Raw genomic sequence first — 72,089 nt, forward strand, 5'->3', positions numbered from 1 at the left:
CTTATTAATTCAGTGCCAAGTGCCAGTTCCTGTTTTTTCTGTGTTCTTGGCTCTTTTTAGATCTGATTTTGGAACAGAGTCGAAACGGAATAAAATCCCCGAAATGATTTTTTCCCGAACGGAAGAAGATCAGGGGCCCTATGGGCCAAGCCAGGAGGGCTCCAGGGAGCCCACAAGCCCCCACTCCGCCACCAGGGTGAGGCGGCGGTGGGCAGGCTTGTGGCCTCCCTGGCGCGCCCCTGACCTAGATCTTGCGCCTATATATTCCTTAAATTCAAAAAAAAAATCAAGGGAGCCTAGAAAATACTTTTCCGCCGCCGCAAGCTTCCGTTTCCGCGAGATCTCATCTTGAGACAATTCCCGGCGCCCTGCCCGAGGGCACTTTGGAGTTGGAGGGCTTCTTCATCATCATCATCGCCCCTCCAATGACTCGTGAGTAGTTCACTTCAGACCTATGGGTCCGTAGTTAGTAGCTAGATGGCCTCTTCTCTCTCTTGGATCTTCAATACAAAGTTCTCCATGATCTTCATGGAGATCTATCCGATGTAATCTTCTTTGGCGGTGTGTTTGTCGAGATCCGATGAATTGTGGATTTGTGATCAGATTATCTATGATATATATTTGAGTCTTTGCTGATTTCTTATATGCATGATATGATATCCTTGTAAGTCTCTCTGAGTCTTGGGTTTTGTTTGGCCAACTAGATCTATGATTCTTGCAATGGAGAAGTGCTTGGTTTTGGGTTCTTACCATGTGGTGACCTTTCCCAGTGACAGTAGGGGCAGCAAGGCACACATTGAGTAGTTGACATCAAGGGTAACAAGGTGGGCTCTGTCGTTGATATGAGATTGTCCATCTACATCATGTCATCTTGCTTAAGTCGTTACTCTATTCTTTTGGACATAATACACTAGATGCATGCTTGATAGTGGTCGACGTGTGGAGTAGTAGTAGTAGATGCAGAAAGTATCGGTCTACTTGTTTTGGACGTCATTCCTATAGATATAATCATTGCTGTAGATGACGTCACGACTTTGCGCGGTTCTATCAATTGCTCGACAGTAATTTGTTCACCCACCGTCTATTTGCTTTCATGAGAGAAGCCACTAGTAAACACGACGGCCCATGGGTCAATTCACATCTATCGTTTACACCTCCACTTTTACTTTGCTTTGTTACTTTGTTGCTTTCAGTTCTCACTTTGCGAACAATCTAAAAGGGATTGACAACCCCTTCATAGCGTTGGGAGCAGGTTCTTTGTGTTTGTGCAGGCACTTGTGATACTCCGTCACTGGATCGATACCTTGGTTCTCAAAACTGAGGGAAATACTTACCACCGTTGCGCTACATCACCCTTTCCGCTTCGAGGGAACACCAACGCCAGGCTCCAAGGCCACGGTGAAATCCTTTGCATATTTTCCTAGGAAGTCCCTAAAGGCGTAGCCGTAGCAGAAGGATTCCTGGTGCCGTTACTGAGGAGAATCAAGACAAGAACAGTCTCCCGTGAGCGTGTGTTTCTGGCGCCGTTGGAAGGTCTTTTCTTGCAATAGCAATAGACACGTGCAAGACATACATCAAGTGTTCTTAAAGACTCAATCCGATAAGATAACATCAAAGGGTAAACCCAATTCATCACAAGAAGGGAGAGGGGGAAGAACATCATAGGATCCAACTATAGTAGCAAACCCCTCGGTACATCGAGATCATGACATCTCAAGAACATGAGAAAGAGAGATCAAACACATAGCTACTGGTACATACCCTCAGCCCCAAGGGAGAACTACTCCCTCCTCGTCATGGAGATCGCCGGGATGATGAAGATGGCCACCAGAGATGGATTCCCCCTCTGGCAGGGTGCCGGAACGGGCTCCTGATTGCTTTTTGGTGGCTACAGAGGCTTGCAGTGGCGGAACTCCTGATCTAAGTTGGTTTCTGGAGGTTTATGTATTTATAAGACCAGATGACATCGAGAACAAGTCAGGGGGACCCACGAGGGAGTCACGAGCCCCCAGGCGCGCCCAGGGGTGTGGGAGCGCCTCCCTGGCTCATGGCTTCCTCGGGACTCCTCTCCGGTATGTTTTTCTTCTCATATTTTTGATATTTTCCATAAAAAATCATGGCGAATGTTTTATTCCGTTTGCACTCTGTTTGATATTCCTATCTGAAAAAGATCAAAAACAAGGAAAAAACAGGAACTGGCACTAGGCTCTAGGTCAACAGGTTAGTCCCAAAAATAATATAATATAGCATGTTCATGCATATAAAACATCCAAAGTTGATAATATAATAGCATGGAACGATCAAAAATTATAGATACGTTGCAGACATATCAAGTCTTAGGTGGGGCTGTGACGTGTCGATATTCCGAGGCCGGGCATGACCCAGAAAAGTGTGTCCAGCCAGAGTGTTATCGAGCATGACGGGAAACTTGGTGCACCCCTGGAGGGATGAAAATTAACTATTCGGATAGTCGTGTCCACGGTTATAGGACGACTTGGAGTTGTGGCCTGATCTTATACAACTACAACTGTTACTTAACTGGATTTTCGTTGCCCCGGGATTGCTTCCTCGCAGGGTGTCGAGGGAGGATCTGTGGGCGTGACCTCATATTAATTTGCTGCAACAATATGACTATTAATTGTGTTACACTTGTTCTACTCTCGTCTATTGCTGCAAGACCCTGAAGATGCTAGTCTTCAATAGGACTAGGTCTTCTCTCTCTATTCTTGCATTGTTGAAGTCAGTACACATATAAACCCCTTCTTTGATACTGATGCATACTTAGCTTAGTTCTGATGTAAGACTTGCGAGTACTTTGGATGAGTACTCACCGTTGCTTTGCTCCCCCTTTGTCCCCTTGATCCGTTGCTGCGAGAAGATGTTGGAGCCTAGGAGACGGAGTTTCCTTCCAACGCTTGCCGCCCCCCCCCCCCCCCCGATGGTGATTTCTTCGTGGAGGCCGCTGAAGACCAGGAGTAGTTAGGAGGCTCCCAGGCAGGAGGCCTCGCCTCATTGAATAGTATTTTTCTTTTGTGCTAGCCTTCTCTAAGGCACCCCTTGTTTTATGTCTGTAGTCAGATATTGTTGCTTCCGCTAACTCATGTGTTTATCGAGCTTCCGTATTCTAGCCCTCGAGGCCCCTTGCTTGTAATATGAAGCTGACACTACTAGGAAAAGACTTGCTAATGGCGCACCTATTTTTGCTACTAATGGCGCACTATAGGTGCGCCACTAGCATCACGCCATTAGATTTTTTTACTAATGGCGCACCACAAGTGCGCCATTAGTATCTGGTATACTAATGGCGCACTAGGTAGTGCGCCATTAGTATTGCTCACGGTGCGCCATTAGTATCTGGTATACTAATGGCGCACCAAGTAGTGCGCCATTAGTATAGATCCTCGTGCGCCATTAGTATAGATCCTGGTGCGCCATTAGTATAGATCCTAGTGCGCCATTAGTATACATCCTGGTGCGCCATTAGTATAGCTTATGGTGCGCCATTAGTATGCCTCCCAGGGCCATATTTACCCATATGCTCTGGCTTACTAATGGCGCACTAGTGTGCTGAGTGATGCGCCACTAGTGTGCTGAGTGATGCGCCACTAGTATGAATATTAGATATTTATTTTATTTTTTCTGATATTAGCACATATTAAAAAATATATTATTGCACAGAATATAGATAGCACAACATATAAACAACAGATTTATCGAATACAATAGAAGATTAGTCTCCAAATACAATTCATCATATTAGTCTCCGAATTTAAAATACCGAACAAAGTTAGAACATTACAAGTCTCGAGACAGCGAGCAGCGAGTTTGTCTTCACATTACAAGTCGATATCGACCATCTAAACTACCATCACATAGAAGAGAGCTATGGTCATCACGATGAGCATAATCGCAATGAAACTGGTCTTCATTCGGTTCCTCCAACGCTCCCTCCTCTCTCCCGCTAGATAGCGCGCGTATCTAACTTCCGCCTCCGCCCTTGTGGTGTACCCTTTGTAACTGTTACCGCTGAATCAGTGATCCTGTCTCCGACACTCCTCCCATTCGTCATAGACTCCGGGAACCTTACCCTTGTACACGACATACGACGTCATCTCTATGCACTAGCCAAACAAAACGTTAGTAGCAATTCACAGAGACATACAAGTTCATTAAAGTGTAATATTACAACTATAACAGCACGATTCATGGTCCTACTAATAAATAGCATCGATTATATATAAGTTGAACGACTGTCGAAACCAAAGAGACATACAAGTTCATTAAAGATAAGATTATTGACAACAAATGAACAAATGCACAATTACAGTGTTACATGGAAAATAAAGTAAACATCAAAAGGGCATGTAAAGAAATTACAGGGCACAAAGGTTAAATGTCACAAGGGCATATAGCTGCTTGACTTCTACATTTCGTGGCCTTTAACAGGGTACTTGTTTGGATGTTCAGTAAACTTACTACGATTAGTAACCACTTTGAAGGTAGCACGACTAGTCTGTGAGACTGTAGTAACCGAACCACTTGCTATGAATTCAGCAGTTAGAAATGGTAGCATGTAGGCAGCCAAACCAATTATGGTGCCGGAGAATGTAGCATCAGGATGTATTACACGACCATAGCAGGCCAAAAAATCATGTGTAGTATCAAAGGCAATCAGGATGTATTACACGACCATAGCACGATGTAGCATCAGGACCATAGCACGATGTAGCATCAGGATGTATTACACGACCATGGTAGGAGCAAAGAACCTATTGCAAGAACAGAGATAAATCGGGTTGTAGTATCAAAGGAAATATAGATTATTTCTTTCGGGCAAGGTGTTTTTGCGCAAGAGATTAAATGCTCCCTCATGTGCTATACCATCAAACCAAATAGTCCTAAAAAAGTAAATTCATAATTATTCACGATGTGTTCTATTAAACTCCAGAATCTCTCTTATACAAAAAAACTATATGAGCTGAAATGCCATGAAACTACTAGCTTGGTTGCTTCTTTTATCTAGAATACACCTACGTGATTTGTTATAGCATTCATAAACCAACACATGTTTTGATAAATCTCGAATAGGTTTCATATAACTCAGGAAGGCCACTATCTGATCTTCATCAAGGCAAATTACTACCACAATCAGAACACCAGAATCAGCAGCAATATATTAAATAGCACAAAACCTTATCAAACCGGCAAGTCATCATCAGGTCAACATACTGCACACAAAACTCCTTGGCCCTTGCTCACCCCATAGCTTCACAAGGCATACATTAAAACGAATAATCTAACTGGCAGAGACCATGATGCACCAGCTATCACCAATTCTCCGTATCATCATGTTCCATGTGAAGACAACCAAGCAACACCAGCATATCCTATATGACACCCTGAGAAGCACACAAATTCATATGATCTATCACTTTTCCCACAGATGAGACTGTAAGTTTCTTCCTCACCACTGTGTTGCCTCATAGAACAAAGAACAACTAGAATTAAGCATCTTATAAATTCCATCAAATTTTTCAACCCTGAAATTGCAACAAAGGCAGTGCAGTGGTTTGATAGTGCATAATGATACAACATAAGAACATGGCAGCGCAACATGGCATATTGTCTTGGCAGCATATATTATTACATTGTATGGTGAAAACTAAAACCAGAGGTTCACTGGAAATGAGTTGCCAAGGTGTTCCCTTAATTCCTTCAGTTCCTTATTATGCTGTCATGTGACATTAAACTAGTAACGGAGAGTGTAACAAGTCACAAAAGCAACCGAAGCAATTAAAGAACAGCTTATTAAGTCAACTTGCCGGGGTGATCAGGCCGGCGAGGCCGCACTCGTCGACGAAGATGCGCGCCGACTCGGCGGCCTTCTTGCCCATCATCTTGGCCTTGAGGGACCAGTCGAACACCTTGCCGTACCTCGCGAGGATCCTCTCGCATTCATCATTCACCAAAACTTGTTACCACCAACATCCTCAACAAGTAATTAGGTGTCGTTAACTGATCAATGAAGCAGAGAGGAAGGTTCATTGGTAATTACTTCTGAAAAGATGGTTCTCGAGGCTCCCTCGCGGCATGAACTCGTAGACGAGGAGGCGCTGCTCGTCCTCGAGGCAGTACCCGACGAGCCTGACAAGATTCGGGTGCGACAACTGACCAAGATAGTTCACTTCAGCCTACACAACACATTCAGAAGCCATATTCAGTAACAATGGATTTAGAAATTTGAGCAACACACTGGTTCTGAATGCAGAGTTTCAGAAAGTTCAGAACATATTCAGTAGCAGAGTAATTCAGAGAAGAGAAGAGAAGGTGAAGACTGACCAGCCACTCGTGGTGGCCCTGGAAGCCCTCCTGGTTGAGCTTCTTGACGATGATGACCATGCCAGTGCCGGGCCGTGCGGGGGCGAAGGTGGTCTCGTCGACCTAGCCCTTGAAGACGGACCCGAAGCCGCCCTCGCCGAGCTCGTTGTCGGGCCGAAAGTTGCGGGTGGCCGTCTTGAGCTCCGTGAATGTCTTCCGCACCAGCTCGGCGGTGGCAAAGTCCCAGTAGATGAGGAAACCGTCGAGCCCCGCCGTCCAGCAGTGGCTCGCGAGCTTGGCGGTCCTGCTGCTGCCCTTCTGCTGTTGATGTTGCAGAGGAGGAGGAGATCCACCAGAACACCGTGCTGACGGAGAAGCCGGATCTAGTGAAGAGAGAAGAAATAGGATGGTCAGAGAGAGAGAGAGGGAGAGAGAGAGGGGGGGGTACCTGCCGGCGGAGGGAAGGTTGCGCGGCGGAGCAGTTAGGGGCGTGGCGGAGCAGTCAGGGGCGCGGCAACCTCAACCCTAGCTGACAGGGAGGTGCGGCGGCGCCGATGGGAGGGTCGACTCGCGGTAGGTCATGGTGACGGCGACTTGGGGCGCGGCACGGAGGAGGGTGCGGCCGGTAGGTGGAGGTGCGGTGGGCGGCCGGTGGGTGGAGGTGCGGTGGGCGGCGCGGGGAGCAGGCGGTGGTGCGGGGAGCAGGTCGGCTCTGCGAGGAAACAGAGAGCATGACACGGGCACGGCTCGGTTTTGGGGGTTTGAAAAAAAAACATTTGGCGGTCCATTTTCGTCTATGCGCGTCTATTTTTGCGGTCTATTTTAATGTGTGTGGCGGACAGGGGCAGGAAGGCGTCGATTTTCCCATCTTACTAATGGCGCACCACCTACATATGAGCCATTAGTAACCCTGGTTACTAATGGCGCACCTCCTATGGTGCGCCATTAGTAGTTCTGCAAAAAAAAATAGTAGTGGCGCACCACCAACAGATGCGCCATTAGTAGCATTGGTTACTAATGGCGCACTAGCTGTGGTGCGCCATTAGTAGTTTGCAAAAAAAAACCCAAATTTTTTTTATAGTAGTGGCGCACTACTAACAGATGCGCCATTAGTAACCCTGCTTACTAATGGCGCACCAGCTGCTGGTGCGCCATTAGTAGTTTTGCAAAAAAATAACAATAAAAAAATATAGTAGTGGCGCACCGAGTGTGTGGTGCGCCATTAGTGTCCAACACACTAATGGCACACCTCACATGGTGCGCCACTACTATATAGTAGTGGCGCACTGCTTGTGTGGTGCGCCATTAGTATCTATATGATCTATAGCCCTTTTCCTAGTAGTGTGATGTTGTTTTATTTGTGTCTAGAGTTGTGTTGTGATACCTTCTCGTGAGTCCTTGAGTTTGATCGTATGCATTTGCGTGTATGATTAGCGTACGACTAAATCGAGGGCGTCACAAGTTGGTATCGGAGCCGACTGCCTGTAGGTAGCCTCCTTTCGAACTCCTGGGCCAAAGTTGAGTCTAGTGTTTGAAAAACTTTACTAACACTGATGTTGTGGCTTACGGGCCCACATCTCAATTGGGTGGTATTAGTAACTTTTACTCCTTTTCTATACTCTGAGTTCTATTGTCTCTTCTCTTTCGGGTTAAAGATTTTACTAACTCTAACATTAGGTTCTCGTAAATACTTCCTCCCGAAGATCCCCGTATTCCAGACTATGGCTTTATCTATCAGAAGCACTGCCGATACTCTCTGATGTTTGTCTCAAGAACTTGTGCCCATTGCTCTCGCGATTTCCCTTCCTCCGTCAACCACTACGGATGACTACATAAAAATGTTGCTTATACTTTCCTATCCAATTGCTCTTGTTTTACGAGAGGCAGCAGATTATCTTATCAAGGATTTGTCTGTCATGAGTTGTCATGGGTTTCGAAAGTTCTTCGAATTACTATTCGATATTTCGAAATCCCCAGTAGCCTATTGTTCATGACCTTTCTCACCTGCTTGCATTATGGATAAATCCATACGGCTAGCAGCATTCATTAAAATCCTTTTTGATTTTCCTGTGATCTTATTGATTCTACCTTTGTGTGAATGCACACAATCATCTGTTGATACTCATAAATTATCTTCCGGCTTAGACATCCTTCCACATAGAGTCGGTTCTCGACAAATCAACTTTGGTTGATTGTCCTTTTTAGTCCATTCAGCTTACTTGTATTTGGTCGGAGCATTTGATTATGATACACCAACCTGGAAATCCTAATTCCTTTGGTAACTAAGTATCTATATTTTTCAGATTTTCTATAATCCGATGCCTTGCGGTTTACCCCCCCCCCTCTGATTGAGTACCGATACTCACATCAGATCTTTTGTGAACTGCGAGACTCATTCTGGGTTATTATCCGATGCCATCCCTTACATCCAAAAATTCTTATGATATTGTTCCCTTGATACATAATGCCATTGGTAAATTGTGTCTTCTCCCTCTGATAAGTTCTATCCTATGCTTTTGTCAGCCATGCTCTTCAAGCATCTGTTAATTACTCTTGGAGTGTATGGTATATGTTCCTAAGATGCCCCGACGGGTTGAACCTATGCCTTCCTAAATCAATGCGCCCCGAAGAGTTTTCATGAGTCTTGTTCTTATGGTGTTATCCCAGATAATCTTTCCAAGCTACAACATCATCAAAGGCGAAGTGTAAATGGCAGGTGATGCATTGATGAAGTGGGAGTCGACCTTGAACTTGTGTTCATGCCCATGGAAACAACGTTGATCCTATCATAGAAGCTTCTCGTATCAATAATCATTCATTATGTGGTTTAAATTAGGTATCTATGATCTTGTCCTTTGAAATCATGGTTCTGACCATGTTGTCCTACCTTCATTTCATTCTCAGACGAGTTAAAGTACTTGTCTTCTTCAGATCAATACACTGGTCCAAGTCTTAATGTTGATCTACCTCCAAGTATTATTCCTTGTAGCTCGGGGATATCACGGAGCTATATAACTTCTTGTGAGCTCCTCATAAACTATGATATTTTCATTAATTCAAGTTTCCTCGTGTTTGAGTTGTTGCACAAGCGAGTACATCGATAACTGAATCGAGTATGCATTTCGATTCAACATATTTTTAGTAATCTTCCTTGTTTACGAGTTTGTACTCGATCATGTCATCCAGGCTGTAAAGCTACATCATCATCGTCATGTTGGAGCTTGACCATGCTATCAATACCCTTCATCCCTGGAACACAATTCCAACTATGCGTTAAGCTTGCATCGAGCTTTCCACATCATGTTGGTTGTCTTGAAAGGCAATCTCAATTCTAAGCTAGTAGTCTTATCTGTGATTCCGACAATCTCTTGCTTCATCATTCCCTTGCTTGATGTCATCGCTGAAAGATTACATCTTCGTCAAGCTTCTCGACAATTGTGTCATGATCATCATCAGCATTCTGAGCTCTTGTAGGGTATCAATCAAATGGATGTTGAGAAATACCATCCCTTCCCCTCGATGATTTGTGTTATCATCAACAAACCTTGTTGCCTTCACTCCCACACAAACTTGATCATGTTTTGTGTTGTCCTTTGAGTTCCTTGCTATTTAGCTTATGTTATCTTCTACCTTGGAGTATTACCATCTTTATGTCAAGGATCTCGTGAGAATTGCACACGTCTTAATAATTATTGATATAGTAATACTTCTCGCCATCACCATACATTTCTTGGTACTGTGTTGTTTCTAACCGGTGTACCGACAAGTGAACTCTGATGTGTTATCCCAATACTTCTGGTAACCTGATTGCCTAGAGGTTAACAACTGATTGTTTCATTCTTAGTGTGTTGGGTGTTGACTCATCATTTTTGAGATTGGTTGTGCTACTCCGCCTGTATTTCTGAGTGCACCCTTCGACCAATGTATAATAGTTGTTGTTCCCTCGAGCATATGACATTATACCATTTGATTTTACAAATGTTATCTCCTTGATATTATAATTTTGGAAATGCATCCGTTTCAAAATCTTGAGGGATTGTTGCTGAGCCCATCAGCCACACCCTCAACTTTTCCATGTCCCGCGAGGAAGCTCTTGAAAGAATTATACTTGTGCCTAGCTCATGAAGAATGTGTTTGATAGCAGAAATGTTTTTCCCATGGTTCATGTGCATTCTTATCGCCATGAATATGTGAAAGTTTTGTTTCTCTTCCTCTCAGATCTTACCAAATCATTCACGCATGTGCGAAGCGTTATATGTCTTGAAGATTTGTTATCTTCACTTCATATAACTTCCTTAGCAGGCCAAGCCACCGATTGATTTGATCAAGGGAAAAGATGTCCCTTCATAAGAGCTAATCGACGCTTACACAAGGACCTCGATATCCTCGATTAGGGTTCTCAAATCAGAACTCGGTTGCATTGTGTTGTAAGAATTCCACGTCGGCATGAATGTCTTGACATTGTGTTCATGTGTGTTACAATCCAACTCCTGATCCAATACTTGCTTCTGTAGTTCGTATCCCGAGAATCTTGCATTATATCTCGTCTGTTTTTGGTGGTCCCCTTTTCCTCTCGGGCATCCTGAGCCTGAAGTGTCCTGATAGTGATCAAATCTGAATATCAGGCCGATATGATAGTTAGAACAATTCCCTATAATTATAACTTTGGTCTTTATTCTTGGTACGGTGATGTCTTGTCTGGCACACCGAGCAAAAGGACCTATTGTTATATTATCCTCCTTGGTAAGATTAACCGTTCTTCCATGAGGAAATCGTATGATTTATTTTATAAGTTATTTCTAACGGATCCATTGTGTAACCAAATCCAACCTTTATCTGATGACCATGTCGATGCTACCTCGAAGCACGGATGTGGTACTTCAAATTTCAACAGGAACATTGGAAGCACAATGCTAAATTGTTCCTGATCAATTATCCAAACCATATGGTATGGGTAAACATCATGATTCTCCTTTCTCTTTTATAAAAATGGTTATGTACTTGATGACCTATCATGTATACCATGCTCTGTTTTCCTTGGGAATGGTATACTCAAATACTTGTGTGTGAACACATTTTCCTTCCCATTGGTCAGTTGAACCTTTTCTTGTAATCTAATTTATCCGAGCATTGGTAATTCCTTGCTTAAGTACAAACCTCGGTGAACAACTCCGTCAGTAAGACCCTGTTTCTATTGTGGATGAAATTCCGGTAGCCACCGATGGACGAGAACCTTGCCTATTGGTCCGCCTCGTTTCAGCGAGCAGGAACATGGTTCTACTCATCCCCCGCCCTTGGTACTGATGTTGTTGCCAACATAACTGGTAGGTTATCCTCTGACATGTCTTGTTACCAAGATCGTATAAGATGTCGCCGCTATGCCTATTCATGGCCCACATGGTGGACCCATAACCCAGAGTTCCACCAGATTGAAACGTGACTCTCCTGTACATCTTTGACTCCAAGGTAACCCTTACACTTGGCTTCGTATGAAATTCTCGAGCACCATTCAATGGACCGATCAATCTTTGGTCCGGATGATATCCGACATGCCGAAGATCAAGTCCGCATTATTCATGCGAATCTGAAGGCTGCTCAGTCCCGTCAAAAGAGTAAGTATGACCGTCATCGCCAAGCTATGGTCTATCAACCTGGCGAAAAGGCTTATCTTCATGTCACACCAATGAGCTGTGCACACCATTTTGGAATCAAGGGAAAGTTAGCTCCTGGCTATATTGGTCCTTTCATTGTTCTCTAAAGGCGTGGAAAAGTAGCTTATCAATTAGAACTGTCGGCGAACCTTTCTCAGGTTCACGATGTCTTTCATGTGTCTCCGCTCCGTCGCTGCTTCAAGGATCCCATTGGAGCAGTGGATAATGATATGCTTGAGCTGCAACAATACCTCTCTTATAAAGAGCATCCGGTCTGCATTCTTGATCAGGCTGAACGACAAACTCATCGCAAGGTCACCAAGTTCCTTAAAGTGCAATGGTCAAATCATTCTGAAGAGCAACTCACTTGGGAACCAGAGGATCATCTTAGTGATGAATACCCCGAGCTCTTCCCTTCCACCTCTTAATTCTTGGGACAAGAATTCTTGTTAGTAGGGGAGAGTTGTGACATCCTCAGCTTTTGCTATAGTGTTGGATGTAATTAAGCTACAGTAAATCTATGCAATGAATGCCACGTCATCATAAATTATATCGTTGATCTCGTGTTAGTTGAAACCGAGTCAATGTTCGAAGTTTAAAAATAAATCCAACGGGAAAAAGTTTTATAATGTTTAAAATAAAAATTGTGGGGAAGTTTTTAAAAATTTCCTAATAAGTTGTAAAAGTGAATCGGACATTTTAAAGTTATTACAGTCCCTATATAATTAAAACATGAGATATAAAATAAGAAACAAAAGGTCCGTGGCCCAACTGGGCCAAATTGGCCTAGCCGGCCACCCCGAGGGGCCCAAACCCTAGAGCCCAGCGAGTCCCTCCACCGCCGCCGCCAGGGAGCCCCTCGTCCCCGTTGCCCTCGCCCCACCTACCGCACCCCCACCTACCACCCCACCTACCGCGTCAGCCACCAACCGCGCGCCTCGCCCCAGATCCCTCATCGCCCTGTCACTCCAACCTCGCAAACCACGTGCCTCCTGCCCCCGTCGCCACTGCTCCCCTCCTGTCCCGTCGCTCGCCCCTATGCCTCCCATCATCTCCCTCTCCCCCGTCGCCCTGGGATCCCCGATCCCATCATCCCCAGGCGCCACCTCTCCCGTCTCTCCCCTGCACCCGACCGCACCCTCAACCCCCAGCGCATGCGCCGCCTCCGCAAACCCCGCGAGCCTCTTCGTCTCCCCTCGGGCGCCCCTCTTCCTCCCCGTCGAGCGGCTCGAGGGGGAGGGCCTCCCTCGCCGGCCTCTGGTGGCCACATGCCAGCACCTGCGAGCCCCTCCTCCTCGGTGCCTCCTCCTCTCCTGCCGGAACCGCCACCGCACTGGCACCTCCGACGCCCCCACCTAAGCTCCTCCGGCGACCTTCACCGCACCGCCGGCTTCCCCGTCCTCCTCCTCAACGGCTCCACCAAGCCTCGCCAAACCCGCCCCCTACAACGTGGGTGAGAACGCCCCTCCCTCTCCTGGTTCCATTCCGACGATCGCCGCCACGTTCCGACGTCATTAGGCTCCGGTAGGAGGAGGTGGAGATTGCCTTCTCTCTCTCTGTTGACAGTTTCGTGTTAGTACAGAGGTTGGAGATGAGAGAAAGAAGAAAATAAAAAATGAAATATGTATTATGAATGTATTATAGGTATGTATGTATCATGTATGTATGTATGTATGTATTGGGTATATATACATGTATGTAAAAAAGAATACATTATGTGTATGAATATGTTATGTGTGTTTTGTGTGTATGTGGCCAATACCACTTACCAATGGGGCCAACACCCCCACTCCCACTGACAGGGAGGCCCCACCTCGCACTTTTAAATTATAAAAATAAAATATATGTTTTTATTAAATAAATAAATAATTTATTAGATATATTATTTAATTAATTAGTTAGTTAATTACATAGATTATTTTGATAATATGTTAATTAGGATAATTAAATTATCCTATTAGAGTATGACACGTGGGTCCCCAAAAAATTAATCTGATTAATTAATATTAAACCTAATTAAAAACTGAGTCTATGACGCACGGGACCCACTAGTGAGTTGACCAGTCAACTGTTGATGTCAGTGTGACATCATGCTGATGTCGTAATTGAATTTAATCAAATTAATTAAATCTGTTTTTAATTCCTAAATATTGAATAGAACTTTAAAAGTTAATATTAAATAATCCGTAAGTCAGGTCAAAATATTTTCAACACGAAAGTTGATGAGCAGAATGAGACGAACCCGGTTACGCGGTCCATTCGTGTGTCACGCGTCCCTAGCATAGCAAACGTGGAACTTTTCCATCGTTTTCAGTCTGACCGGTAGTAGCCCGAGACCCGGAAAATATCGTCAGATATTCTTTCGACCCGTCTATGACGAATGTTGCTGCGTTAGCTCATGCCTAGTCTGCATATTGCCATGTCATGCTTAGTATTGCACCTGTTGCTGTTATTTATTGTTTCTTCCCCCCTCTTCTTTCCGATAGACCCCGAGACTGACGCTGATGTCGGGTACATCTACGACCCTATCGAACAACCCTTTGCCACAAAGCAACAAGGCAAGCAAACCCCCTTGATCATCCATATATCGCCTATGTCTTTCTTCCTCCGGCTTGCATTAGAATTTTGCTACTGTTGTAGTTAGCTACTATATCTGATGCATAGCCTGTTTTTGATGAACTGCTACTTTCAGTATTGTACCCTTAAACTGTTTAGTATAGGTGGAGCAGTTGCCCCACTTTGCTTTCAAATCTCGATCCCTAATCGATGAGCCAGACCCGACACAATACTTACACCCCCTTAGTTGTGCGACGTAATACGTCCATTTTGCATCATGTTTTCACGTTGATATTTATTGCTTCTTGGGTTGTTACTTCACTTCACGATACACTTCTCTCTTATTTTGCAAGGTTTACATGAAGAGGGAGAATACCGGCAACTGGAATTCTGGCCTGAAAGTGGAGCAAGTTTGAGATACCTATTCTGCGCAACTCCAAACGCCGTAGAAATCAATGAGGATTTTTTTTCCTAATTTATCAAAAATACTGGGCCGAAGAAGTGCCAGAGGGGGGCGTTTAGGTGGCCACAAGCCTGCACGACGCGGCCACCCCCCCAGGCCGCGCCATGAGGGCTTGTGGGCACACTGCAGGCCCACTTGCCCCCCTCTTTAGCTATATGAAGGGTTTCATCCTGGAAAAAATCAAGGAGGAGTTTTTTCATGGTTTCGCCGCCGCCATAGGCGGAACTTGAGCAGAACCAATCTAGAGCTCTGGCAGGACGATCCTGCCGGGGAAACTTTCGTCCCGGAGGGGGAAATCGTCGCCATCGTCATCACCAACACTCACTCATCGGAGGGGACTCGTCACCATCAACATCCTCCTCAGCACCATCTCATCTCCAAACCCTAGTTCATCTCTTGTAACCAATCTCCTTCTCGCACTCCAATTGGTACTTGTAAGGTTGCTAGTAGTGTTGATTACTCTTTGTACTTGATGCTAGTTGGATTACTTGGTGGAAGAGTTTATGTTCACATCCTTGATGCTATTCATTACCTCTCTGGTCATGAATATGATTATGCTTTGTGAGTAGTTACTTTTGTTCCTGAGGACATGGGATAAGTCATGCTAATAGTAGTCATGTGAATTTGGTATTCGTTCGGTAATTTGATATGTTGTATGTTGTTTTTCCTCTAGTGGTGTTATGTGAACGTCGACTACATAACACTTCACCATTATTTGGTCCTAGAGGAATGCATTGGGAAGTAGTAAGTAGATGATGGGTTGCTAGAGTGACAGAAGCTTAAACCCTAGTTTATGTGTTGCTTCGTATGGGGCTGATTTGGATCCACTAGTTTAATGCTATGGTTAGACTTTGTCTTAATTCTTCTTTCGTAGTTGCGGATGCTTGCAAGAGGGGTTAATCATAAGTGGGATGCTTGTCCAAGTAAGGGCACTACCCAAGCGCCGGTCCACCCACATATCAAACTATCAAAGTAACGAACGCGAATCATATGAACATGATAAAAACTAGCATGACAGAAATTCCCGTGTGTCCTCGGGAGCGTTTTTCCTCCTATAAGACTTTGTCCAGGCTTGTCCCTTGCTACAAAAGGGATTGGGCCACTTTGTTGCACTATTAGTACTTTTGTTACTCGTTGCTTTCTACGAATCATCTCACCACACAATCACTTGTTACCGACAATTTCAGTGCCTGCAGATTTTACCTTGCTGAAAACCACTTGCCAGATCCTTCGGCTCCTCGTTGGGTTCGACACTCTTACTTATCGAAAGGACTAAGATTGATCCCCTATACTTGTGGGTCATCAAGACACTTTTCTGGCGCCGTTGCCGGGGAGTGAAGCGCCTTTGGTAAGTGGAACTTGGTAAGGAAACATTCATATAGTGTGCTGAATTTGTTGTCACTTGTCACTATGGATACTAATACTTTGAGGGGCTTGTTTGGGGTATCTTCACCTCGAACGGAAGCACAAAGAGTTGATACTCAACATGTTGCACCTACTGAAAATATTTGCTTTGAATTTCCTTCGGGTATGCTTGAGAAACTGCTCGCTAATCCTTTTACATGAGATGGAACATCACATCCAGACTTGCATCAAATCTATGTAGATGAGGTTTGTGGTATATTTAAGCTTGCAGGTGTGCCCGAGGATGAGGTCCAGAAGAAGGTCTTTGCTTTATCATTGAAGGATAAGGCGTTGACATGGTATAGGCTATGTGATGATACTGGATCATGGGACTACAATTGGTTGAAATTGGAATTACATCAGAAGTTTTATCCTATGCATTTAGTACATCGTGATCGGAATTATATTTATAATTTTTGGCCTCGTGACAGAGAAAGCATCGCTCAAGATTGGGGGAGTCTTAAATCAATTCTATATTCATGCCCCAATCATGAGCTCTCGAGAGAAATTATCATTCAGAACTTCTATGCTCGGCTTTCTCATGATAATCGCACCATGCTTGACACTTCTTGTACCGGTTCTTTTATGAAGAGATATATTGACTTCAAATGGAATTTATTGGTGAGAATTAAACGCAACTCTGAAGATTGGGAGCTTGAAGAAGGTAAGGAGTCAGGTATGAATTTCACGTTTGATTGCATTAAATCCTTTGTTCAGACAAATACTTTTTGTGACTTTAGCGCTAACTATGGACTTGACTCTGAGATAGTAGCTTCATTGTGTGAATCCTTTGCTGCCCATATTGATCTCCCCAAAGAGAAGTTGTTTAAATTTAATCCTCCTTTAGAAGTCAATGTAGTTAAACCCACTCCAGTTGAAGGGAAAGTCCTTGCCTATAATGATCATTGGGTTCCCAGTGCTTACATTGAGAAACCACATTTCCCTGTTAGGATAAAGGATCATTCTAAATCTTCAGCTGTGATACGTAGAGGCTACATTAGAACACCTACACCCCCTGAGCAAATTAGAGTTGAACCTAGCATTTCTATTATCGAAGATCTTCTGTCTGAAGAATTGAGGGACATAATATTCACTTATGTGAAGATGCTGCTAGAATTCCAAAACCTCACGCTAGAGACAAACATAGGCCTATTGTTGGCATGCCTGTGGTTTCTATTAAGATAGGAGATCATTGTTATCATGGTTTATGTGACGTGGGTGCTAGTGTTAGTGCAATACCTCAATCCTTATGCGATGAAATCAAGGATGAGATTGCACCTGTTGAGATAGAGCCTATTGATGTCATTATTCAGCTTGCAGATAGAGATACTATCTGCCCTGTGGGAATTGTTAGGGATGTTGAAATCCTGTGTGGTAAAACAAAGTATCCTACTGATTTCCTCGTTCTTGCTACCGCACAAGATAGCTTTTGTCCCATCATATTTGGTAGACCCTTTCTCAATACTGTAAATGCTCATATGGATTGCGAGAAGCAAACTGTCACTGTTGGCTTTGAAGATGTGTCACATGAGTTCAATTTCTCAAACTTTGGTAGACAACCTCATGAAAAATAGTTGCCTAGCAGGGATGAAACTATTGCCTTAGCTTCTATTGCCATCCCTCCTACTGATACCTTAGGGAAATACTTCCTTGAGCATGAAAATCATATGCATATGGATGAAAGGGATGAAATAGGTAGAGTTGTCTTAGAACAATATCCTATTCTTAAGAATAACTTGCCTGTTGAACTGCTTGGGAATCCACCCCCACCAAAGGGTGATCCTGTGTTCGAGCTTAAACAGTTGCCTGATACTCTTAAGTATGCCTATCTTGATGAAAAGGAGATATATCCTGTCATTATTAGTGCTAGCATCTCAGAGCATGAAGAAAAGAAGTTACTAAAAACTCTGAGGAAGCACCGTGCTGCTATCGGATATACTCTTGATGATCTTAAGGGCATTAGTCCCACTCTATGCCAGCACAAGATCAAAACGGATCCTGATTTCAAACCAGTTGCACAGTCTGATCAGGAGAAAACCACTTGCACGTGCCCTTTCGGTACCTTTGCTTATAGACGTATGCCTTTTGGCTTATGTAATGCACCTTCCACCTTTCAAAGATGTATGATGGCTATATTCTCTGACTTTTGTGAAAAGATTGTTGAGGTTTTCATGGATGACTTTTCCGTTTACGGGTCTTCCTTTGATGATTGCCTCAGCAACCTTGATCGAGTCTTATAGAGATGTAAAGACACCAATCTTGTCTTGAATTGGGAGAAGTGCCACTTTAAGGCTAATGAAGGCATCGTCTTAGGACATAAAATTTCTGAAAGAGGTATAAAAGTCGGTAAGGCTAAGGTTGATGCAATCGAGAAAATGCCATACCCCACAGATACCAAAGGTATAAGAAGTTTCCTTCGTCATGCTGGTTTCTATGAAGGTTCATTAAAGACTTCTCTAAGATTTCTAGGCCTCTTACCAATCTCTTGCAAAAGGATATTCCTTTTGTCTTTGATGATGATTGTGAGGAAGCCTTTCAAATACTTAAGAGGGCTTTGATAACTGCACCTATTGTTCAACCACCTGATTGGAACTTACCTTTTGAGATCATGTGTGATGCTAGTGATTATGTTGTTGGTGTTGTTCTAGGGCAAAGAGTTGATAAGAAGTTGAATGTTATTCACTACGCTACTAAAACTCTAGACAGTGCCGAGAGAAACTATGCTACTACGGAGAAGGAATTTTTAGCAGTCGTGTTTGCATGTGAAAAGTTCAGGTCTTACATAGTTGATTCCAAAGTCACTATTCACACTGATCATGCTACTATTAAGTACCTCATGGATAAGTAGGACGCTAAACCTAGACTTATCCGATGGGTTCTCTTGCTACAAGAATTTGATTTGCACGTTGTCGACAGAAAGGGTGCTGATAACCCAGTAGCAGATAACTTGTCTAGGTTGGAGAACGTTCTTGATGACCCACAACCTATTGATGATAGCTTTCCCGATGAGCAACTGAATGTCATCAATGCTTCACGTAGTGCACTGTGGTATGCTGATTATGCAAACTATATCGTTGCCAAATATATACCACCTAGTTTCACGTACCAGCAAAAGAAGAAATTCTTCTTTGACTTGAGACATTACTTTTGGGATGATCCTCACCTTTATAAGGAAGGAGTAGATGGAGTTATTAGATGTTGTGTACCTGAACGTGAACAAGGACAGATCCTACAGAAGTGTCACTCCGAGGCCTACGGAGGACACCATGCGGGAGATAGAACACCACACAAGGTATTGCAATCAGGTTTCTATTGGGCCACTCTCTTCAAGGATGCTCTTAAGTTTGTCTTGTCTTGTGACGAATGTCAAAGAATAGGTACTATTAGCAAACGCCAGGAAATGCCTATGAACTATTCACTTGTCATTGAACCATTTGATGTTTGGGGCTTTGATTATATGGGACCTTTTCCAAAATCCAATGGGTATACTCACATCTTAGTTGTTGTTGATTACGTCACTAAGTGAGTAGAAGCTATCCCCACTAGTAGTGCTGATCACAACACCTCTATCAAGACGCTGAAAGAAGTTATCTTCCCTAGATTTGGAGTCCCTAGATATTTAATGACCGACGGTGGTTCACACTTCATTCATGGTGCTTTACGCAAAACGCTTGCTAAGTACGATGTCAACCATAGAATTGCGTCTCCCTATCACCCTCAGTCCTGTGGTCAAGTAGAGCTAAGCAACAAAGAGATTAAGCTAATTGTGCAAAAGACTGTCAATAGGTCTAGAAATAATTGGTCTAAGAAGCTCTATGATGCATTGTGGGCTTATAGAACTGCCTATAAGAATCCCATGGGCATGTCTCCGTACAAAATGGTGTACGGTAAAGCATGTCATTTACCTCTTGAGCTAGATCATAAAGCTTATTGGGAAATCAAAGAACTCAACTTTGATTTCAAACTGTCGGTGAGAAGAGGTTATTTGACATTAGCTCGCTTGATGAGTGGAGAACTCAGGTATATGAGAATGCCAAGTTGATCAAGGAAAAGGTTAAGAGGTGGCATGATAAGAGGATACAAAAGAGTGAGTTCAATGTAGTTGATTATGTCTTGCTATATAACTCTCATTTAAGATTCTTTTCAGGCAAGCTTCTCTCTAAATTGGAAGGTCCCTATGTTGTTGAGGAAGTATATCGTTCCGGTGCTATCAAGATCAACAACACGGAAGGTAATTGTCCGAGAGTGGTAAATGGGCAGAGAATCAAGCATTATATCTCTGGTACTCCCATAAATATTGAAAGCAATATTATCAATACCATAACTCCGGAAGAATACCTAAGGGATATTTATCAGCCTGTTTCAGACTCCGAAAACGAAGAGGTATGTGATTCGGTAAGAAAACAGAGTCCAAAACTTTTGCAGTAGGAAATTTTCTCCGTTTTGGAATATTTGAAAAAATACAAAAATTGGAAGTAGTCCGAAAAGTGCGCGAGGAGGCAACAAGCCTACATGGCGCGGGCCCTCCCCCTGGCCGTGCCATGAGGGCTTGTGGCCACCTCGTGCGCCTCCCGGACTCCGTTTTCGTGCGGGGTACTCCTTCTGGTCTAGAAAAAATCATTATATATACCCCCGTTTAGTCTAACCCCTGCATCACTTAGATTTCCTTTGTTTTTCGTTTCGAGCCTGTTTCTGTTGCAGATCTAGATCACTATGACTTCCCCAAAAGCTCCGAAGGACAAGATCTTCGAGAGGTCATCAATCCCTACCTCACGGGAGTGCTGCAACACCCTCAACCTATCGAGATGCGTGAGGGGATGTTGCACATCCATGATGTTGAGGGGCCTAAGAAGACCGGAAGCATGGAGACGAGGCTTGAAGCAATGGAGCAACAAGTCTTCAAGTGCCAAGTTATGGTGGAGCGTGGACTCAACGTCAACCACACGATCATCACGGAGTTCACCAGCAAGCACATGATTGATGCCAATGACATTGGGAAGCACCTCTCTAGGCTCTATGACAAGATTGATCAACTCCAGGCCCAGATCTATGACCTACAGAACCAAAACTGTGAGTATGAGTATAGATTTAAATCAATACGGTTGGCTGCAGATTTGAGGATTCCGGAGACTCATTCATCTTTCCATGATGGAGCACCTATGTCTTGGAAGACGGAGGATCAAACTCATGTTGCAACAACTCCACCATCACCACCAAAGGAAGACAACTGAGAATTAGTATGGGCAATCCCCTTGGCTTGTACAAAGCTTGGGGGAGTTGCCCAGGTATCGTATCACCATCACATCTTTTGCCTTTAACTTTGTTTTAGTTTTCCTTTTCAATTTTCTCTTTCTCTAGTAGATTAAAAGTCTGAGTGTTTTAGTCTTGAGTTTTGCTTTGTGTTACCCTCGATGTATTCGATCTCGTGAGCCATATAATAAAGTGTGTCTTACTTGAAGGGCTTCGCCTCTTGCCATGATCAAAAGAGTGAGAATAGAACAAAAGCATGAAAGATCATGTAATGATCTTATGGGAAGTGATGGCTTCACATATAAAAAGAATGAGGATTGAAACTTGTTGAGGGTAGGAAAACATAGACCTTGGTCATGGTTGCAATTAATAGGAAGTGATAAAGAAGGAGAGGTTCACATGTAAATATATCATCTCTAACACCATCTATGATTGTGAACACTCACTAAACTATTGCATGCCTAGAAGTAGATGTTGGACAAGGAAGACAACATAATGAATTGTGATTGCTTGGTTCCGAACAATGTTATATGATTAGAGATCCCTTAGCATGTGACGATTGCTTCCACCTCACATTAGCCAAACCTCCCACACTAAGTAGAGATACTACTTGTGCATCCATAATCCTTCAAACCAGTTTTGCCATGAGTGTCCACCATACCGACCTATGGATTGAATAAGATCCCTCAAGTAAGTTGTCATTGGTGCAAGCAATATAAATTGCTCTCTAATATGTATGATCTATTAGTGTGTGGAAAATAAGCTTTGTACGAACCTGTGATGAGGAAGACATAAAAGCGACACACTGCATAATAAAGTTCTTTATCACAGGGGGCAATATAAAGTGACGTTCCTCCGCGCTAAGAGGACACGCATCCAAACCTCAAAAGTGCATGACAACCTCTGCTTCCCTCTGCGAAGGGCCTATCTTGTAGCTTTAATTTTTTCCCTTGAAAGAGTCATGGTGATCTTCACCAATTCCCTATCTCGCCTTTATCTTGGCTAATGTCATATGCTTGGGAAAGATCTATATTCATATGTCAACTTGGAAGTAAGTACTCATGAATTATTATTGTTGACATTGCCCTTGAGGTAAGCAGTTAGGAGGAAAAACTATAAGCCCCTATCTTTCTCTGAGTCCAGCTGAAACTTTGATCTCATGAGTACCACGTGAGTTGTAGCAATTGTAGAGAACGAAAGAATGATTGAGTATGTGGATTTGCTTTACAAGCTCTTATTTGACTAAAGGCTATCTGTTGTTACTTCTCGGTAAGGTTCTTGATCCATGCTTTACTTTGTGAAGGAATTATCACTTTAGCATGAGAGATTATATGTTGGTATTGTTGTTCTGATCATGATCATGATGCATGCATGTTCGTATCTTTTTTTGTCGACACCTCTCTCCCTAAACATGTGGACATATTTATTGAGCTAGGCTTTCGCTTGAGGACAAGCGAGGTCTAAGCTTGGGGGATTTGATACGTCCACTTTGCATCATCTTTTCACGTTGATATTTATCGCTTCTTGGGCTGTTATTTCACTTCACGGTACAAATCTGATGCCTTTTCTCTCTTATTTTGCAAGGTTTACATGAAGAGGGAGAATACCGTCAACTGGAATTCTGGCCTGAAAGTGGAGCAAGTTTGAGATACCTATTCTGCGCAACTCCAAACACCGTAAAAATCACCGAGGATTTTTTTCCCGATTTATCAAAACTACTGGGCCGAAGAAGTGCCACAAGGGGGCGTGCAGGTGGCCACAAGACTGCACGGCGCGGCCACCCCCCCCCCCAGGCCGCGCCATGAGGGCATGTGGGCACCCTGCAGGTCCACTTGCCCCCTCTTTTGATATATGAAGGGCTTCGTCCGGGAAAAATCAAGGCGGAACTTGAGCAGAACCAATCTAGAGCTCCGGCAGGACGATCCTGCGTGGGAAACTTTCCTCCCGGAGGGGGAAATCATCGCCATCGTCATCACCAACACTCCTCTCATTGGAGGGGACTCGTCACCATCAACATCTTCATCAGCACCATCTCATCTCCAAACCCTAGTTCATCTCTTGTAACCAATCTCCATCTCGCGACTATGATTTGTACTTGTAAGGTTGCTAGTAGTGTTGATTACTCTTTGCAGTTGATGCTAGTTGGATTACTTGCTGGAAGAGTTTATGTTCAGATCCTTGATGCTACTCATTACCTTTCTGTTCATGAATATGATTATGCTTTGTGAGTAGTTACTTTTGTTCCTGAGGACATGGGATAAGTCATGCTAATAGTATTCATGTGAATTTGGTATTCATTTGGTAATTTGATATGTTGTATGTTGTTTTTCCTCTAGTGGTGTTATGTGAACGTCGACTACATAACACTTCACCATTATTTGGGCCTAGAGGAAGGCATTGGGAAGTAGTAAGTAGATGATGGGTTGCTAGAGTGACAGAAGCTTAAACCCTAGTTTATGCGTTGCTTCGTAAGGGGCTGATTTGGATCCACTAGTTTAATGCTATGGTTAGACTTTGTCTTAATACTTCTTTCATAGTTGCGGATGCTTGCGAGAGGGGTTAATCATAAGTGGGATGCTTGTCCAAGTAAGGGCAGTACCCAAGCGCCGGTCCACCCACATATCAAACTATCAAAGTAACGAACATGAATCATATGAACATGATGAAAACTAGCATGACGAAAATTCCCGTTTGTCCTCGGGAGCGTTTTTCCTCCTATAAGACTTTGTCCAGGCTTGTCCCATTGTACAAAAGGGATTGGGCCACTTTGCTGCACCGTTGCTACTCTTGTTACTTGTTGCTTGCTACGAATAATCTCACCACACAATCACTTGTTATCGACAATTTCAGTGGTTGCAGATTTTACCTTGCTGAAAACCACTTGCCAGATCCTTCTGCTCCTCGTTGGGTTCGACACTCTTACTTAGCGAAAGGACCACGATTGATCCCCTATACTTGTGAGTCATCATGACGCTACCGAGATAATATCAGGTACCAAGGGTGACACCTCGCTAAGTACTCCTGATGATATCTTTGTAGTACAGCTAGTCGGTCGTGGTTATCGAGGGTGATTCCTCTTTCACCATTCCCGACGATGCCTCTGTCGTGCAACCCCTCATGTGTGGGACCCTCGAGGGTGATTCCTCTAAGTCCACCTTGACGGTTACATCGTTTGGGATCCAACGAGGCTGATACCTAGGATTCCCTCCGATGTTACAACCACACAGTTACTGGACCATGTTACTGGGATCATTGGTGATGAGTTGTTAGGTGGGTGGATTCACGCGTGTTTGTGTCGATGGCCTAATTAAAATGATAATGGATTTGGGTATTTGATCTGGGTTGGTTGGAGACCTTTTCGCACTAACCGGCTACGCGGGAAGAATTATGGGTACTCGACGTCGCGGTATCAGCCGAAGCTTTTCAGATGTCAGCAATAGAGTGGCGCATGCCCGAGTGGTCCTGAGATGCATCGCTCTTGTGATTAAGGGGTGCTAGGACTGAGCTCGGCCGCACACGCATCATGCAGGAGCGCGGAGGGAAGTGGGCCCACAAACCCTCTATGCTTACGAGTTAGACCGACGGGCTGGCCTCTCTGTTGAGTCTTAGGTGGGGCTGCGACGTGTCTATATTCCGAGGCTGGGCATGACCTAGAAAAGTGTGTCCGGCCAAAGTCTTATCGAGCGTGATGGGAAACTTGGTGCACCCCTGCAGGGATGAAAATTAACTATTCGGATAGCCGTGTCCACGGTTACAGGACGACTTGGAGTTGTGCCCTTATTTTATACAACTACAATTGTTACTTAACTGGATTTTAGTTTCCCCGGGATTGCTTCCTCGCAGGGAGTCGAGGGAGGATCTCTGTGCGTGACCTCATATAAATTTGCTGCAACAATATGACTATTAATTGTGTTACACTCGCTCTACTCTCGTCCATTGCTGCAAGACCCTGAAGATGCTAGTCTTTGATAGGACTAGGCCTTCTCTCTCTATTCTTGCATTGTTGCAGTCAGTCCACATATAAACCCCTTCTTTGATACTGATGCATACTTAGCTTAGTTCTGATGTAAGACTTGTGAGTACTTTGGATGAGTACTCACCGTTGCTTTGATCCCCATTTGTCCCCTTGATCCGTTGCTGCGACCAGATGTTGGAGCCTATTAGATGGAGTTTCCTACCGACGTCTGCCCCCCCCCCCCCGATGGTGATATCTTCGTGGAGGCTGCTGAAGATGAGGAGTAGTTAGGAGGCTCCCAGGCAGGAGGCCTCGCCTCGTTCGATCGCTTTTTTCTTTTGTGCTAGCCTTCTCTAAGGCACCCCTTGTTTTATGTATGTACTCAGATATTGTTGCTTCTGCTGACTCGTGCGTTTATTGAGCTTCCGTATTCTAGCCCTCGAGTCCCCTGGCTTGTAATATGAAGCTGATATTGTTTTATTTGTGTCTAGACTTGTGTTGTGATACCTTCCTGTGAGTCCTTGAGTTTGATCGTACGCATTTGCGTGTATGATTAGCGTACGATTAAATCGAGGGTGTCACAACTATGGTGTTATAGGTGGCATGAGATGTGAAACAATTTTCACGTTTGTCTTCATTGTGTACCAAACTCGCAACTCACATATTCATCTCTATGATAATATCGTAGACATGTTACCCATTGTTCACGACGATCTTCACCTTCACTCTGAAACTACTTGAACCTTTCAATAATTCAGACGTGTGTCTCATCAAGCAAATACACTAGTATCTACTCAAATCATCTGTGAAGTAAGAACATAACGATATCCACTGTGTGCCTCAGCAGTCATTGGACTGCATACATCCGAATGTATTACTTCCAATAAGTTACTTTCTAGTTCCATCTCACTGGAAAACGAGGCCTCCAGTCATCTTACCCATGTGGTATGATTTGCATGCCTCAAGTGATTCAAAATCAAGTGAGTCCAAACGATCGATCTACATGGAGTTTCTTCATGCGTTTATACCAATAGGTATGGTTTGCATGTCTAAAATGTTTCAAAAATGAGTGAGTACAAAGATCCATCAGCACGGAGCTTCTTCATGCATTTTATGCCAACATGACTCAAGCGGCAGTGTCACAAGTAAGTGGTACTATCATTACTACTTTGTATCTTTTGGCATCAATATTATGAACATGTGTAGCACTACGTTCGAGGTTCAATAAACCATTGAAGGTATTTATTCAAGGAAATAGAATAACCATTATTCTCTTTAAATGAATAATCGTATTGCAATGAACACGATCTAATCATGTTCATGCTCAACGCAAACACCAAATAACAATTATTTAGGTTTAACACTAATCATGATGGTAGAGGGAGCGTGCGATGTTTGATCACATCAACCTTAGACTTACTTCCAACACACATCATCACCTCACCCTTGCTAGTATCCATTTAATCCGTAGCTATAATTTCGAGTAACTAACACTTAGCAACTGAACCGGTATCTAATACCCTGGTGCTACTATGAGTACTAGTAAGGTACACATCAATATCAGGTATATCCAATATACTTTTGTCGACTTTGCCAGCCTTCTCATCTACCAAGTATCTAGGGTAGTTCCGCCTCAGTGACCGTTCCCCTCATAACAGAAGCACTTAGTCTCGGGTTTGGGCTCACCCTTGGGTTTCTTCACTAGAGCAGGAACTGGTTTGCCGTTTCATGAAGTATCCCTTCTTGTCCTTGCCCTTCTTGAAACTAGTCGTTTTACTAACCATCAACAATTGATGCTCCTATTTGATTTCTACTTTCGCGATGTCAAACATCATAAATAGCCTAAGGATCATCATATCTATCCTTGATATGTTATAGTTCATCATGAAACTCTAGTAGCTTGGTGGTAGTGACTTTGGAGAACCATCACTATCTCATCTCGAAGATTAACTCCCACTCCATTCAAGCGATTGTAGCACTCAGACAATCTGAGCACATACTCAGCAATTGAGATTTTCTCCCTTACTTTGTAGACAACGAATCTTGTCGGGGGTCTCATACGTCTCAAAAAGGGCACGAGCATGAAATCCCAATTTCATCTCTTGGAGCATCTCACATGTTCCGTGACGTTCAAAACGTCTTCGGTGCCTCAATTCTAAGCCGTTTAGGCATTACACACTGAACTATCATGTAGTCATCAAAAAACGTGTATGTCAGATGTTTGCAACATCCACAGACGACGCTAGAGGTTTAGCACACCGAGTGGTGCATTAAGTACATAAGCCTTCTGCGCAGCAATGAGGACAATCCCCAGTTCAGGACCTAGTCCGCATAATTGCTACTATCATCTTTCAACTAAATTTTCTCTAGGAACATATCAAAAACAGTAGAGCTACAACGCAAGCTACAACATAATTTGCAAAGACCTTTTGACTATGTTCATGATAAGGTAGTTTAGCTAATCATATTACTAATAACTCCCACTCAAAATAGACATCCCTCTAGTCATTCGAGTGGCGCATGATCCAAATCAACTAACTCAAGTCTCATCATCACATCAGTTGAGTATAGTTTCAGTGGTGAACATCTCCATGTTGATCATATCAACTATATGAATCATGCTCGACCTTTCAGTCTCTTGTGTTCCGAGGCCATGTATGTACATGCTAGGCTCGTCAAGTTTAACCCGACTGTTCCGCGTGTGCAACTGTTTTGCACCCGTTGTATGTGAACGTTGAGTCTATCACACCCGATCATCACGTGGTGTCTCGAAACGACGAACTGTCGCAACGGTGCACAGTCGGGGAGAACACAATTTTATCTTGAAATTTTAGTGGGGGATCACCTTATAATTCTACCGCTGTTCTAAGCAAAATAAGGTGCATAAAAGGATTAGCGTCACATGCAAATCATAAGTGACATGATATGGACATGATCTTGTGCTTCTTGATTTCCATCACCAAAGCACCGGCAGGGTCTTCATCGTCACCGGCGCTACACCATGATCACCATCACCATGATCTCCATCATTGTGCCTCCATCAAGGTTGTCGTTCTATCTATGTTATTACTACTAAATCTACTACCTAGCAAAATAGTAAATGCATCTACAAGCACAAACGTTAGTTTAAAGACAACCTTATGGCTCTTGCCGGTTACCGTAGCATCGACGTGCAAGTCGATATTTAACTATTACAACATGATCATCTCATACATCCAATATATCATATCATGTCTTTGGCCATATCACATCACATGCATATCCTGCAAAAACAAGTTAGACATCCTCTAATTTGTTGTTGCATGTTTTACGTGGCTGTTATGGGTATCTAGTATGATCGCATCTTACTGACGCAAAGCCACAACGGTGATATGCAATTTGCTATTTAAACTTATCCAAGGACCGCCTCGGTCAAATCCGATTCAACTAAAGTCGAAGAAACAGACACCTGCCAGTCATCTTTATGCAACAAGTTGCATGTTAGTCGATGATGCCGGTGTCTCGTAAGCGTACGATTAAGGTTTTTCCGGACCGCTTCTATCCAACAATCCTGCCGAATTGCGAAAAGACTAAGGAGGGCAGCAAATCAAATAGCAACGCCCACAAACTCTTTTGTGTTCTACTCAAGATATCATCTACGCATGAACCTAGCTCATGATGCCACTATTGGGGAACGTAGCATGGGAACCAAAAAAATTCCTACGCACACGCAATACCCATCCATGGTGATGATCATCTACGAGAGGGGGAGTGAATCTACATAGCCTTGTAGATCGCTAAGCGGAAGCGTATATAACGCGGTTGATGTAGTGGAACATCTTTGCGATTCAAATCGCAGACCGTCCCACGATCTCATCACGATTCGTCCCATGATCCCATCACGATCCATCCCAATCTAGTGCCGAACGTACGGCACCTCCGCGTTCAGCACACGTACAACTCGATGATGACCCCCACCTTCTCGATCCAGCAAGAGAGACAGGGAAGTAGATGAGTTCTCCGGCAGCGTGACCACGCGTCGGTAATGGTGGTGATCTATTCCTGCAGGGCTTCGCCAAAGCACCGCAGAAATCCGATCTAGAGGAAGAACTACAAACTAGATGAGAGGGTAGAACGTGGCTGAAATTGTGTGTCTCATAAACCCTCAATACATCTAGTATATATTGGAGGGAGGGAGGGGAGGAGGCAGCCTCAAACCCTCAAGGTTTGGCCGAAATTGGACGTGGAGGAGTCCTACTCCAATCCTACTAGGAGTAGGATTCCTCCTTTCCACCTTTTGCACCTTTGGGTTTTTGCCTCTCAAACCTCATGGGCCTTAGTCGGAGCTTATGTCAGCCCACTAGGGTCTGGCTTGTATCCTCCCACCACCCATAAGGCCCCTCGGGGCGTGACACCCCTCCCGATGGTCCCCGGTACCCTCCCGGCACTCCCGGTACACTACCGATGAGCCCGAAACTTTTTCGGCGACCAAAATAGGACTTCCTATATATCAATATTTACCTGCGGACCATTCTGGAGCTCCTCGTGACGTCCAGGATCTCATTCGGGACTCCGATCAACTTTCGGTTACCAACACCTATACCTCAACTATACCGAAACGTCATCGAACCTTAAGTGTGCAGAACATGCGGGTTCGAGAACTATGCAGACATGACTAGAGACATTCCCTGGTTAATAACCAATAGCAGGACCTGGATGTCCATATTGGTCCTACATATTCTATGAATATCTCTATCGGTTTAACCTCTATGTCAAGGATTTCGTTAATCCCGTATGTTGTTCCCTTTGTCCTTCGGTATGTTACTTGCCCGAGATTCGATCGTCGGTATCTCCATACCTAGTTCAATCTCATTACTGTAAGTCTCTTTACTCATTCCGTAATACAAGATCCCGTAACTAACTCCTTAGTCACATTGCTTCCAAGGCTTGTTGTGATGTTGTATTACCCAGTGGGCTCCGAGATACCTCTCCGTCACACGAAGTGACAAATCCAGTCTTGATCAATGCCAACCCAAAAGACACCTTTGGAGATACCTGTAGAGAACCTTTATAGTCACCTAGTAATGTTGCAACATTTTATACACACAAGGTATTCCTCCGGTGTCTGGGAGTTGCACAATCTCATGGTCATAGGAAAAGATACGTTGACACACACAAAAACAGTAGCAATAAATTGACACGATCATATGCTACGTTTAAAGTTTGAGTCTTGTCCATCACATCATTCTCCTAATGATGTGATCCCATTATCAAGTGACAACACTTGCCTATGGCCAGGAAACCTTGACCATCTTTGATCAAAGAGCTAGTCAACTAGAGGCTCACTAGGGACAGTGTGTTGTCTATGTATCCACGCATGTATTTGAGTTTCCAATCAATACAATCCTATCATGGATAATAAACGATTATCATGAACAAGGAAATATAATAATAACCAATTTATTATTGCCTCTAGGGCATATTTCCAACAGGAAAGTAATTCATCACAAGATGTAGCAACATTATGAGTAGAAGAATTACGAGGACTAGCACATGGAAATATAGTATTTTGACTAGAAGTAGTGCTAATGTCCACATGAGGCTCACTTGATGTTACCTGGGTAGTAATAGCCTCATGAGCTAATTTTAGAACATTATGGGATACTAGAAGATCCTCATGCGAGCTTGTGAGCATTACATGACTTTCTTGCAATTTCCCATAATTGCTAAATAGCAACTCAAGTTGAGCCCTTAGCTCAAAATTCTCCTTTAATATGGATGCTTCACAAGAAAGAGAGTTAGTAGCACAAGCATCATCATTAACAACAAGAGGAGAAGGAAACTTGGCAAGCTCTTTAGCATAAGAAGCTTTAAGTTGGGCTTGAGACTCGGTGAGTTCCATGAGAGAACTCTTAATAGCCCTTGAGCCATTTTCAAGGTGCTCATAGTCCTCAACGAGGTTAGCATGAGCAACATCAAGCTTATCATTTTTAGTTTTAAAATCGTTAGCCACCTCGAGGGTTCTATCATGGGATTCCTTTAATATAGATAATTCTATAGCAAAGATCTCCTCAAGAGATTCCTTGGTGGTTTGTTCATTTTCAAGAGCTTGGGATAGCTCCGCTATCTCATGAGCATAATCCCTCATGACCTTCCATTGTCACAATTGTCGCCTCATGCTCCTCGAGATGAGCTTCCAACTCCTCAATGTATTTCTTTCCCTCAGTGGCAATAGACATGATTTCCATGAAGTTGGAACAAGAAAGTTTATTCTTATAAAGAGATTTAAAAAACATTTCACCCTTGAATTTGAAGGATGCAATATTATCACTCTCTTCATCATCATCATCATCCTCATTATCCTCATCATCATCTTCATGAGCAGATATATTGTGATTCAAGGTAGGAGATACCTTTGAAGCCTTGGCCATAAAGGAAAAGTGAGAAACAATAGATGACGATGTAGGATCCCTTGAAGCATCATTCAAGGCCAAATCTTGTTCCATGGAGTGATGGATTTCCTCTACATTGTTAGCAGCACAACTCAAGGAAATAGATACATTTTTATCATGGCAACCAGATATAGAAAGCATATTCTCAAAAGATTTTGTCAAGGAGTTTTTACATGATATGCAAGGTCTATCAACATAAGCATGTAAAACATTTAGAGTGCTCAGAGTGTTAATACCCAAAGATGAAGCATTGCAATAATATATTGATGAAGGATCATCAAGAATAAGCCCACTATCATCATTGCAATGATCACCACTACTCACCATATCATTACCTTGTGGCAATCCACATGTAGGTGAAGTAGGTGAATTTGAGAAGACCACACGACTTGAGGTGGAGGGAGAACAATCATTCCAACAAATCTTAGACACAACATATTTATCTTCAAGCTTCGTCCATAGCTCATGAGCATCCCGGAATGGCATGGGTTGAAATATAACTACATTGCTGAAAGCATCAAAAAGCACATTAGAAGCTTGAGCATTGAGATAAGAGTTTTCTCATCCTCTAAAGATATATTTTGAGAATCCTTTGGATGAGAAAAACCCATATCTACAATTTGCTCTAAATTTGGGTCCATGACCCTAAAGTGATTAAGCATGCGAATTACCCAAACATCAATATTTGTGCCATCGAAACTAAGAGTGTCACAGAATCCGAATCCCCTAGTCGACATCCTTACTCTCTAGGTACTTAAACCTAATAAAGCGAGACCTACATCTGATACCAATTGGAAGGACGTGGATGTCGCCTAGAGGGGGTGAATAGGCGCTTTAAAACAATTACGGTTTAGGCTTGAACAAATGCGGACTAAAACTAATGTTTAATTTTTCAAGCACAAAACCTAAAACAACTAGGCTCACCTATGTGCACCGACAACTTATGCTAAGCACGATAAACAACTAAGTGATAGCAAGATATATTACAAGAAACAATATTTCTATCACAAAATAAAGTGCATAAGTACAGGATTCGGGTAAGAGATAACCGAGGCACGCGTAGACGATGATGTATCCTGAAGTTCACACCATTGCGGATGCTAATCTCCGTTTGGAGCGGTGTGGAGGCACAATGCTCCCCAAGATGCCACTAAGGCCACCGTAATCTCCTCACGCCCTCGCACAGTGCAAGATGCCGTGATTCCACTAAGAGGGCGGTCACCGAACCCCTACAAACAAGGTTGGGGCAATCTCCACAACTTAATTGGAGGCTCCCAACAATACCACAAAGCTTCACCACAATGGCACATGGCTTCCAGGTGACCACAAATGCTACGGGCAATCTCCACCACTTAATTGGAGGCCCGGCGCTTGCCCGGAGCTTTACATCACAATGATTGAGCTCCGAGGCACCACCAAGCTTCTAGGAGTACCAAGTACCCCAAGGGTAATAAGCTTCTCAACTTCTCACTTCCAGGTATCACCGTGGAGAACTCAAACCGATGCAACTAATGCAATGGAAAGAACACACGAAGTGGTCAACTCCCTCACACTGAAATCCCTCCACAACAACAAAAGCTATGGAGAAATATGAGAGGAAGAACAAGGAGCTCACAAAGAACTCCAAGATCAATATCCAAGGGGTTCCCCTCACATAGAGGAGAAAGTGATTGGTGGAGATGTGGATCTAGATATCCTCTGTCTTTTCCCTCAAGAACTAGCAATAATCCTTGGAGGGATTGAGAGTTAGAAAGCTCTAAGAAGATCAGCAATGGGGGAAGGATATGAGCTCAGATAGATGAGGTCCAATGGGGAAGAAGACCTCCTTTATATAGTGGGGGAACGAATTCAACCGTTACCCCCAATCACAGCCCGACTAGAGCGGTACTACCGCTGCCCGGAGCGGTACTACCGCTCCCAGAACGTCCGAGGGAGGGATACTACCTCCCGAGAGCGGTAGTAAAAAAATACTACTGCTCCGGGGGCGGTACTACCGCTGGCACCAGGAGCGGTACTACCGCTGGATACTGAAACTGCTCTAACTTTCGCATACGAACTCCGAATCGAGTAAACTCAAGCTTGTTGAATTCACAACGACAAGAGTTATCCAACAGCGACATAAAATCTTAAGAACATGCAATTAGAAAATGCCAATGATATAGAGAAGTGATACCCCTATGAATGATGAATTGGCAAAAACTCCCAACATCGAAAACATCATAGAAGATGCATATGGACTCCGTTTTCGATGAACTCCAGCTTGTCATGAAGATGACCATAAGCTCTAAAATTCACAAAGAGAAACACCAAACAAGAACCAAGATATATGATGCAAGGATGCAAATAGTTTGAGCTCTTAACGAACGATAAGATCAACTACTCACTTGAGAGCCCCCCTTGACATTACGACAATGTATCCTAAAATATAAAACCTATCAAGGGAAATCTTATACCTTGCACCTAGTACCCTTGAGCTAGATGATGATCATCTTGGCTTCCTCAAGATGGATCACCTTTCTTGATTGCCTTGGTTTGACGAAGACTAGTTGATTGCTCCCACATACTCACTATGGGTGAGCAACTCTTCATCACATCTTTACAAGTCCATTGCCACCACAATGAATGGCAAGCTTAAAGCATGGTATCTTCGTGATGCTCCACTTTAAATTGCACACCGCAATCTTGATGACGATCACCACTTGATGTCATCCTTCATAGGTTGAATGAGATCTTCCTCTTGACGCAAACCCATGGAGACACACCTAACCCCACATGGAACTCTCACAAGGACCGTGGGTTAGTACACAAAAGCATCATGGATAATGCTTACCATACCAGGGGATCACTTGATCTCTCTCGGTACATCTTGTACACTTTGTGTGTTGATCATCTTGATTTACTCCTTTCTTAGTCTTGATCAACCTTGTGTCTTTATGACCAATCTTGTGTCAAAATTTCAGATCAAAAGCACGTTCTAGTGAATTTACAAAATTCCTGGACTGAGAGCGAAAGTTTCTGTTTTTCAGCAAAATCAACTTCCAAACACCGTAGACCATCCCAAAGGTCTTACTTGGATCAAACACTAATTAAAACAAGAAAACTTAATTATTAAAGAGGTAATAATGTGTGCAACACTCAAAAACAGAAGCTAAAAACAAAAGAATAAAAATAAAATTGGGTTGCCTCCCAACAAGCGCTATTGTTTAACGCCCTTGGCTAGGCATAATGCAATAGATCTAGGTATTGTCATCTTTGGTATGCAATCCATAAGTAGCTCTCATAATAGATTCATAAGGTAATTTAATTTTCTTTATAGGAAAGTCCTCCATGCCTTTCCTAATGGAATTTGGAATCCAATATTTCCATCTTTCATATCAATAATTGGACTAATCGTTCCAAGAAAGGTCTACCAAGAATAATAGGACATGTCGGATTGCAATCTATATCAAGAACAATGAAATCTACGGGCACATAATTCCTATTTGCAATAATAAGAACATCATTGATACTTCTCGTAGGTTTCTTAATTGTAGAATCCGCTAGATGCAAATTTAAAGAGCAATCATCAAATTCACAGAATCCTAGCACATCACATAAAGTTTTTGGGATCGTGAAACGCTAGCACCCAAGTCACACAAGGCATGGCACTCATAATATTTAATTTTAATCTTAATAGTAGGTTCCCACTCATCATAAAGCTTTCTAGGTATAGAAACTTCCAACTCAAGTTCTTCTTCAAAATATTTCATCATAGCATCCACAGTATGTTTAGTAAAAGCTTTATTTTGATTATAAGCATGCGGAGAATTCAAAATGGATTGCAACAAGGAAACACAATCAAGAAAAGAACAAATATTATAATTAAAGTCCTCGAGATACAAAAGAGTGGGTTCATTGCTATTCAAAGTTTTGATCTCTTCAATCCCACTTTTACCAATCTTAGCATTAAGATCTGTAAACTCTGAATCATTGGGACACCTTTTACCTAAAGTTGACTTATCTTAAGTCCCATCTTTTTCAAGATTTATACTAGAAAATAAAGTTTCACCAGGAGTCACATCAATCAGTTTAAGATCTTCATCATTATTATCACGAGAAAACACCTTTTCAAGCCATTGACACTTAGCACGTATTCTAGTGGTTCTTTCCTTACACTCATGAATAGAAATTCTCATAGATTCTAAAGACTCATTAATATCATGCTTGGGTAGAATTGATCTAATTTTCAAAGAAGCAATCTGAAGAGAAATTTTATCAACGTTCCTAGCCAAATCATCAATCTTGAGCATTTTTTCTTCAATCATAGCACTTAAACCTTTTGCGAGCTAATGAATTCCTTAATATTATTTTCAAGATCATAGGGCATCTTATTATAACTTCCATAAGAATTGTTTTAGGAATTACCATAATTGTTACATATATTACAAGGAAAAGGCCTAGGATTGAAATTACCTCTATACCGTTATTGTCAAAATTGTTCCTACCAACAAAATTCACATCCATAGATTCATTATTATTTCCAATCAAAGAAGACAAAGTCATATAATTGGGATCAATATGAGCACTCTTACTAGCAAACAATTTCACCAATTCATTCATCTTTTCACTCAAAGTATTTATTTCTTCAATAGCGTGCACCTTTTTACTAGTAGATCTTTCGGTATGCCGTTGAGTGTAATTTGCCATAATATTATCTAGGAGTTTAGTAGCTTTTCCTAATGTGATTTCCATAAAAGTACCACCCGCGGTAGAATCTAAAAGATTTCTCAAAGGACAATTCAATCCCGCATAAAAAAATTGTATAATCATCCATAAACTCAAACCATGTGCGGGGCAATTCCTAATGATTAGTTTCATCCTCTCCCAAGATTGTGCAACATGCTCATGATCAAGTTGCTTAAAATTCATTATATCGTTCCTAAGGGAGATAATCTTAGCGGGCAGAAAGTACTTGGAAATAAAAGCATCTTTACACTTATTCCATGAATCAATACTATTTTTAGGCAAAGATGAAAACCAAGTTTTAGCACGATATCATAGTGAGAAAGGAAATAGCTTCAATTTAACAATTTCCTTATCCACATCTTTCTTATTTTGCATATCACATAACTCAATGAAAGTATTTAGATGGGATGTGGCATCTTCAATAGGAAGGCCAGAAAATTGTTCTTTCAGAACAAGATTGAGCAAAGCGGCATCAATTTCGTAAGATTCCGCACTAGTGGCAGGAGCAATCGGAGTTCTAATAAAATCATTATTATTAGTAGTGGAAAAATCACATAACTTGGTATTCTCTTAAGTCATTGTGACAAAGCAAGCAATCTAGCACACAAGCAATCAAACGAAAAGATGTACGGAAGAAGGTGAATAAAAAGGAAAATCTTTTTGGTATTTTCTGAAAATCGTTTTAGCAGTGGGGGGAGGAAAACGAGAGGCAAATGGCAAATAAAGTAAATGCAAGAGATGAGTTTGTGATGGGTACTTGGTAAGCTTGATCTTGCTATGTACACTCCCCGGTAATGGCACCAGAAATCCTTCTTGCTACTTCTTGAGCTTGCGTTGGTTTTCCCTTGAAGAGGAAAGGGTGATGCAGCAAAGCAGATAAGTATTTCCCTCAGTTTATTGAGAACGAAGGTATCAATCCAGTAGGAGGAACAAGCAAGGCCCCAATCTTAACACCTACACAAACAATCAAACACTTGCACCCAACGATAAAAAGGGGTTCTCAATCCCTTCAAGGTTATTTTCAAGGATGAGATCTCATAGAGATAGATATATAAGATTGCTAGAACTAAACGTAAAACAAAAGTTAATAAATGGCAGAAATATATTTTTGGTATTTTTGGTTTATAGATCTGAAAGTATAATTTGGAAAATAGACCCCGGGGCCATAGGTTTCACTAGAAGCTTCCCTCATGAAGGAAAATAATACGGTGGGTGAATAAATTATTGTCGAGCAATTGATAGAAAGAGAATAACTATGAAGATATCCAAGGCAATGATTATGCATATAGGCATCACGTCCTTGTCGAGTAGACCGAAACGATTCTGCATCTACTACTATTACTCCACACATCAACCGACTCATGCCTCCATCTAGAGTATTAAGTTCATGAAAAACAGAGTACGCATTAGGTAAGATGACATGATGTAGATGAATAAAATCAAGCAATATGATGAAACCCCCATCTTTTTATCCTCGATGGCAACAATGCAATACGTGCCTCGCTACCCCTACTTTGTAACTTGGTGAGGACACCGCAAGGTTGAACCCAAAACTAAGAACTTCTCCCATTGCAATAATTACCAATCTAGTTGGCCAAACGAGACCAATAACTCGAAGAGACTTGCTAAGATATGAAATCATCCATATAAGAATTCAGAGAAGATTCAAATAATATTCATAGATAATATGAACATAAACCCACAATTCATCGGATCTCGACAAACACACCGGAAAAGATTATTACATCGGATAGATCTCCATGAAGATCATGAAGAACATGGTATTGAAGAACAAAGAGAGAGAAGAAGCCATCTAGCTACTAGCTACGGACCCGTAGGCCTATGGTGAACTGCTCGCGCATCATCTGAGATGCAATGGAGTTGATGTAGGTGCTCTCTGTGATCGATTCCCCCTCCGGCAGATTACCGGAAAAGGCTCCCATATTGGATCTCGCGGGAACAGAGCCTCCCGGTGGCGGAAAAGTTTTTTTTGGTGTCATTATGGTATTGGTGGAATATTTGGGAATTTATAGGACGAAGATTAGGGTTAGGAGGCCTGCAGGGGGCTCACTAGACAAGGGGGCACCCCCCCCCCTAGGGTGCGCCCTACAGGCTTGTCATATCCCGGGAGGTCTCCTGCCCCCTTCTCCAAGTCTGGCAGGTTTCTGCTGGTCCAAGAAAAATCATTCCGGAGATTTTATTTCATTTGGACTCCATTTAATATTCCTTATCTGCAATACTCTAAAACAAGGAAAAAACAGAAACTGGTGCTAGGCTCTAGATTAATAGGTTAGTCCCAAAAATAATATAAAATAGCATATTAATCCATATAAAACATCCAAAACAGATAATATAATAGCATGAAACAATCAAAAATTATAGATACGTTGGAGACGTATCACCCCGATAATAGCATCTCCGCACCATGTGGTGGAAGACGCCTGAAGATGTAGCAGTGCAGCGCGTCCGGGCACAGCAGTCGGCCTGTGCGGGCTACATCCGTGCCTGACGATGCCCCTGCCAAGGGATGAAGGCACCCTTGAGACCTGCACAACCTTCACCTCAGTGATGGTCTTCTTCTTCCTCTTTTCCTTGCCACCGTCTAGGAGCCTACCCAGGAAATAAACAGTCTCAGCGGACCAGTCACGAATGAATAGCGCAAGGGCAGCCCAAGGTACTTACTCGTTGTCGGCGGCCCACTTCCTTTTCTTCTCGGTGACGGGCGGACCATCTTTGCCGCCCTCGCGTGCTATCTTGTCATCACCGGAGGGGCGCTCAACATCATCCTCAACTGGCTCGTTTGGGCCTCCCTCCCCCGTGGGAGCCCGAGGGAGCCCCGTAGAAAATACGGCCTCTGTCGAGGGAGGAGCGACACCATCGCCGGGGCTCCCGCCCTTGACCCCTCGACCATTGTGGGGTGATACGTCTCCATCGTATCTACTTTTCCAAACCCTTTTGCCCTTGTTTTGGACTCTAATTTACATGATTTGAATGGAACTAACCTGGACTAACGTTGTTTTCAGCAGAATTGCCTTGGTGTTATTTTTGTGCAGAAATCAAAGTTCTCCAAACGTCCTGAAAATTTACGGGGAGCATTTTTGGAAAATATGAAAAATATCGGGGACAAGTTCCACCTGAGGGGTGGGCCAGTGGTCCAAAAGCCCTGGCTCCGCCACCACCCCCCTATTGGCGGTGGTCAGGCTTATGGGGCCCACACGGCTCTGCTGCCCCCAACCTCAGGTCTAGAAGTTCAGTTTCGTCCCAGAAAAAATAAAAAGAGATGTTTTTGTCGCGTTTGCGATACGGAGGCGCCGCCACCACCTGTTCTTCATCTGGAGTGCAGATCTGGAGTCCGTATTGGGCTCCGGAGAGGGGAAATCGTCGCCATCATCATCATCAACCTTCTTCCCTCTCCAATTCCATGAAGTTGTTCGTTGTTTGTGACTAATCTATTCGTAGGCTCGCTGGGCGGTGATGAGTAGGATGAGATCTATCATGTAATCGAGTTAGTTTTGATGGGGATTGATCCCTAGTATCCACTATGTTGTGAGATTGATGTTGCTACTATTTTGCCATGATTAATGCTTCTCACTAGGGCCCGAGTGCGATGATTTCAGATCTGAAATTATTATGTTGTCACCAATATATGTGTGTTTTAGATCCGATCTTGCAAGTTGTAGTTACCTACTATGTGTTATGATCCGGCAACCCCTGAGTGAGAATAACCAGAACCACTCCCGGTGATGACCATAGTTTGAGGATTTCATATGTTCACCAAGTGCTAATGCGTTGGTCCGGTTATTTATTAAAAGGAGAACCTTAATATCCCGTAGTTTCCTTTTGGACCCCGCTGCCACGGAGGGATGGACAATAGATGTCATGCAAGTTCTTTTCCCTAAGCACGTATGACGACACAAGGAATGCATGCCTACATCACATTGACGAACAGGAGCTAGACACATATCTCTCCGTGTTATAATTGTTGCATGATGAATATCATCCGAACAAAGCACCGACCCATTGCCTACGAGTTTGTCCTACTGCTGTTGTTACTTGTCTTGCTCTGCTGCTGTTACTACTATTGCTGCTGCTGTTACTTGTCTTGCTCTGATGCTACTGTTGCTACTACTATCGCTTGCTACTGTTGCTAGTTGATACTGCTGTCACTACCGCTGTTCCTTGCCACTGCCGTTACTCGCTACTTTGTTGTTACTACTTTGCTTGCAGATACTAATCTTTTAGGTGTGGTTGAATCTGACGAATTCAGCAGCTAATACTTGACAGTATCCTCTCACCTCCTGTCTGGCTAACCAACAAGTTTGGGTCGAATACTCTACCCTCAAAAACTGCTACGATCCCATGCGCTTGTGGGCCGTCAACAACATTCTTCTAGTTTCGATTGCCGGAGAGTGCTAGCAGCATTTTCTGGTGCCGTTGCAAGGGGAAGAACAATTGCCATCAAGCATTTTTCTGACGCCATTGCCGGGGAGGTATTGCTATATTCTCTGAGTCACTTGGGATTTATATCTGCTGATCACTATGAAGAATCTGAAGGATCCGAAGACCAAAGTCTTGCCCTCAACTACGAGGGGAGGTAAGGAATTGCCATCTAGCTCTGCACTTGATTCACCTTCAGTTATGAGTAAGTTTGCGACATCACCACCTGCTAGAAATCTTGATATGTCGACTGTGCTTGATGATGCTTATGATGCTACTGCTAGAGATGCGATGCTTGATACTATGATTGATGATACTATGCTTGATATTATGCCTGATACTGCTAGAGATGCCATGCTTGATACTTCTAGAGATGTTATGCCTGATACTGCTAGAGATGCCATGCTTGATACTGCTAGAGATGCTATGCCTGATACTGCTTTGCCTGATGATGCTAGAGATGCTATTTTGCGTGATGATTCAATGCTTGATACTGCTAGAGATACTACTTTGCCTGATGTTCCACTAGGGGTGTTCCTTGATGCTCATATTGCTAGAGTTCCTGCCAATGCTCGTGATGCTTCTCATACTGCCGATACTATTGAGATAGAACCTGCTTTTGCTCCTACTAGATCTAGCTCTCCTAGATATGAATTGCCTGATATACCTGAGGGTTACGTTATGGAGGGAGAGATAGCTGAGGATTTTCTTGCGTGTAAGGATGCCTATGATGCTGAGAAATTACTTCTCAAGTGGAAGGAAAAATCTCTGAAAGCTAAGATGAAATATGACCCGAAGTTTACCACTTCACCTATCTTTATCACCGATAAGGATTATGAATTCTCTATCGATCCTGAGATAATCTCTCTAGTCGAATCTGATCCTTTTCACGGTTATGAGTCTGAGACGGTCGTAGCCAATCTTGCCAAACTACACGATATAGCCACCCTTTTCACTAATGAGGAGAAGATCCGCCACTACTATATCCTTAAGCTGTTTCCTTTCTCTCTAAAGGATGATACTAAAGCCTGGTTCACCTCTCTTGCTCCTGGATGTGTGAGTAGTCCCCAGGAGATGGTCTATTACTTATGTGAGAAATATTTCCCTGCCCATAAGAAGCAAGTTGCCTTGCAGGAAATATACAACTTTGATCAACTCCAAGAAGAGAGTGTTCCACAAGCTTGGGGGAGGCTCGTCGAGCTATAGAATGCTTTGCCTGATCACCCTCTTAAGAAGAATGAGATACTTGATATCCTCTATAACGGACTTACCGATGCCTCTAGAGACCACCTAGATAGTTGTGTCGGTTGTGTTTTTAGGGAACGAACTGTAGAACAAGCTGAGACTCTACCTAGATATTGGCAACAATAATGCTTGGCCTATTCCCGGACCACCTCCTAAGCCAGCTCCTAAGAAAAGAGGTATTCTATTCCTCAGTCCCGAAGATATGCAAGAAGCCAAGAAATCTATGCAAGAGAAAGGCATTAGATCTGAAGATGTCAAAAATCTACCACCTATCAAAGAGATCCATGGTCTCGATAACCCGATACAGGTAGTAGAAGTGAATTCTATGCGTAGGTTTGATGAGACTGATATTCCTTTTGACAAACCTGCTAGCCTATGCTTTGATGAATTTGACAACTTTGTTGCCAAACAACAGAGTTTCAATGACTATGTTAGCAGACATTTGGAACAAAGTACTCGTATGCTTAGCCATTTAAGTGCTTGTGTAGACAGAAATGTCAATGATCTGAAGCATCTGAGTAAACATGCCTCTATGATTACTACTCAGGTAGAACAAGTACTTAAAGCTCAGAATGACTTGCTCAATGAATTAAATGACAACTCTGTCAGAGTCATTACTAGAGGAGGCAAAATGACTCAGGAACCTTTGTATCCTGAAGGCCACCCCAAGAGAATTGGTTAAGATTCTCAAGGAATCAATGCTGATACACCCAGTCATCCTAAGGAGAAGAAGAAGGATGATAGAAACCTACATGCCAGTTCACCAAATACTGTCACACCTGAAGAACCTAATGGTATTTCTGCGTCTGATGCAGAAACACAATCTGGTGATGAACATGAACCTGGTGACAATATGGACAGTGATGTTCATAATAATGCTCAACCTAGCAATGATGAGGATGTGGAGATTGAACCTTCGGTTAATCCTGATAACCCACAACCTAAGAAATACGATAAGAATGACTTCACTGCTAGGAAGCATGGTAAAGAAAAGGAGCAATGGGTTCAGAGACCTATGCCCTTTCCTCCTAAGCCATCCAAGAAAAAGGATGATGAGGATTTTGAGCGCTTCGTTGAGATGATAAGACCCATCTTTCTCCAGATGCGGTTAACCGATATGATCAAGATGTCTCTGTATGCCAAGTACATGAAAGATATCGTGACTAATAAACGGAAGATACCAGATCTTGAGATGTCCACAATGCTTGCCAATTACACTTTCAAAGGTGGAACTCCTAAGAAACTTGGTGATCCCGGAGTGCCCACTATACCTTTCTCTATTAAAGGAAACTACGTAAGAACTGCCTTATGTGACCTTGGAGCCGGTGTTAGTGTTATGCCACTTTCTCTTTATCGTAGACTTGAATTGGATAAGTTAACACCCACTGAAATTTCTCTGCAAATGGCCGACAAATCAACTGCTTTCCCTATCGGCATTTGCGAGCATGTGCCTGTTGTGGTTGCTAACACCACTATCTCAACGGACTTTGTTATCTTGGAAATTCCCAAGGACGATGCCATGGCTGTCATCCTCGGAAGACCCTTTTTAAACACTGTAGGGGCTGTTATAGATTGCAACAAAGTCAATGTCGCTTTCCATGCCAACGGTAATGAGCACACAGTGCACTTTCCAAAGAAACGATATCAACTACATTGCATCAATGCTATCGAAAATACTTCATCGATTCTTATTGGGAGCTTTGAATGCCCTATTCCTCGTGTCAAGATGAAGTATGATTTGCTTGTTGGGGAGATACATATCCCCATTGAGGTGACTTAGTTTCTATTTGAAAATTATCCGTTCTCTCTTGCGATTCGAGAAGGTTTTGTCATGAGGACTTTATCAACCCCATTGACGGATTTCTTTCGATGACCATGAAATGGATGAATCAAAGAGTCACATACCTCTGTTTTGAGCTTTCATTTTCTGTTGCTTAGAAGAAAAATGATAGAATTAGTTTAGTTTTTCCTGTTTTCTGTTTTAGCGTCCCGGAGAAAAATACCTCGAAAATAAAAGTTCTCTGATGGTCCTGAAAATTTAGTATGATTTTTTCTGGATTATTTGAAAATTTCTGGGCCTGAGAGCTGGCCTGGGGGCCAGACGAGTGGGCCACAAGCCCTGCCACCGCCACCCACCCCCTGGTGGCGGAGTGCAACCTTGTGGGGCCCACAGGGACCCCCTCCACTCATTCCAGCTCCCAGCCTCTTCTTCCACCTCCAGAAAAAATTGTTTCGCAGCTCAAACCCGTGTTCTTGCTCATTTGGCTGTGATTTTCGATCTCCTTGCTCAAAGCACCATTCTCCGAACCATTTTGGGGAAATTACTCCTTGGTAAGTGACTCCTCCATTGGTCCAATTAGTTTTTTATCTAATGCTTTATCCTTCGCGTATTCTTGCTACCTTGGTGACCCTGTTCTTGAGCTAGAAATGTTGATTTTAGCTGGTCCCAAGTAGTTTTAGCACGTGCGGTCTCTAGGCACTAGTAGGAGTAGTTGCTACAAGGTGTGGTGGGTCTTCATTCACTTTTCTCTTGAACTTCAAAAATTTCAACAAAAGGAAATTATGTTCAGGAGGAAGTTTCATGGTGGTTCCTCGAGTAAGAAGGGTCCTCGTCTTTCTTTTCGGGAGCCCGAACCTTTTCAACTAAGGGACGCACCGGTACAACCATGTGAATGGCCTTCCGATGAGTTCATGATCGAAGAAGGTTTCAAGGATGAGTTTGATAGACTTGTCTGCAATGCTGGGTTAGAAGAATTCCTCTCAGATAAATGTGAACAGTATGCTAGGCTCACTGCCTCTTTCGTGCGTAGATTTAAATTCTCAGTTGGCCGTGACTCATCCATACTGTTTGATCTGTACGCTAAATCCTATACCGTGGATTTGGAGGATTTCAATAGGATTTGCAAGATACCCGATGGGGGTAGTATTAATGATCCTTCTAAGTCTTCGGTCAGAGACTTTGTCTCCTGTATAACTGTTGGAGAAACCAGAGATATCACGCAAGCCACCATAGGAAGCATCCATTTCCGTGCCTTGCACTACCTTGCCCTCTTCATAGGTAGGTGCATTAACGACAAGGGTGCACATTGTCACCTATGCGCTTTCGACCTTAGTATCCTTAAGAGCGCAGTAACAGGTGACAGGAGCTTCAATATGGGAGCTATAATAGCAAGGAGGCTGAATAAAAATGCCAGTGAGGGGGATTTCTTTGGTGGAGTTTATGCTACACGCTTAACAAATTTTCTTGGAGTATCCATCCGTCCAGAAGACCCTCCTCTCCGTACAGCCTACCTTGATCGTGTCGCTCTAACACGCTACCAGTTCCTTGAGAGAGATCATGGATCCCTCCCATACCGCTTGATATTTAACTGGCAGCGTGTTTTCCATATTACCCTTCCTGCTCCTGCTTTCTTTGACTTTCAGGTAAAACGAAGATACTACATAACCATAGGAGAGGTAGAGGAGTATGAGAGGGAGGCGACTGCTACTCGACTTCGTGAGGCAGCTATTCAGGCAGTGGCTGCAGCACTCCCATATAACACCCATTATGATTTTTGGTTTCGCCAGGACCAACCTTGGGGGTAGACCAAGCTAGGCCAAAAGCCTAAGCTTGGGGGGAGTACGTGTTCTCACCGACTTTACATTCATGCTTATGCTTTCGCTTTGTTAGCCGGTGTTCACACTTTGCCACTGTATTATCCATGCTAGCTTACTTTTCGTTTTCTTGTTTTCTTGTTTTGTGTCCTTTTGAGAAAACCCAAAAAGATTTTCCTTTATTCTTTTGCTTGTTGGGAGCTTTCCCGTGTAAATAGTTCTCTTTTTCTTTGTGTCAAGGTAGAAAATATTGGTTACAATGCTTATTGGTTACATGCTTACATGTTTAGCTTTCAAAGAGCCATATTACTTTGTCTTCTCCTTTGTGTTTGCCTACAGATTCAGCTTAGTCGAATGCGCTTATTATCATTCACATCGTTCGATCGTGCAAATGAAAGGCAATAATGATGATATAAGATGAAGTGACTGAGACTGAAAAGCTGGTATGAACTCTATCTATTTTGTTTTTGTAAATATGACTAGCTTGTCGACCCAGATTTAGCTTTGTTGTGAGAGAACCATGTTTGCAATGACAACTTAGAGATCATAGTTTCTGATGCCATGCTTAATTAGCTGAGAGCTTATAATGGTTTGTCTTGAATGCCAACATAGACTTTGAAATGACTATGATGTAGTATGATAGGATGGTATTCTCCTTTGAATGTTTCAAGTGGCTTGACTTGGCGCATGTTCATGCATGTAGTTGAAACAAAATCAACATAGCCTCTATGATGTTCGTGTTGATGGTGATTTATATCCTGTTGATGCTTGCATTTAATGTTAGTCAAACTCATTGCATCTTGATGACTATTGTCGCTCTCTAGTTGGTCGCTTCCCAGTCTTTTGCTAGCATTCACTTGTACTAAGTGGAATACTGCTTGTGCATCCACTTCCATAAACCCAAAAGTTTTTCCATGAGAGTCCACCATAGCTACCTATTTGCGGTATCTACCTGCCGTTCCAAGTAAATTTGCATGTGCCATTCTCTAAACCTTCAAGAAATAATATGTTTTGCATGCCTGAACCGCTCATGTGGTGACAGGGGGCTATTGGTATCTTCCATGCTAGGAGTGTTATCCTCGACATGTGTTTATTCACTTTCATTTACCCGAAAGGGGTCGGTAATTGGAATGCGCAGTTCCACGCTTAAATCGAAAACATAACTGTCAAACAATTCTCCCCCCAGATTGATGTTAGTATGGACGGTACCCGAGGATTCGACTAGCCATGGAGTGTGATTGATTAGTGGTGGGGGGGTTAAAACTTTACTCTTCTGTTTGGGAACTCCCTATAGCATGAGTAGCATGGAAGATATTGAGAACTCTTGGTCATTGCGTTGATAATGAAAGCATGCCACCCAAAATTATTATCTCTGTTTTCAAAGCTTGAGGTCTGGCACCTCTGCAAATCAATGCTTCCCTCTGCGAAGGGCCTGTCTATTAATTTTCCTGTTGAGTCATCCTCTTCTTTTATAAGCACCAATTAGAGAGCACCTCCGTCATTTTTATGCTTTGCTTTTGATTGATATTGAGTATGACTATGACCGGATCTTCGTTGCTATGAATTACAATGTTTAGTCAGCCCTTGATCTTTGAAAGTGTTGTGCATTTATGTTTTGCGGTATCAGAAAGAGCTAGCGAGATACCATCTATTCATATTGCTTCATGCTTGTTTTGATTGAAGTGTTGGTATTTGAAACTCATTATTATTTGCTCGTTAGCTGATTATGCCATTGATATTAGCTTACCGTGAGACCTTTGTGTCATTTGCTTATGTGGTTAACTTGTGATCTTATTGAAATTCTGGTTATGAGTTAGACATAGTTGCAACAACAAGATCAAACAGAGTTTGTCAATGTTTTTCTTTCTCTCTCAGTTTGTCAACTGAGTTGCTTGAGAACAAGCAAGGTTTTAAGCTTGAGGGAGTTGATATGTCTCCATCGTATCTACTTTTCCAAACTCATTTGCCCTTGTTTTGGACTCTAATTTGCATGATTTGACTGGAACTAACCTGGACTGACGCTGTTTTCAGCAGAATTGCCTTGGTGTTATTTTTGTGCAGAAATCAAAGTTCTCCAAACGTCCTGAAAATTTACGGGGAGCATTTTTGGAAAATATGAAAAATATCTGCGCCAAGTTCCACCTGAGGGGGTGGGCCAGTGGGCCACAATCCCTGGCTCCGCCACCACCCCCCTGGTGGCGGTGGGCGATAAGTTCACTTTCGTCCCAGAAAAAATAAAAGGAGAAGTTTTCATCGCGTTTGCGATACGAAGGCGCCGCCACCACCTGTTCTTCATCTGGAGGGCAGATCTGGAGTCCGTCTTGGGCTCCACAGAGGGGAAATCATCGCCATTGTCATCATCAACCTTCTTCCCTCTCCAATTCCATGAAGCTCTTCGTCGTTCGTGAGTAATCTATTCACAGGCTCGCTGGGCGGTGATGAGTAGGATGAGATCTATCATGTAATCGAGTTAGTTTTGATGGGGACTGATCCCTACTACCCACTATGTTCTCAGAATGATGTCGCTACTACTTTTCCATGCTTAATGCTTGTCACTAGGGTACGAGTGCCATGATTTCAGATCTGAAATTATTATGTTGTCACCAATATATGTGTGTTTTAGATCCGATCTTGCAAGTTGTAGTTACCTACTATGTGTTATGATCCGGCAACCCCGGAGTGACAATAACCGGAACCACTCCCGGTGATGACCATAGTTTGAGGAGTTCATGTGTTCACCAAGTGCTAATGTGTTGGTCTGGTTCTTTATTAGAAGGAGAACCTTAATATCCCGTAGTTTCCTTTTGGACCCCGCTGCCACGGGAGGGCTGGACAATAGATGTCATGCAAGTTCTTTTCCCTAAGCACATATGAAGACACACGGAATGCATGCCTACATCACATTGACAAACGAGAGCTAGCCACATATCTCTCCATGTTATAACTGTTGCATGATGAATATCATGCAAACAAATCACCGACCCATTGCCTATGAGTTTGTCCTACTGCTGCTGTTACTTGTCTTGCTCTGCTGCTGTTACTACTGCTGCTGCTGCTGTTACTTGTCTTGCTCTGCTGCTACTGTTGCTACTACTATCGCTTGCTACTGTTCCTACTTGCTACTGCTGTCACTACCGCTATTCCTTGCCACTTCCATTACTCGCTACTTTGCTGTTACTACTTTGCTTGCAGATACTAATCTTTCAGGTGTGGTTGAATCTCACGAATTCAGCTGCTAATACTTGGGAGTATCCTCTCACCTCCTGTCTGGCTAACCAAAAAGTTTGGGTCGAATACTGTACCCTCTAAAACTGCTACGATCCCATGCGCTTGTGGGCCGTCAACAACATTCTTGTAGTTTCGATTGCCGGAGAGTGCTAGCAGCATTCTTCTGGTGCCGTTGAGAGGGGAAGAACAATTGATATCATGGGGCCTAGCCCTGCTCTATCTCCGAAGGTCGCGGGATCAGGAGGGACCGTTTGGTGCCGCTCGTCAACAACTGTGTCATCCCCAAGGCTGTGTATGGATAGATGGAGGTCGGGCGGCCGAATCCGGTCGGCATCTTCCTCCTCCTCCTCTGTCGCCTCCATATCCCACTCGTTGATGTCCCTGCGGGAGGACGAGACCACGATGGCTGAGCCCTCGAGTGGTCCGGCGAGCACCCATTTGTTGAAGACGAGCATCTCCGTGATCCTATCCACCATATCACCGCAAGTGTACAAAGGCGGTGTGGCCTGAGGGAGATCCTCGGGACAGTAACCCTGCAGGGCCCACAAGACTCCGTCCAGCTTGTCGTGCGTCAGGACGCTGACGTCCAGGCATATCGGGTCGCCACCGGCGGTGAACTCCCAAAAGGGGCGCGAGTGCGCCCGAAGCGGCGTGATGCGGTTTCCCAAGAACTCCTTCATAATCATCGCCCCTGTCAGGCAGACCTCCGCGAGGGAGGCGATTCGGTCCAGGACGGGTCCCGCCCTCGGGTCAGTGAGCTTCTTGTGCTCTAACTGGGGCCTGCTCGGGCAGACTTAAGGGGATCGCCAAGAACGAGCTCTCGTAACACGCGTCCATGAAGACCCAGCGGCTCCGGTAGCCTTCGACTTTCTTCCAACCTTTAGATACGTGCCCGCACCCCAGCATCGACGAAGGAGAGTCATGGAGAGCGATGGCCCGGGGCGGTGGAACGCAGGCCGAAGAAGTGATGAAAAGTGCCACCGAGGGCCTCACGCCCACAAAAGCCTCATAGTAGAAGGCAAAGATGTCCAGGAGGATGACAGAGTTGAGCTGGAGGTGTAGAGCCCGGATCTGGTAATGGGAAAGGATGGCGTAGAAGAAGTTGAAGAACGGCGGCACCAGCCCAGTGTAAACGTTGTGGAGGAAGAAGGGGTAGGCATACCTCACCAAGCTTCTTGGCACCGTTGAGCCCGGCCAAACGGCAGTCGCTCCACATTCGTGAGTGTTTCCGGCCATGAACAGGAGCACCGGACCCAGATCCTCGGCCTTCGAGACACGGGAAGGCATGAGAGCACGCACAGTGGTAGAGGCCCTCGCGGGAGGCGCCGCGGCCTTTCCCTTCTTGTCGGTGGTCGCCATTTTCCGTTCGAAGCCGCGTAGGGGGCGAGGAGGCGAGTTGCTCGAAGATTGGATCAGGTGCACCCTAGTATGGAACGAGAAGTTGCAAGAAGGTGAGAATGGCGTGGAAGAGAGTAATGACAGCACCACTCCATGTGCCTACTTTGTGCGAACGAGGGCTAATACCAATGCACTCAGGCAAGGTGAGGCGCCCCGCGTCCCGACGCACGCCACACGCTGGGCTGGGCTGCACGCGATGACAGCACACGCCGTCTCGCCCCAGTGTGCTGAGCCATAAAACTACGGGCTTGGGGGCTAGTGTCGGGGCTTTGGGACCGGGGGTACCCAGTCCCACTGGCCTATGCTCTAGGGCCCACCGCGCTTTGCGGGCCTCAGATTGCTCCCTATCAAGGCCCAGGGATACGGCACTCATGGGGTCCCCTCTCGTGAGGGGCCACTCGTGGGGCCATCTCTTGAGAAAGCTTCTCGGGAGGCTCGCAAGAGGGAAGCACCTCCCGACGCCCCTCCTCCCGAGGGCCGGATCTGCCAAGGGAGGCTTGTCGGGCTCGTGCGACCCGACCCCCTCATGTGGGTGACGTGAGCCACGTTGCGCGGCGCCAGGGCTAGTGCCAGCAGGCACAAGCGAAGAGGATTTCCTCTTTGGTGTTTAGGGAACCGAGGCCAGTTGTGGGTTCCCGAGGCAACCTACCAAAGGTTTCCTAATCGGTGCAAGAGGACCAAGGCTGGGGGCTCGACAGGACGGAGGTCACCCCCAAGACCACCCGCGCGTCACTAAGAGAAGCTTTCGCCGGTGAAGACCGCCTTTGTCAAGGCGGGCTGGAGTCTTGTCCCCTTTCAAAATGCGTGTTGTGGTTGCCCTTCCCGCCGAGTGTGTTTTCGGGGAAGAGGACCAAGGCCGGTATAAAAAGAGAGGCCAGCCTCCGTAAAGGGGGACTGAGGTCCAGTGTTGTATGAGGTCAAGAACACACCTTTGTACCGTTCTTCCACCTCAAGCAATCTATCCAAGCAGGAGTAGGGTTTTATACCACAAGTTCTCCAGGACATGGGTAAACTGCGTGCGTTCCAACTTGTCGTCCTAGCTCTTGCCATCGTAGAGTCGTCGTGAGGTTGAAAGGTTGAACAGGGTTGAAGGCGAGCACACCCTAGTGTTCGAACCTTTCCTTGGGTTTGCGCAACCCCGATTCCGACAAATACTCCATCACTTTCTAAATATTTATCTTTTTAGAGATTTAACTATGGACTACATACAAAGCAAAATAAATGAATCTACATTTTAAATTTTGTTTATATACATCTGTATGTAGTTCATAGTGACATCTCTGAAAAGACAAATATTTAGAAACGGAGGAGTATGTCTTTTTATTTCACTACAAACTATATACAGATGTATATATAGGTATTTTAAAAAATAAATTCACTTATTTTGCTTTATACGTAGTTTATAGTGAAATCTTAAAAAGACCTATATTTGAAAATGAGGGAAGTACTATATTCGGAAAAACAATTCAAGCCTGAAATCCTCTGAACGCGCGGATGCAGATTTTTTGAGCACAAGCACTCCGGCCCTTTTACCCTAACTTTCTAATGTTGCTTTAAGATCTGTACGACACAACTCACTTTTTACATGAATTTTTTTTCTTTTTACTTTCTCTAGTATAGAATATGGTTTGAAGTTCAAACACTGCCAACACGGCAAAGTTTTCTAACTAGAATCTAGGATAAATCTTTCAAAAAATTTGATTCGACATACATACTAAAATAATCAAATAAAACTTACTTTGTATATTTATGTTACATCAGAAAATCTAAAAGTTTTATTCTAAATTCTAGTTAGAAAGTGCAAAGGTTTGGACTTCAAAACATGTTCTATGTGACAGGGAAAAAAAGAAATGTTGCATGAATCACGATGCGGAGAATGGATTGTTAGGATAGAAGGGCCCAGTGCAGATGCTCTAAAACATGTATGTTTTCGCTCTGAACGGGATGGTCGGTCTGCGTGGATGGCCAAGGCGCCTATGAATCTCCGGACCCCGAAGTCACTGAGAACCTCACGTGGTGGCGGGCTGGGATTTTATCATTGCCGGACGTGTCGGTCGAGAGCTGCGCAGACGACGGTCGCGCCACCGCACGCCGCACACCCTTCTTCAGCACGCTCTTCCGTATGCCGTCGCTGTCGAACATGAAGGCGGCGTGCATGGGCAGGCCGGTCTCGTCGTCGTCCTCGTCGCAGCCTAGAATGAGCTCCAGCGGGAGGTCGAAATACGATGACGAGGCAGACTCGTCGTCGAGGGCCAGGCCCCCCGAGGATCTTGTGGAGAATCGGCAGTCGAATCGCTCGAGCGACATTGCCAGCGACATGGTGCTCTGCCGCGCCATGCTTGGGTCGTCGGACTCTGACTCAGGCTGGACGGCGGCTGGGCCACACAACGTCGCCGACGGCAAACCGGATGAAGACCGCACAGCGGTTGCTGTCGGCGACGGCGGCAGCTTGTTCCTCCTGGTGAGTCCTGGGAGATAGAGGCAGCAGCTGAACGGCGGCGCTTCAGTGCCGGGCTTTCCCCTGCGCCTGCCGTCCTTGCCGCGCGAGTCTGCGATCAGCGGCACGTCGCTTCCCCATCGCTGCGGCGCGCTCGCCCTCCGCTCCGGGGACGAGAGGATGACGTCGAACTCGTTATTCGCCAGTTCCATCTCCCCGTCGGCGAAGGACTTGCTCCTCGAAACAGCCATAGAGAGGCATGTGGTGTCCACCACCGAGGAGGTTGCTAGGCGTGCCAAAGCAAGGTGCGCGTCCCACCTGGTGGGCGCGGTCACCGCTGACGATAAGCGTGGGGATGCTGCGTCGGAGCACGGCATGCTGGCGCTGGCAGACCGCGCAGGTGAATGTGCAGGCAGGTGGTGCTCGTCAACGGAGACGGAGGGGATTGGCAACGGCCTGTCGATGTCGAGACGGGAGAGCTGCCGCAGCGAGAAAGGGTCGATACCGATCTGCCTTTCCTCCGGCTCTTCTTGCGATATGGGATTGCGGGTCGCCATGGTAGCTCGCGTCTTGGCAAGGGCGTGAACAAGAATTTGCTTATGGTTGAAACTAGCTAGTTTGAGGAGCTCCGTGAGATTTGAGTTTGAACCAATAGAGTATCGGAAGGCAGTCGTAGACGACGTGGTATGCACGACAGCACCTACCGTGGTCGTGCCCGAGCACCACTGCTGGCTGGCTCTGCTGTCATGAGAGGCACCCCAAGCGAACAATCCGTTCCCTCGGAGGGAGACGAAAACACCTCGCCTCAGCGAACATCCGTTCCCTGGGAGGGACGCGACAATACCTCATTTTTTTAAGTAATCTCCATTTTTACCTTTTATATATATATATATATATTCGTCACCCTGGGTGAGAAATAGTTATTCTTCACCCCTCTATTTTAACATCAATGCATCGTAATTTTACGTTACGTAAATTTTTTCTCTTATTTCATACGAAAAAGACACCGTAAGAAAATATATAATCACCGTAAAAAATATTTTTATTACGTAAAATTACAAACGTAAAAACATAGTGTAAAATATACATAAAATGCATATTTTCTTGTCTTACAACCTATATTTCTAATTTTTTATGCCAAATTTTACATAGTGGGTCAATATGAATGTAACTATTTGTATTTTAAATGTAATTTATTTATAAAAAGCTCGTAATATTACCTCGGTTAAAGAATAACCTATTCTGCACCCTGGGTGATGAATAGAGTTATATCTCTGTCTAATAATAAAGAGGCTATCGCTTCCATCGGAAAACTCACCGAGGTGATTTTACAAAAAAGCCCTTACTGTTTATGACATTAAACTCATAGTATATATTAAATATTTTTTTAAATACACATATCTTTTAAACCGTAACTCCAAATTTAACATATTAGACATGGAATTTGATTAGAAAAATATGTAGAATTTAAATATGATATTATTTTATCTGTTAAACGTTTAATAAAAATACTATCTAGGATGCAATCTTAATAAATAAGTCATTATTCGTTTTTCTTTCATACCGGTACTCATCCGGGTTGGGAATGAATACGTCAACAAAATCAGGATTAGAGATGAAACTGAAGGTCACTTGACTGATTCTTTGTACGTATTAAATGTACATGCAAGCCGTGTTAAAATAGAAGACCTGTGAAATTTTAAACTGCATTTTTGTAAGATAAGACCATCTTTACTTGTATCGTAACTATAAATTCTCAAATTATAGACATTTTTTATAAATTAAGATCGTGTGCCGTGTGGTATTTCTTTCTCCCGTTGCAGCGCATGGGCCCTTTTGCTAGTATATATATATATAATACTATAAAACAGCTATTGCTTTTGTCGGAAAGTCCGTCGCCACCGTTTTTGCGAAAAGATCCCTGCGTTTTTCAGTATTCAACCGCATTGCCTTTTTAAATGAAAAAAAGTATAGTTAGAATATTTTACACAAAAGCGCCTCTAGTTTTAGGCATTCATCCTGCAGTCATCAGTCCAGTGCGTCATTACGTGATTTCCAGGGGACAAAAAATAGGCGGCTAGAGTCGATCGAACTCCCGACCAGAGGTGGAAACGGAAAGCCCAAATCCAATTAAGCTACATCGCTTGCGCTTAAAAAACCGATTTATTTACTTATCAAATAGTCCCACCTCGCTTCCCTATACTACATTAGATCAACTTATATACATTTATCATTTGAAGTCAATAAGCTTCCTGAAGAATCGACGGACAGAAAGAAAAGTTATAAAGGAAGGAAGAAGTTATGACATGAGCCAGGAAGGAAAGGAATAAAGAGGATGTAAATTCTCCTATGAGAAAGAAGGAAAGAAATGCATAAATCCTAAGAGTGGACAGTGGTAGTCGCGTACTGCATGCAAATTAAGACGTTGAATCTGTCTTTTGTCCACGTGCATGCAAAACATACATGCACCATTGCTCTAAGTTTAGTACATGTTCTTTTTCTTATCGATTTAGTACATGTTCTTATGAACCAATTATCATGTGTCATTCTCCAATTGATATCATGGTTGAAAAAATGGTGTATGATATTTCTAATGTACAACAAGTACAATTGTATTATGTTTTCACATAGTGTTCAAATTTAAGATCATTCGCATTTTGTGTTGCTAGCTACATACCTAGCGGGCATTTTGTGTTGCTAGCTACATACCTAGCGGGCAAGGAAGCTTGCTAGCTACATACCTAGCGGGCAAGGAAGCCGCATGCTGCTGGATGTACTGCATCACTAAATATGTTGCGAGTTAATCTCCTCCGTCCTTCACTTCACCAGCACTATTGATGTTGGATTGTAGATCAAAGACTGTCGATGAAAAGTTAGTGTAATTTGTTCTACCATCTGATGCCACAAGCCAATTTGATGTTTTGTATGCTATTGTTCACGTAAGGACAACATAAAAAGGTTCACAATTTTATTTTCCTCGTACGTAGAAAACCTACCTTATTCATATCATAGCATGTGTTTCTCTATGCACAACATAAATTTTAGTCTTTATTTTTTGGTGAGCAGACATCCTTAATCTGTTCAACTAGAGATTTATGGTGTGCAAATTGTTTTGGCTTCTAACATATTTGGTCTTCCCTTGCTCTCTGGAATGTAATACAAACAAAGGGGATTATCAATCAAGTTATATTAGTGTCAACAGACTTCCCTATAATAATTATTGATCATGTAAAACCAGGTAGATATGATGGGTTAACGTCTGTCTACAGTTTGTAGCTTTGCCTAGAATAAAGTTGCTTAATTCACAAACAAAGCTGAGTTACCTAGATCTTTCGGGTATGGCAAATATTCGAGGAAGAGGATGCATGAAAAAAGTGATCGATCTAAATGATTAAATGTCCCCATCATATGTATTTAGTTGTGTTTTTCTTCTCACTCTTTCATTATTTTTTCTTACAACCTTCATGTGTGAAGAGAACTAACTATACACTTCATTTTGTTCGTGTATTATTGTGCTAAGGATATATGCATTTTTATTCTCCCGTTGCAACGCACGGGCATTTTTTCTAGTAAAGTCTAATCCTTATACTCTTCAAAAACCACAAACTATTGAAAGTAAAAACTACATGGAAAAGAAGTAGCTTGGGTTTTAATCTCGCTGATGACCGCTCCCTATGTGTCCTGGTTTTGTTCAGTAATATCTCCAACATTTTTTGCTTGAGTACACCTATCTAAACATAAGGACTGAGATTGTCCGATATCTTTTTCATAACGTAATGGATATATTTTCACGAAATGACCATCGGAATATAGAGTTTTTTTTAAACTTTTGTTCATACCAGGCCTGCGTCGCGCATGTCAGCATGCCAATTGTGACTGTGTTGCGGTCGGCTGCCCGCATTGACACCCCCGTTCTTCCTAGCCCACGACGAATCGACCATGGTCGCAAGACTTATTACAAAAAGAAAGACACATCCGTGATGTTATGGGCCGAACACTAGCTTTTTTGTCAGGGATATGACACTTCTAAGAAGATAAATTTAACAAAAACACGTATCATCGTAGATGTGGTGAGCTCCTTCTTCTAAGACATAACATTATGAAAAAGAATGAATTTTTTCCTTCGGTGAGCCGGAGACGCACTTTCATGACATTCTTTGGGCCATCCATGACGTAAAAAATCGTGACAGAAGTGAGGGCGAGGAAATTTTGAGGATTCCCCGTTACGATTTCCAATCGGTGGGATGGTCAGGGTCGAGCGATGCATTGTGATTTGCGTGTTTCTCTCGTACGGACATGTGTGTAGGCATTCGCTAGCTGCTAACTGAACCCAAGTGAGGCGTTCTCTTACTGAACTCGAGCGATCAATCCCTCACACTGCGAACTAAACACGAGTGATCAATCGATCCTTCGCATTACGTACTACACTGAACACGATCGATGTGATTCACTTCTAACTGAACCTGGGCGATTCCTTGACTACTAACTGCTACTTGTAAACAACATTGTGTTTTTCCTGAAGAGGAGGGGAGACGAAACACAGTAGAGATAAGTATATCACCTAATGAGAACCAAGGTTATCGAACCAATAGAAGAAACACATAAACCCCCTTTAACAACACATACAAACACATAACCAAACACTTGCACCCAACACGGGCAAGAGGTTTGTCAACCCCTTGAACTCGTTACATGCAAGGAGTAAATTCATATGAATTTATTACTAATGCAATTTCTTCTCTAAGTCTTGAAAGTTATAGTCATCGACAAGAGGGGAGGGGTGAATGAGCGATTTTTATGAGTGGGATAGTAAATTTCTCCGAAATGAGCAGAACAAATTAGGATCAGATAGGGATAACAATCAAGGATCTTGGCATGGCATGCAGAGTTATTAAGACATTCATACAAGTAAAGCATAGTCATCATACAAACAGAAGTGTATCAAAGATAAACAAGAGTAGTATGAAGACTAATGCAGATTAAATGAATGTATTCGCTCAATCTCTTCACACAAGAGTAATCAAGCAATGGATTCACTGTGCATAGTTGTATGTAAAGGAATGGAAGGATAGAACTAGTTGCTTGACGAAGACACATGATTTGTTGAACTATTTCTAGTTGTTGTGACAACTGTACGTCTCATTGGGGAGGCTGAGATTCAACCTAGAAGACATCATCGCATGAGAGAGAGAGAGCTATCATGTGACAATTGTACGTCTCATCGGATGCTCTAGACCACGACGCCTAAATGACTGGAAAATCACAATCTTCAAGTGTAACAAGTCTTCAGTTCACTTAGAACAGAATTGCTTAGGTGATGCTCAAACACTTTGGCTCTAGGTGTTTGGGTTTACCCTCACATGATAGCTCTCTCTCTCTCTCTCTCTCTCTCTCTCTCTCTCTCTCTCTCTCTCTCTCTCTCTCTTTCTCTCTCTCTCAATGTCTTCGAGGTGGATTGCTCCAAAACGACATCAGCCATATCCTAACTCTGAGTAACCGCTAACTTATGATGGAGGGGGTGGGCTATTTATAGCCAACAGGCAACCTGACATGATATGACCGAAATGACCCTCGGTCAATTGCCAACTGTCACGTGTCACAATGGTCGGATTTCAAAGACTCATGCGACAACATTACTTGGGCTACAAGCAGTGCTAAATCAACAAACTCTAGAAGAGATTTCCTCTCATTGTCTTTGCTCGAAGACATAAATATTTGGGTTGAGCATCATGTGAGCTTCTGACTTCGATCACCTCAACCCCACTTAATAGTAAAGTGGTTCCTATGATTAAGGAAAGAAGAAATAAAACAACCAAAAGACTTCGTATTCGCGTTTCATTATCTCAAAGCGATTATCTTCGCGTAGCACAAATGGCTTCGGCCAACATCAATGTCTTCACACATTTTTGGGGGTCGTCCTTGACGGTTAAACCGAATCTCCAGGGACTTTAGTCTATTTTATCATGTGAAATCTCACAAACACATTAGTCCCTCAGCTATTTTTGTCTTCAATACTCCAAAACCAACAAGGCGTGGCACTAGATGCACTTACAATCTCCCCCTTTTTGGTGATTGATGACAAACTGGTTGAAGTTTTCAACAAGAACAATATATATATAAAGATAAAGACTTGGAGATTATGATTGCAAGATATAGAGAGCTCGCCATGAAGATGTGCTTATGAAGATTTTGCTTTGAATGCAGAAGCACATGGCATGTTTTAATTTATGGAGATCTCCCCTTATATCTTGGACTCCAATCACAATGTGTTTAAGGGGATTAACGAAGATAATGAAATGCAAGATGGAAAATGGTGTATGCTTACTAAATTGGGGCACATAAAATAGCATTTAGAGAAGCACCTAAAGTAAGGTAATCATCAAGTGTGTAGACGTCCATTACGACTTAAGTTTTACAACCCAAAACAAAAAATCTTCAGAATGAGAGTTGTAAACTTAACAAATAGCAAGCACCCAACCCTATTGACACATTTGAAAACTCAATACAATGCTTTTCCCCTTTTTTAATTGAATGACGGAAAAGGATGTAGACATTGGGCACCACACATTCCCAACTTGAGTTGAAGATGATGGTGCAAAAGAGTTGGTGTTTGGCGGTGCAGATGGGCCTGTTACAGTGTCTTTGTGTTCAGTTGGTGCTAGCGGAGAAGTGACATCCTTAGCTTCACCATGAGTGATATCTGCATTTACAAACCATGCCAAAGAAGAGTAGTCGTTGTCTTCGAGAGATGGCGACTTACAACATATGTCCATTCGAGGAGGAGCAGCACAAAATTTAAAGTTCTTCTCGAAGGTATCTTCACGAAGATCATCCTCAGGGGCCAGCATTGTCAATGTCTTCCACGAACGTCTGCAAGTCCCATGGGAATGTGTGGATAGGTTGCGAATATGATTGATGTCAAGCAAAAGAGATTGCATTTGCCTCCTAGTCCATTCATGGTGCTGATCCTGCTTCTGATGAAGAGCGACTATAAGCTCTTAGTCTGTCATAACACGTTCCCATCGTGGTTGCGTCTGTGGAGGCAGAGTGCTAGCAGTGGCTTCAGTTGTAGTAGCAATGGTATGTGGACGGCTAATGGCGCCAATCAGTCTAGCCCTGGTAGGACCAGTTGGCATGAGATGCCCTTCAATATGAGTTGTGCCACTTTTGCCTTCTACAATGGGGTGCTTTCTCTTGGAAGTATAAATGTCTTCGTGAATGACTTCCACTTCTGGGAGGAACACAACATGGTTGTGAGCAGAGGAAAGATATTTTATGTTTGTTCTGCGCTTGATGAAGTGCATGATCCATGGTGCATAGATCTTCGATTTAAAGAGATTCATACCACAAGCAACATGGTTGCGCAAGAATAAGTCCTCAAGGTTGAATCTAACACCATAGAGTGTGTTGTAGACTAGTGTCTTGAACGTGCCATCTAGCTTGCTTGAAGATAAATGCCCCTTGATTGGCCATATAATATGACAAAGAATATGGTAGTTCGTCTTCGGCAAATACTGCAGATCATAAACAAAGAATGTTGTTGGCAAGGGTGCATCAGGTGCCATTGGTTTCATGAGTGTCATCGTTTCATTCATATTAGGCTCAAGCACTTGGAAGATGATCTTTGTGGCTTCAACATAAGTATCATATTGCGGATGAAAGTCTTCGCGAGACACAACAAGAGGAGTGGTGGTAAAGAGTTACATGCCGGGAGCCTTGACATGCTCATCTCAGATCATGAAGTCCATCGCCCATGTCTTCAGATCTTTGCCGAAGCCTTAGATGTGAAGAGTTGCATAAAATTTAAGAATGAGTTCTTCATTCCAGTCTTCATGGTCGACAATGAAGCACAACATTCCAACATCCTGAAGACAATTGAGCACCTGATCAAAGCATGGAAGGCCAGTCATGTTTTCAAAGTTGAGATGCTTGTGGGGGTAGATCCTATCTGGCCACACAGCACACATGTATAGTAGTTCCGTTGTGGAGCACTCTAGAACCTATCCGACTAAAACATATGATGCTTTCATGGATTCCGATCAGGGTCAAGGAAGGTCTTGTTAATTCTGAAGCTCTTGACATTGAAGACAAGGGGACGTGTTCCTCCTTGTTATCGCAAACTTGGAGGCCTTAACATTAGATTCGTAACTCTTGGGCGATGATGATTGTTGAATTCATACCGAGGGCCCATCCTTTGAGGAGGAAATAGCTTGTACCCTTTTTGGCACCATCTCTCCTTCACGTTGCCAGCCATGACAATATTTTCAAAACTATCACCAATTTATGGTGTGGCAAGGACAGGAGGACCATGAGGAGATGGTGAAGCACAATATCTTCCTAAGGTGGTTTTCGTAATTAATAGTAACATTTATGCCATTGGACTAATGATTCTATCTAGTATACTTCAGAAAAGTTAATTGATGCATTGGCTAAGGATTGTGAGGAGAACCCATAGATGCAAGGAACATCTATTGGCAACAATCTTGAAGACTCTACATTTATTATTTTGTGAGAAATCACATGTGAGTCCATAGGAAAGCCAATACTAATAGGGGATGAGGTGACTACGATGATCTGGTTGCTCAAGTGCTTAGAGATTAACAACCAAAAATACTCATGAATTCTTCCACAAATATTTTGTCTAAAATCCTAAATATCAAAAATTTGGTGCCACCAACTTTTTCCATTCGGCCCTACCAAGTTTTGCCTCACACAGATCCTATGCCAAACCCTACTTTCTCAGTGACACCAAGTATGATTTTGGTTTGACCGAGAATCACTGACCAACTCTTTGTATACCTGGTTGTAAGAACCAGAATTTCTCAGTTTTTGGAATCGGTGCCACCGAGTTTAGTAGCTGCCTAGGCTAGCCAAAATTGGACCCACCGAGATTCGTATGTCGGTCTCACCGAAACACCGAAAGTTGCCACATTTTGACTAGTCGGTGTAACCAAGTTACTTTTGTTCAGCGAGTTGGGAAATAATGTTGTAATGGTTGAATTTTTGGAGATGCCTATATATACCCCTCCACCACCTCTCATTCATAGAGGAAGCACTCAGAACACACAAACACTTGCCCCATCCAGGTTTCTTAGCGAGAGCCGCCTACTCATGTGTAGAGATCAAGATATTTCATTCCTACCATATGAATCTTTATTTCGAACCTCCCCAAGTTTATGTCCACCCAATCAATCTATTGTATCAAACCCAAATTTGTGTGTGAGTGATCGAGTGTTGAGGAGACTATCTTTTGAAGTACAAGAGCAAGGAGTTCATCATACTATCACATATATTACCTTTTGGAGAGTAGTGTCTCATAGATTTGTTAGGTGCCGCTTGGGAGCCTCCTACTTCGTGTTGTGGAGTTGAACCAAGAAGTTTTGTAACGGCAAGGAGATCGCGTACTTCTTGAAGATCTTCCCCGAGTGTGGCTAGTCCTTCGTGGACGTAAGCCATGATGGAATAGACAAGGTTGCTTCTCCATGGACCCTTTGTGGGTTGAGCCCTCCATGGACTCGCGCGAACGTTACCCCCCGCGAGTTGAAGTGTCCGTCAACGTCGACATACGATAGCACCACCTATTGGAACCTCACCAAAAATCTCCGTGTCAATCTTTGTGTTTGATCTTCCTATCCCTACCCTCTATTTACATGTGCATGTATTTACTTTTCGCTCCTATACTCTTCGACTTGCATGTGTAGGGTGTGCTTGACTTGCTACAATTGCTTAAACTTGCCCACAACTAAAATTAGGAAAAGGCTAAGTTTTTATTTGGCCAGATAGTCTAATCTTGCCCTCTATACATACTTCAGATCCTACGAGTGGTATCACAGCTTTGATCTCCATTGCATTGGTTTCACAACCTAGGAGAGTATGGTGTCTAGTGAGGGAAATTACCACCATAGAGGTCCATATTTTGATGGTACAAACTTTGCTAGTTGGAACCATAAAATGAAAATGCCTATTCTTGGTCATAACCCTGACATTTGGCCTATTTTTCATGTTGGTTGGCAAGGTGAATTCTTTGGTGATGGAAAGGAAAGGGATCATTAATAGACCGTGGAAGTATTGAAGATGTTGCAATACAATTCCCAAGCATGTGACATTCTTTTCAACTGCCTATGTCCTCAAGAATTCAACAAGATTAGTCGTCTTGGGAATGCAAAGGAAATTTGTGACACTTTGGTTGATACGCATGGAGGTATCGAATCCGCCATAGAATCTAAGTTGGATGTTCTACAAAATCAACTTGACAAGTTCAAGATGAAGGATGTTGAAGTAGGCGCCAAATGTACCCTAGTCTTGGTCTAATCACTAATGATATTGCCAGCTTAGGAAGTGAAGAGATGACTTGCAAATTCATCATGAAGAAGATCCTTAGAGCCTCGGACGGAAAATACCAAACCGTGCGCACATTGATCCTAGTGATGCTAAACTAGAAAGATCTCAAGCCAACAGAAGTCATTGGAAAGATTGTTGCTAATGAAATGTCAATCAAGGACAAAGAAGAGCTTCATAACAAGTTGATACGTCCATTTTGCATCATGTTTTCATGTTGATATTTATCGCTTCTTTGGTTCTTATTTCACTTCACGGTACTATTCTTATGCCTTTTCTCTCTTATTTTGCAAGATTTACATGAAGAGGGAGAATACCGGCAACTGGAATTCTGGCCTGAAAGTGGAGCAAAGTTGAGATACCTATTCTGCGCAACTCCAAACGCCATGAAAATCAACGGGGATTTTTTCCCAGTTTATCAAAAATACTGTGCCGAAGAAGTGCAGAGGGGCACCAGGGAGTGCCCACAAGCCTGCACGGTGCGGCCACCCCCCCAGGCCGCGCCATGGGGGCTTGTGGGCAGCCCACTAGCCCACTGCCCCCCTCTTTTGCTATATAGAGGGTTTCGTCCAGGAAAAAAATCACAGAGGAGCTTTTTCGTGGTTTTGGCGCCGCCACGAGGCGAAACTTGAGCAGAACCAATCTAGAGCTCCGACAAGACGATCCTGCTGGGGAAACTTCCCTCCCGGAGGGGGAAATCATCGACATCGTCATCACCAACACTCCTCTCATCGGACGGGACTCATCACCATCAACATCTTCATCAGCACCATCTCATCTCCAAACCCTAGTTCATTACTTGTAACCAATCTCCATCTCGCGACTCCGATTGGTACTTGTAAGGTTGCTAGTAGTCTTGATTACTCTTTGTAGTTGATGCTAGTTGGATTATTTGGTGGAAGATTTTATGTTCAGATCCTTGATGCTACTCATTACCTCTTTGATCATGATTATGATTATGCTTTGTGAGTAGTTACTTTTGTTCCTGAGGACATGGGATAAGTCATGCTAATAGTAGTCATGTGAATTTGGTATTCGTTCGGTAATTTGATATGTTGTATGTTGTTTTTCCTCTAGTGGTGTTATGTGAACGTCTACTACATAACACTTCACCATTATTTGGGCCTAGAGGAAGGCATTGGGAAGTAGTAAGTAGATTATGGGTTGCTAGAGTGACAGAAGCTTATACCCTAGTTTATGCGTTGCTTCATGAGGGGCTGATTTGGATCCACTAGTTTAATGCTATGGTTAGACTTTGTCTTAATTCTTCTTTCGTAGTTGCGGATGCTTGCGAGAGGGGTTAATCATAAGTGGGATGCTTGTCCAAGTAAGGCAGTACCCAAGCGCCGGTGCACCCACATATCAAACTATCAAAGTAACGAACGCGAATCATATGAACATGATGAAACTAGCATGACAGAAATTCTCGTGTGTCCTCGGGAGCGTTTTTCCTCCTATAAGACTTTTGTCCAGGCTTGTCCCTTGCTACAAAAGAGATTGGCCCACTTTGCTGCACCGTTGCTACTTTTGTTACTTGTTGCTCGCTATGAATCATCTCAGCACAGAATCACTTGTTACCTACAATTTCAGTGCTTGCAGATATTTCCTTGCTGAAAACCACTTGTCAGATCCTTCTGCACCTCGGGGGGGCTCTTACTTATCGAAAGGACTACAATTGATCCCAAATACTTGTGGGTCATCACAAGTCAAGTGGTGCATACAAAGCTTTAAGTGATACTCCCGCTTCTTCAAATGACAACCTTGTCACCAATGAAGAAATAAGCCTCATGGTCAAGAAATTCAACAAGTTCTACAAGAGTAAAGGCAAAGAGAGAAGCTCCAAATCAAGATATGAAGATGATCATTCATCTAGCCGTGACTAAAATTGCTACAATTGTGGAAGGCCTGGAGAATACTCCAAGGAGTGTTTGCCCCCCCCACCAAAGACTACGATTGATCCCCTATACTTGTGGGTCATCAAGACTCTTTTCTGGCGCCATTGTCACGGAGTGAAGCGCCTTTGGTAAGTGGAACTTGGTAAGGAAAGATTCATATAGTGTGCTGAAATTTATTGTCACTTGTCACTATGGATACTAATCCTTTGAGGGGCTTGTTCAGGGTATCTTCACCTCGAACGGAAGCACAAATAGTTGCTCCCCAACTTGTTGTACCTACTGAAAATATTTGCTTTGAATTTCCTTCGGGTATGCTTGACAAACTGCTGTCTAATCCTTTTACAAGAGATGGAACATCACATCCAGACTTGCATCTGATCTGTGTAGATGAAGTTTGTGGTTTATTTAAGCTTGTAGGTGTGCCCGAGGATGAGGTCAAGAAGAAGGTCTTTCCTTCATCTTTGAAGGATAAGGCGTTGACATGGTATAGGCTATGTGATGATACTGGATCATGGGACTACAATCGGTTGAAATTGGAATTTCATCAAAAGTTTTATCCTATGCATTTAGTACATCGTGATCGGAATTATATTTATAATTTTTGGCATCGCTCAAGCTTGGGGGAGGCTTAAATAAATGCTATATTCATGCCCCAATCATGAGCTCTCAAGAGAAATTATCATTCAGAACTTCTATGCTCGGCTTTCTCATGATGATTGCACCATGCTTGACACTTCTTGTACCGGTTATTTTATGAAGAGAGATATTGACTTCAAATAGAATTAATTGGAGAGAATTAAACGCAACTCTGAAGATTGGGAGCTTGAAGAAGGTAAGGAGTCAGGTATGATTTTCACGTTTGATTGCGTTAAATCCTTTGTTGAGACAAATACTTTTTGTGACTTTAGCGCTAATTATGGACTTGACTCTCAGATAGTAGCTTCACTGTGTGAATCATTTGCTGCTCATATTGATCTCTCCAAAGAGAAGTGGTTCAACTATCATCCTCCTTTAGAAGTCAATGTAGTTAAACCCACTCCAGTTGAACAGAAAGTCATTGCCTATAATGATCCTCTGGTTCCGAGTGCTTATATTGAGAAACCACCTTTCCCTGTTAGGATAAAGGATCATTCTAAAGCTTCAACTGTGATACGTAGAGGCTATATTAGAACACATACACTCCCTGAGCAAATTAGAGTTGAACCTAGCATTGCTATTATCAAAGATCTTCTGTCTGAAGAAGTTGAGGGACATAATATTCACTTTTGTGAAGATGCTGCTAGAATTGCTAAACCTCACGCTAGAGACAAACATAGGCATGTTGTTGGCATGCCTGTGGTTTCTGTTAAGATAGGAGATCATTGTTATCATGGCTTATGTGACGTGGGTGCTAGTGTTAGTGCAATACCTCAATCCTTATATGATGAAATCAAAGATGAGATTGCACCTATTAAGATAGAGCCTATTGATGTCACTATTCAGCTTGCCAATAGAGATACTATCTGCCCTGTGGGAATTGTTAGGGATGTTGAAGTCTTGTGTGGTAAAACGAAGTATCCTGCTAATTTCCTCGTTCTTGCTACCGCACAAGATATCTTTTGTGCCATCATATTTGGTAGATATTTTCTCAATACTGTCAATGCTCATATTGATTGTGAGAAGCAAACTGTCACTGTTGGCTTTGAAGGTGTGTCACATGAGTTCAATTTTCTAAGTTTGGTAGACAACCTCATGAAAAGGAATGCCTAGTAGGGATGAAACTATTGCCTTAGCCTCTATTGCCGTGCCTCCTACTGATCCCTTAGAGCAAGACTCGCTTGAGCATGAAAATGATATGCATATGGATGAAAGGGATGAGATAGATAGAGTTGTCTTAGAACAATACTCTATCCTTAAGAATAACTTGCATGTTGAACTGCTTGGGGATCCACCCCCACCAAAGGGTGATCCTGTGTTCGAGCTTAAACAGTTGCCTGATACTCTTAAGTATGCCTATCTTGTTGAAAAGGAGATATATCATGCCATTATTAGTGCTAGCCTCTCGGAGCATGAAGAAAAGAAGTTGCTAAAAACTCCGAGGAAGCACCGTGCTGCTATAGGATATACTCTTGATGATCATAAGGGAATTAGTCCCACTCTATTTCAGCACAAGATCATAACTGATCCTGAATTCAAACCAGTTAATGATCATCAAAGGAGATCGAATCCTAAGATGAAAGAAGTAGTTAGAAAAGAAATACTAAAGCTCCTGGAAGCAGGTATCATTTATCCTGTTGCTCATAGCGATTGGGTGAGCCTGGTGCATTGCGTCCCTAAGAAGGGAGGCATTACCGTTGTCCCTAATGATAATGATGAATTGATCCCACAGAGGATTATTACTGGCTATAGGATGGTGATTAATTTTAGGAAGTTGAATAAGGCCACTAGGAAAGATCATTACCCTTTGCCTTTTATAGACCAAATGCTAGAAAGGATGTCCAAACACACACACTTCTGCTTTCTAGACATTTATTCTGGTTTCTCCCAAATACTAGTTGCACAATCTGATCAGGAGAAAACCACTTTCACCTGCCCTTTCGGAACCTTTGCTTATAGACGTATGCCTTTTGGCTTATGTAATGCACCTGCCACCTTTCAAAGATGTATGATGGCTATATTCGCTGACTTTTGTGAAAAGATAGTTGAGGTTTTCATGGATGACTTCTCTGTTTACGGATCTTCCTTTGATGATTGCCTTAGCAACCTTGATCGAGTCTTACAGAGATGCAAAGATACCAATCTTGTCTTGAATTGGGAGAAGTGCCACTTTATGGTTAATGAAGGCATCGTCTTAGCACATAAAATTTCTGAAAGAGGTATTGAAGGCGATAAGGCTAAGGTTGATGCAATCGAGAAAATAGCATACCCCACAGATATCAAAGGGATAAGAAGTTTCCTTGGTCATGCTGGTTTCTATAGAAGGTTCATCAAAGACTTCTCTAAGGTTTGCAATCCATCAAGTTGATGTGGGTCCCTAAGAATAAGAACTAAAGTAGTTCTTGAGGGTGACTCTTTGCAATCCACTCCAATCATATGCCAACAAAATTCACTCTTATTCATTTTGACAAGAACTATTTGCAATCCACTCCAATCATATGCATTAGTTCAGGGAGTCACATATTCCCTCAAAGGTAAGCAAGGGAAAAGGTAATTAATGAATCAATGGACATCATCTCATATGTACTTCACTCCATGTCCATAGATATCGTTGTATTTGTTCCTTGTGTGGGACTTACCCATGTAGGAGAGAAGAGTATGAAACAACAAGGATTGCTCCCAACTCAAGATGATCTTCATCAACAATGAGCATCCACCACTACTACACCTACATGAAGTCTTCTACGAAAAAACCCAATGTTAGTTGTCCCTCTTAGGGGGGAGGTCATATCAAAGGGGATATTTACTCGAACTCTTTAGTCAAATCAGCTCTTAAAGATGTGAGCAGATCGAAAGCTTTATGTAAAAGTGGCAACCCCACTTGCTTGCCTCAGCCAGATCCCATGCCAAACCCTAGTTTCTTGGTGACACCAAGTGTGCTTTCGGTCTAATCCAGAATTAGTGACCAACCCTTTGTCTACCTGTTTCTAAGAATCAGAATTTCTGAGTTTTAGGAAACGGGGCCACCGAGTCTGGTAACTACGTAGGCCAGCCAAAATTGGACCCATCGACAATCATATACGAGTCTCACCGAGACACCTAAAAGTTGTCACATTTTGCACTTGTTGGTGTAACTGAGTTTTACTTCAGTTTCACCAAACTGGGCAATAATGTTGTAACGGTTGGATTTTTAGAGATGCCTCAATATACCCCTCAACCACCTTTCATTCATAGAGGAAGCATTCAGAACATAGAAAAACTTGCCCCATCCATTTTTCTGAGAGAGAGACACCTACTTATGTGTTGAGATCAATATTTTCCATTCCTACCATATGAATCTTGATTTCTAGCCTCCCCAAATTTCTTTCCACCCAATCAATCTCTTCTACCCAAGCCAAATCTGTGAGAAAGTGATTGAGTGTGGAGGAGACTATCTTTCGAAGCACAAGAGCAAGGAATTAATCATACTACCACATCTATTACCTTTTGGGGAGTGCTGTCTCCTAGATTGGTTAGGTGTCGCTTGGGAACCTCCTACTTCGTGTTGTGGAGTTGAACCAAGAAGTTTGTAAGGGCAAGGAGATTACTTACTTCGTGAAGATCTACCACGAGTGAGGCTAGTACTTCATGGATGTAAGCCATGATGCAATAGACAACGTAGATTCTCTATGGACCATTCATGGGTTGATCCCTCCCTGTACTCGCACGGACATTACCCTTCATCAGCTGAAGTGTCCATCAATGTGGACGTATGAAACCACCACCTATAGGAATCACACCAAAATTCTCCGCGTCAACCTTTGTGTTTGATCTTCCTATCCCTGCCCTCTATTTACATGTGCATGTCTTTACTTTCCACTTCTATACTCTTAGACTTGCATGTGTAGGGTATGCTTGACTTGCTACAATTCCTAAAGCTTGCCAACAACTAAAATTGGGACAAAACTAAGATTTTATTTGGTCAGGTAGTCTAATCATCTCCCCATAGACATACTTCGGATCCTACAGATGGGGCATTAGCTTTGCCCGCACGAGCAGCTATGAATTGTGGTTTAGATGGGACAATGTTAGTGTGAGCCGTAATGTCTTAGCATGCTTTGGATTCGAGCTCTCGTTGTTCATGAACAATATATTCAACAAATGGGTTAGCATGTCGTTCCTATTCAGGTATACGTGTAATTGAAGATATAATGGGCCTTGGTCCTGTGTGAATCATTTTGATAGGCGACGCATGATCCGGAGTTTCAACCTCATTTTCTTCAAATGGAGACTAGGGTGACTACAACTTAGGAGTTGAAACAGGAGCAAGCGGAGTGCAAGGAATGACTTCATGCATGGGGGTTGTTGGGGTGAACTTTTCGTTGAACTCATGAGGAGCAATTGGCGTTTGTAGGATCCGAAGTATGTCTAGAAGGGGTGATTAGACTACTTGACCAAATAAAAACCTAGCATTTTCCCAATTTTGGTTGTGGGCCACTTTAGCAATTATGACTAGTCAATATCACCGTACACATAAATATATGAGAGTATAGCAGCATAAAGTAAATACTTGCAAACGAAAGTAGAGGGTTGGGAAAGGAAGATCAAACACAAAGGTTGACATGACGATTTTTGGCGTGGTTCCCATAGGTGGTGCTATCGTACGTTCATGTTAGTGAAGACTTCAATCCATGGAGGGTAATGACTGTGAGATTCCAGGGAGGGCTTCACCCACAAGTGGTCCACGAAAAAGCGGCCTTATCTATTCCACCATGGCTTACGTCCACACACGACTAGCCTCACTTGGGGTTAATCTTCACGATGTAGGCGATCTCCTTGACTTTACAAACTTCTTTGTTCAACTCCACAACACGAAGTAGGAGGCACCCAAGTGACATCTAGCCAATCTAGGAGGCACCATCCTCCAAAAGGTAATAGATGCGGTAGAACGATGAACTCCATGCTTATGTGCTTCAAAAGATAGTTTCCTCAACCCTCAATCACTCTCTCATAGATTTGGCATGGGTAGGAGAGATTGATTTGGTGGAAAGCAACTTGGGGAGGATAGAGATAAGGGTTGAAATGGATGGTTTGGAATCTCTTGATCTCAACACATGACTAGGTGTCTCTCTATCAAAAAAATGAATATGGCAAGTGTGTGTGTGTGTGTGTGTTCTGAGTTCTTTCTGTGTAAATGAGAGGTGGTGGATGGGTATATATAGACATCTCGAAAAATCAAACCATTACAACATCATTGCCCAACTCGGTGACACCGAAATGAGTCTTGGTGGTACTGAGTTGCACTAGATATGGCAACTTTTGAATTCTTAGTGAGACTGATATGCGAATCTCGATGATACCGATTTGATGAACTAGTGCAGTTTAAAATTCTTGGTGAGACAAATTTCAAAACTTAGAAATTCTGATTCTTGAAATCGACAAACCAAAAAGATGGTCACTTTCTTTTGGTGACACTTATGTGAAAGTTGGTGGTACCTAGAGATTAGGGTTTCGCAAAGGTTCTATCACTAGGAAAAATCAGTAGGGAAAAATGGAATTTTTGGTGGTACCGATTTTTGATGTGTAGGATTTGGACAGAGATTTTTGTGAGAGAAATGTTGAGTATTTTTGGTGGCTATCTCTAAGCACTTGAGAAACCAACTCATCACAAATACCTCACCCCTTTTAATAGTATTGGCTTTCCTATGGACTCAAAAGTGATTTCTCACAAATATAAAATGTAGAGTCCTCTTGCTTGAAGCTTGGCCAATCATATTCCTTTCCTTTTACCAAGGGGTTTCCCCTCACAATCCTTTAGCCAATGCATCTTTGAAGTTTTCTGAAATATACTTGCATAGAATCATTAGTTCAATAAAACATATGTTGTTATTAATTATAAAAATCACCTTAGGGAGCAATTGTGCTTGCAATCTCCCCCTTTTTGGTAACTGATGAAAACATATGGATCAAAGCTTCGACAAAAGATATAATCACTGATTAGCCTCATCGCTTTGAGAACTATGTGAGAAGCAAGAGGTCCCCCTAAATTTGTGCATTATTTTGAATTTGCGTTTGAATGCAAATGCACAATCGATTAGGGTCATGAGTCAATTCTTGCATGTCACATACATCTTGTTAGTGCGCATAAA

General features: G+C 43.1%; 1 pseudogene; it reads right to left on the reverse strand.

Moving 5' to 3' along the window:
* Positions 1–5,813: 5,813 nt before the first annotated feature.
* On the reverse strand, positions 5,814–49,943 carry LOC123426317 (annotated as a pseudogene).
* Between the last annotated feature and the right edge of the window lie 22,146 nt (positions 49,944–72,089).

This window comes from Hordeum vulgare, chromosome 2H (genome assembly GCF_904849725.1).
Source record: "Hordeum vulgare subsp. vulgare chromosome 2H, MorexV3_pseudomolecules_assembly, whole genome shotgun sequence".
NCBI lineage: Eukaryota > Viridiplantae > Streptophyta > Magnoliopsida > Poales > Poaceae > Hordeum > Hordeum vulgare.